This window comes from Myotis daubentonii, chromosome 17, assembly GCF_963259705.1.
Source record: "Myotis daubentonii chromosome 17, mMyoDau2.1, whole genome shotgun sequence".
Classification (NCBI taxonomy): domain Eukaryota; kingdom Metazoa; phylum Chordata; class Mammalia; order Chiroptera; family Vespertilionidae; genus Myotis; species Myotis daubentonii.
This window is the reverse complement of record NC_081856.1, coordinates 865,996-938,084: the sequence shown is the minus strand read 5'-3', so window position 1 is coordinate 938,084 and position 72,089 is coordinate 865,996. Positions and strand designations below refer to the sequence as shown.

General features: G+C 43.4%; 2 protein-coding genes across 3 annotated transcripts; one reads left to right on the top strand and one right to left on the bottom strand.

Moving 5' to 3' along the window:
- Positions 1–30,958: 30,958 nt before the first annotated feature.
- On the bottom strand, positions 30,959–57,186 carry C17H8orf88 (chromosome 17 C8orf88 homolog). 2 transcript variants are annotated; one of them, XR_009449521.1, is made up of 6 exons: positions 56,549–56,965; positions 55,489–55,562; positions 44,031–44,106; positions 42,107–42,213; positions 33,712–34,077; positions 30,959–33,613 (listed from the first exon to the last, which is right to left on the bottom strand). XR_009449521.1 is itself a non-coding variant. In XM_059671803.1 (6 exons), exons 2-6 carry the CDS (start codon positions 56,619–56,621, stop codon positions 34,036–34,038), a joined length of 372 nt encoding a protein of 123 aa, XP_059527786.1. In that variant the 5' UTR covers positions 56,622–56,647; positions 57,113–57,186; the 3' UTR covers positions 33,671–34,035. The 2 variants fall into 2 exon arrangements, 1 of the variants encoding a protein (XP_059527786.1); XM_059671803.1 differs by lacking the exon at positions 30,959–33,613 and adding an exon at positions 57,113–57,186 and having other exon boundaries at positions 33,671–34,077; positions 56,549–56,647.
- LOC132220092 (uncharacterized) lies at positions 56,661–65,922 on the top strand. The gene is made up of 3 exons (XM_059673038.1): positions 56,661–56,731; positions 56,978–58,026; positions 64,798–65,922. Exons 1-3 carry the CDS (start codon positions 56,661–56,663, stop codon positions 64,800–64,802), a joined length of 1,125 nt encoding a protein of 374 aa, XP_059529021.1. The 3' UTR covers positions 64,803–65,922.
- The last annotated feature ends 6,167 nt before the right edge of the window (positions 65,923–72,089 follow it).

Below are 72,089 nucleotides of genomic sequence, written 5' to 3'. Positions count from 1 at the left end.
AGCTGCAGCAATCCTGAGAAAGAAAAACAAAGTAGGAGGTATCTCAATACCAGATACCAAGCTGTATTACAAAGCCACTTTTCTTAAAACAGCATGGTACTGGCACAAGAACAGATATATAGATCAATGGTATAGAATAGAGAACCCAGAAATCGATCCAAACCACTATGCCCAATTAATATTCGACAAAGGAGGCAAGAACCTACAATGGAGTCAAGACAATATCTTCAATAAACGGTGTTGGGAAAATTGGACAGATACATGCAAAAAGATGAAACTAGACCACCAACTCACACCATACACAAAAATAAACTCAAAATGGATACAGGACTTAAACGTAAGACGGGAAACCATAAAAATACTAGAGGAATCCATAGGCAACGAAATCGCAAACATATGCCAAAGGAATTTCTTCTCTGATACTGCTCCTAGAGCAATGGAAACTAAAGAGAAAATAGACAAATGGGACTACATCAAAATAAAAACCTTTTGCACAGCAAAGGAAACCATCAACAAAACAACAAGAAAGCCCACTACATGGGAGAACGTATTTGCCAATGACATCACTGATAAGGTTTTAATCTCCAATATTTACAGGGAACTCATGCATCTTAACAAAAGGAAGATAAACAATCCAATCAAAAAATGGGCAAGGGACCTAAATAGACACTTTTCAAAAGAGGACATACAGAAGGATGAAAGATATATGAAAACATGCTCAAAGTCACTAATTATACGAGAGATGCAAATCAAAACGACTATGTGGTATCATCTCACACCTGTCAGAATGGCTATCATCAACAAATCAACAAACAAGTGTTGGAGAGGATGTGGAGAAAAAGGAACCCTTCTGCACTGCTTGTGGGAATTCAGACTGGTGCAGCCATTGTGGAGAACAGTATGGAGTTTCCTCAAAAAGTTAAAAATGAAACTCCCATTTGACCCAGTTATTCCATTTCTAAGAATATATCCCAAGAAGCCAGAAACATCAATCAGAAAGGATATATGCACCCTATGTTCATAGCAGCACAATTCACCATAGCTAAGATTTGGAAACAGCCTAAGTGTCTATCAGCAGATGAGTGCATTAAAAAAATTTGGTACATCTACACAATGGCATACTATGCTGTGGTAAAAAAGAAGGAATTATTGCCATTTGCAACAGCATGGATGGAACTGGAGAGCATTATGCTAAGTGAAATAAGGCAGTCAGAGAAAGATAAATACCACATGATCTCACTCATTTGTGGAATGTAGAGAACAACATAGACTGATGAACAGGGACAGATCCAAAGACAGAGAAACAGTGATTATCAATCCCCAGAGGGAAAGTAGGGGAAGGAGTAAGGGGGAGAGATCAACCAAAGGACTTGTATGCATGCCTATAAGCCAAACCAATGGACATGGACAACAGGGGGATGAGAGCATGAGTGGGGGGCAGGGTGGTTGGGGATTAATGGGAAATGAGGACACATTTGTAATAGCTTAACCAATAAAGAAAATTTTAAAAAAAGAAATCATTTGATAATCTGATGTGGGATCCTTTGTAGGTAACTCTCTGTCTCTCTCTTGCAGCCTTTAAGATTCTCTCTTTGTTGTTAACATTTGCTATTGTAATTATGATGTGTCTTTGTGTGGGTCTTTTGGGATTCACCTTGCTTGGGACTCTCTGTACTTGTGTAACTTTTTTCTTCCCCATATGAGGGAAGTTTTCTGTCATTATTTCTTCAAATAAATTTTCTAATCCTTGCTGCTCTTCTTGTCCTTCTGGCAGCCCTATTATAGATGTTATTTAGTTTTGCATTGTCCCAAAGCTCCCTTAGGCTCTCCTCTGCTTTTTAATTTTTTTCTCTAGTTGCTGTTCAGATTGTGCTTGTTTCTGTACTTTATCTTCTAACTCACTAATTCGGTCCTCTGCTTCTAGTCTACTGTTGACGCCTTCCATGGTGTTTTTGATTGTAGCTATATCATTTTTCATTTCTTCCTGATTTTTGTATAGGTTGTTGATTTTCTCATCCAACCGGTGTATGAACTGTATGACCATTACTCTGAATTCTTTTTCTGTCATGTTGCATGCTTCTGTTTCACTTATTTCCTTTCTTGGTGACTCCTCCTTTTCTTTTCTCTGAGGATTGTTTCATTGTCTCCCCATTCTGACTATCACCAGAAGGTTCAAATGTCGAGTTGCGTGGGCCTGGGCCATGTGCAGTGGGAGTTTTGCACCCACAAGTGTCACTAAAGAGCTCTGACACCAAGACGTGCGGCTGCTGTGGGTTGGTGGGAGCCATGCTTGCCCCAGGTCAGAGTCTCAGGCGCTTAGTGTGGCCTCGTGTGCCCACCTAGAATCAGGGACCCTGCCTGCACCACGTTCAAACAGAGAACTGCTAGGGTGTGCCAAAAATCAAAGTCTCCTAGTGCATGTCAGGAGTCAGAGGTTCCCTGTGTCCACGCCGAGAATCAGGGTCCCTATGTGCGCATGCGCCAAGAATTGGAGTCACTGGCTCTTAGTGTGAATGTACTGGGAATCAGGAATCCCAGGTACACGCAATGAGAAACAGAGTCTAGTCACTGGTGCTCATTGTTGTCTCTTGCGTGGAGATTCAGGGTCCCCGATCTGCTTGGGAGACTGGGTTGCACAGTCGCACTGTGTTGGCAGGAGGTCCACTCCTGCCCTGCAGAAAACAGTCTTCTGTGTGCGCTTGCCCTAAATCAAAGTCAGGTGGCACTGCCGCTCAGTGTGGGTGTGGGGTCTGGTCACGCGGGTGTGCAATGCAGGAAGCAAACTCCTGTGTCCATGTACCCAGGCTCAAATTCAGTTCTCCCTCCCTGTGTGGGCATGGGATCTGGTCGTGGGGAACAAACTCCCCGAGTTCGCACATTCAGGTTCAAATTCAGTGCTGTCTCTCCATGTGGGCGCAGGATTTGGTCGCCGAAAACAATCTCCCCAAGGTTGCGCACCTAGGCTCAAATTCAGCACATTCTCCCTGCCTAGGCGAGGAGCCTGGGCGAGGGTAACAAACTCCCCAGGTTCTCACGTCCAGGTTCAAATTCAGCGCAGCCTCTCTGCTAGGGTGCAGGGTCTGGTCATGGGAAACAAACTCCCCAGGTTTCCACCCCTAGACTCAAATTCAGCGCTGTCTCCCTGCCCTGCATGGGCGCGAGATCTGGTCGCAGAAAACAGTCTACCCAAGGATGTGCTCCTAGGCTCAAATTCAGCACAGTCTCCCTGCCTGCAGAGCCTGGTCACGGGAAACAAACTTCCCATGTCTGACACAGGCTCAAAGTCAGGTAGAGCTGCTGCTGCTGCTGTGTGTGTGCAGAAAGCCCTGTTGTGCGACCAGGTTCTGGCAGTTCCTATGCCACTGCTGTGGGGGTGGAGGGGAAGGGGGATTGGCTTTGTGAGTCACAGAAATCTGCGGCCGGGGTGCCTGGAGTCTTGGTGTCCCTGGGTCTGCAGTTGTGGTCGCAGGTCTTCTACCAGAGCGGCTGTAGGGTTCCGGTTTGCTACCAAGACCAGACTGGGTGGTGGCAAGGCTAGGATCCTAGTCTTAAGCAGTTCTGTTCTTCAAGATGGCATGGTCTCCGCGCCGCTGGTGTCCTCTCTGGAGTGTTTGCGGTGGCAGTGGAGTTTTGCCGTCTAAGACTGCCTGGATTGGCAGCCCTTTGGAAGACCTGCAGGATCTAACTGTCCCTATTTCACTCACACACACCCACACACGTCCACACACTCCTCTTTTGCTTCCCCACTCTCACGCACTCTCCCTCCCTACCTTCCTGACGGTCACCATCTTTTTTTTTTTCGAATTGCTTGTTTTTTAAAATATGTTTTTATTGATTTTAGAGGAGGAAGAGAGGGCAAGAGAGATGATAGGCCGCCCCATGGGGATCAGTCAAGCCTGTAAGCCGGGCATGTGCCCTGCTGGGCACCCATCGAGGCCTCTTGGTCCATGCTCAACCAGAGAGCCACACTGGCTGGCTCATTGCTTGTAACCCTGGGATGTGACCACCGCACAGCACCCTGGGCTGAGCCACACCCAGACCTGCTTCTGAAGGGGGCTTTCTCTGCACACGCACACATCCTTCTCCAGTTAGGATCATGGTGAGCAAAGGTGGAAGTGTTGCTGGAGCAAATACTACAACTTCCCTTCTTCATTTACGCAAAAAACTTTCAAATTATACTTCAAAACTTGAGCACCATTTTATGGCGAGATCACACGTCTTAAGAGATAGAAAATGAACGCTGTGTTTATGAGATGTACTATATCTCTCTTCTGCTTCTCTCTGAAAGTATTAAAACAAGGATAACTTATTAATTCTTGAGTGTCTGGCAGGTGCTCACCTTCGTTCCCCTGGGCACTGAGGAGATGCAAGCTCAGCCATGTCCTTATGAGGCTGGGCTGTGCCCTTGGCCCTTTCTCCTTGGCTGCAGCTCCCGGGGTCCCTGCCCTGAAATCTGGGGTTTGCCAGGCCCGTCCCTCCTTCGCAGGCCCTGCATTCCCATCCTTATCATCTGAAAGTCACACGTCTGCTGAAAGCTCAGTGTACCAGGAGCTCCTCAGCGCTGAACTGTCTCTTTTTTTTTTTTTTTTAATATATTTTATTGAGTTTTTACAGAGAAGAAGGGAGAGGGATAGAGAGTTAGAAACATTGATGAGAGAGATCGATCAGCTGCCTCCTGCACGCCCCCCACTGGGGATGTGCCGCAACCAAGGTACATGCCCTTGACCGGAATCGAACCTGGGACCCCTCAGTTCGCAGGCCGACGCTCTATCCACTGAGCCAAACCGGTTCGGCTGAACTGTCTCTTTTGAATTAACTAATATCCCTGAAGGAAAACGGTCCAGGCGTCAGGTTCATCTCTCTGGACTTTCTTCTCCTCCTGGCTTTCAGTCCAGCGAGTCACCTCTGCCTTTGTAGCTCTCTAATGCTCTCATATTTTTAAAAACAATATTTTGCCCCACCTTAGTTTATATAGCTCCCTGTAACTATTTCGATACCTCTTAGGTTTTTAGTTAGACCAGTTCTGAGAAACTTCCTAAGTTGTGAAATGTAATGCATTTAGAAAAATCATGTAAAATATAGGTACAACTCAACGCATTATTATAAAGTGAATATTCAATGTAATTGCCACTGAGGTCATGACTTTCAATTTTACATAAAATTATCTGATTCTAGAAAGTTTACTTATATTTTACAACAATGATACTTGCAGAAAATAACAACCTTACAATGCTAGGCACATGAAAACTAAAGGTTATAAGTGATACTTATATAGAAATGATATATTTTTCTCAAGAAACTTATTCTAAAGTAGAGTGTGCATTTTTGTTAGCTGGTGCAAAGCAAGAATATGCTGAAAGGTTCAGAGTGGGCCGGAGTCGTGCACCTATGACATGAGGCCATAATGTGTCAAGAGATTTTATTATGGGCACCTGGGTGCAGGTGGGCTGAGTCTGAGAAAGGCATCAGTGAAGAGAGCAGGGAGAGAAAGGTTTTTATTAATTTTTGCTGGCTGCAAGCCACTCTGCTGATGTAAGGGTCTTTTCCATCCTTGGTTCCTCCCATGCCAATGTCCTCTTGTTATCTGAGCTATGCTGTACTCAAGGCTGCAAACATTCTGCAAGATATCCACTAAACACAATCAATTTTCTCTGCCCCGTTTTATTCCTGTCTTAAAGGTATACACTGAGTGGCCAGATTATTATAACCACCCGATGTTTGTAGGCAAATTAGTTATAATTTCATGCTGAAGTTGCTAGAGGGCCAGACCATTATAATAGGGAAGCAGGTTGTTAACCATGACAGTAGAAATGATTTTTTTTCTGAAGATATGGGTAAACAACGCGATTTAACAGCCTTTGAATGTGGGATATATTTGAACGTGAGTGGCCAGATTATTATGACCACCCCATCATTATTTTGTTGGGCCACCTTTTGTCTTCAATACGGTAGCGATTCTTCTTGACATTGACTCCATGAGATGTTGAAAGGTGATGCGAGGAATCTGACATCATGCCTGATGAATAGCACGTCCAGTTCTGTGAGATTTGATGGTTGTGGAACCAGCTGCCTGATGGCTCTTTTAACTTTGTCCCACAAATGTTCAATTGGATTGAGATCTTGTGATTGTGGGGGCCACCTAAGCAAGGCAAAGTCTCCCTCATGTTCTTGAAACCACTCCTGCACAATATGAGCACTGTGGCATGTCTTGTTGGAAGAAGCCATCTTCATTGGGATACATCATCAACATGATAGGATGAACTTGATCAGCAATGATACTTAAGTATGTCATGCTATTCAAATGTTCCATGCTGGGGTTCTTGTCCCAGCATCAAGAAGGGTTCAGGAAATCTGGAGAAGGCTGTGCATAGATTAAATAGGAGTCCAGAGATGAAATGTAATTTTGAAAGGCATTTGGGGGTCAGAGGAGCTTAGCTTAAAGGAGCTAAGGTCTAAGGTTCTCCTCATCCCAGGACTCCATGCTTTTTATTAACACAATTTGTCCTGAGGCGAGGCAGAGTTATACACTTCAAAGGGTATACACAAGCATTGCCAGAATGGAAGAATTAGCCTATGGCTGTTCAGGTATTTGGCCAGTAGGAGGCAATAACATGTAGATTAAAATTCCCTGAGCTGTTTGGCAGCAAACAATCAATTTAATGCATCCTATTCAGGTTTGGGGAAATGCCATCAGCCATTCCCAGATTCAGGCCTGCTGTCATGCTGGAATTGGTCTCCGGCATCTCACCCTTTTCGGTTTTTTAACAAGAATGTATGTTTTAATATTTTTAAATTCAATAGAAAGGGCAGAATTCTGTCATGCCTCTTTAAATTGCTGCCAGGCATTAAAGGAATCAGTTTGCAGTGAGTTTCTTTCTGGGCCAACAGTTCTTAGAGTCCCAATTTCAATGTCCAACGGTTCTTATGTGTACATGTCAGCAATGATATTTCAGTTCTGGATGGAAGACAGATGGTGGCAATGCAGGTCCGACATTCTCTGGTTTGGTCCTGGGCAACCTGCAGCTACACACAACTGCTGACTGCTAGCATGGCAAGGCGTCTTCACCATCTCCATTTCTGGACTGTTACTCTTCTGTTGTTCTGGGGCCACTGCTATTCTGTGGCTGGAGCAGTCCCGTCAGTTCTTCTCTGGGATCCGCTGTTGCAGGAATCCACATGGGCTTGGAGGAGTTTTCTGGAAATATACAAACATATTCTCGACCAAAGGTTAATAAAGGAATCATTTTATAAATTAGACTTGGGATCCTTTTCATTTTTTGCCAAAATGATTTTCCTTTGGCTTATTTTGACACCATGTGTTTTTTTATGGGTGTCTTGTTATTAGCATTACAAATGAAAAATAATTTTCAAGTAAAAATTTAAAGCAATTAAGGCTTTTACTTACAGGGCATTATTCCACTATCCCCCCTTTTTTTATTTAAATATTAGGAGGCTTTTGAAATTTTGCAATGCAGTCTTGATAACTTTTTAATTTCAATTTCTTGTATAGAAATATGACTGCTTTGGATTCATTGCATGTTAAGCAATTTTTATTATGAGGTGAATCATCAATAAAAAATTAGTTAATGTTTCGGGAACAGTTTACTGCCAGGTACAATTAAGTTTTCTTAAATATTAAGTTTATTTCAATTAGCCAATTTAAATTAATCTGAAATAAAGTTTATTTTTATTATTATTCTTCACTTTACTTGTCCTAGGTTATGGACAGTAAATGACACTAATTAAACTTCTGCTATTAGTCTTTGAGTAACTTTACACTAGCTATATTCAGGGAGGCAAAAACACAAATTACTTAGCTTCTATATAAGGCCTAATATATTAATTTTTAATTACAGTCCTTCAGATGTTTGAAGGAATCCTTTCTTCATTTACTTCCAGGGTAATTTCCAGGCTACACTTATAGAGTTTCAATTAAAAAGAATCCCTGGCCCTAACAGGTTTGGCTCAGTGAATAGACTGTCAGCCCGTGGACTCCAGGGTCCCAGGTTCAATTCTGGTCAATGGCATGTACCTTGGTTGCAGGCACATCCCCAGTAGGGGGTGTGCAGGAGATGTTTCTTTCTCATCAGTGTTTCTAACTCTCTATCCCTCTCCCTTCCTCTCTGTAAAAAATCAATAAAATATATTTTTAAAAAAGTTAAAAATATAAATAAATAAAATTAAAAAAAAATCCCTGTCTTCCTTTTTTGCAATAAACAACAAATGTAACAAACATAGTTGCTTTTTGAATGTTGACTGATAGTGCCAGGCCATACCACATTAAACTTCCTTTTCGATCATGATGCCTATTATTCTTATCAGATTTGGTATTTTAATAACAATCTTCAGTTTACCCTATAAATATTAGTGGAAGAGATTTCAAAAATTTTAAAATTTCTCTTTTTTATTAAATTTAGAATAATATTTTTAAACAGCATTTCCTTTCGGTTTATTTGCATATACAGAGGGATTATGTGAAGCCTCAGTAACTTTCTTAGATTTTACTAGGATTAAATTGTTTACAAAGATATTGGTTTCTCATATAGCCTAAATTATATGAAACCTTGATTATATTTTTAAAAGATAATTTATTAATTAATTTAAGTAGGTATTTTTATTAAAAAGGTAAAGTTAGTAAATTTAGTAAATTTAAACATCTGCCCCACCTACAGCCTAATTAAAATGCAGACGGCTAGTCCCCCCCCCCCCCCCCCCCGCCCCCCAGCGGGAACTTCCTTAACTCATGCCCCCCGCCCCTCACGAGACACCTGTATAAAAAGAAATGCCTCCCTCCTTGTTGGTGCGAATTCACTGGCCCCAACTTTGGGGCTCGTGGGTCTCACCCGAGAACATGGATTAAACCTTCTCTTTTCCCTTTTCTGACCGGCTTGATTCTTTTTCCTGCGTCACGAACTTTACATTTGCTACCGTGAGACCCGGGTGACTCCTCTCCTTCCTCGTGGCCCAGGACCCCTCAGGACCACATTTCCTCAGCTGAGCAGCTCTCTTTCCCGGTTTGGGCACATTAGTGGTAAGTCCCGCCCTGTGCTGGTCCCTGCTGGTCGCCTTCTGGCGTCTCTGTCCCTAAAGCGCGGCCGCCGCGTCAGAGATTGCCTCGTTCTCTGGACCCTTCCAGGAAGGGCTCCTCTGGACCCTGGGAGATAGTGGAGACGTCCCTATCCTCCCTGGTTCCTCTGTCAGTCCACAGCCCTGGCCAAACCGCTGGGACGCGGGCCCTTTGGCCCCGGCTACTGACCTCAGGTATCGAGCATGGGGAATCGAAATTCCAAACCTGATCCGAGCACACCTCTAGGGTAACCTGCTTGCCAACCTGGCTAAACTGGGCCTGTCTCAGGACCTGCGTCCTGAACGCCTCATTTATTTCTGTAACGTAGCATGGCCTCAGTATGAATTGGATAATGGGTCCAGATGGCCCGAAAACAGGACCTTTGTCTTTATCATCCTGACCGACCTCAGTAATTTCTGCCCACGAACCAGGAAGTGGCTCGAGGCCCCCTGTGCTCAAGCCTTTCTTTGTCTGTGTTCTCATCCCGCCCTCTGTTCTTCCTGCTCCACAGCCCAAGTTCTCCTGGCTCATGAGAAACCTACTCTGCCCACTGAGACTTCTTCACCTTCCGCCTTATCTGAACCCCCCGAAAATCTTTCCTCCCCTCTGGCTCATCCACCTCCCTGCCCAGACTAGACTCATAAACCGCTTACTTGATGCCTCATAGCTTCCCTCCCAGGTAGCCATCATGCACTGCCCAGGCCATCAGACTGACTTCTCGCTGGTTACGTGGGGAAACGCCCGAGCAGATGCAGTGGCCAGAGGCTTAACTCAGGGTGAAGGGTCCCCAACCCCAGTCCTGTTCCTTTCCCTTCCCTCCATTACCCCTCAATATATAGAAGAGAAAAATAAACTCCTGCATTGGGGAGGCTCTCCCGGTCCTGAGGGATGGATCTTTATAAACAACAAAATCGCCCTCCCTGGGACCCAGGCAGGGGCCATTGCCCAGCAGATCCACCGGTCTTTGCACATTGGACCACTGCACTTTGGAGGTTCCTCGAACCCCTCTTCACCTCGCCCGCACTGCGAGAGGCAGTCAAAAGTGCCTGCTCCTCCTGCCCCACATGTGCGGCTGTCTCACCCCAGGGTGGGATGTGCCCCAACTTTCCCACCCATCAAATGAGGGGACACCTCCCAGGACAGGACTGGCAGGTAGACTTCACCCACATGGCTCCCCACAAAAAGACCAGGTACCTGCTTACCATGGTAGACTCTGACAGGGTGGGTAGAGGCCTTTCCCACCCGCAAGGAAACTGCTGAAGTGGTGGCTGAGACCCTAATAACACACATAATCCCAAGGCTCGACCTCCCCACCTCCATCCAATCAGACAACGGCCCAGCTTTTATATCAAGGGTCGTTCAGCAGGTTAGCACCTCTCTTGGCATCTTCTGGAAGCTACACATACCCTACCGACCACAATCATTTGGTAAGATCGAGAGAATTAATGGCCTCCTTAAAGACCATCTAACTAAACCCTCTCTAGAAATTCACAGCTCCTGGTCGGGCCTCCTGCCCTTGGCCCTGACCAGATCCAGGCTACACCAAGAAGCCCCACCTTCTTAAGTCCCTTTGAACTCCTATATGGGAGACTGCTGGGGTACAACCCCAGAAGGTCCAGGGGTCCCCAAAGGTGTGGACGGAGTCGGCGAAGAAGGAATGACATGGAGACAGCGTTCAGTTGATCAGCAGCCTAGCCAGGATCTCTAGCCAAGTTCTGGTGTTTATTGTCTTGCTACATCTGTATTTATACCAGTTGATTTTAATCCTGTCAATTTCTATTGCAAAGGTTAGGGTGTTTCTTATCTCCATTCCAGGGAGTAAAGATTATGTAGCTTAAGCGTGATTGCTTGTAGTTAAAGTGATTAACTACCCGCCTGGCACCTAGTTAAGGGGTTTTATCCCCTCCCTAACTTCAGGGAAAAATCCCTACCTGGGGAAACAACCTTTCTCGGAGAGGTGACCTTGGTTAAAACACATAGCGCTAAGGGGAGCAAACATAATAAGAACAGTATGCTATATAAGCCAGGTCCTTTGAAACATTTGCTGTGCAGATGTTTCTTTCCTGCAGCAACTGTGTCAAGCAGCAAGGATGGACTGGCTTCCGGCAGGAGACTCTTCTTGCTCAACCACCATCTCCCTATTAATCCTCCTCCCCTGGGTACTTATCTTCCATATTTATCCTTACTCAGGCACTTGCTCTGAGAACACGTGGACAGGTTTCTGCCCAAGCCAGAACCGACTGACCAGGGCTCCGGAAGACCAGCCCTTCACCCAGGTGACTCGGTCCTTTTTAAGAATCTGCATCCAAAAGCCTTAGAGTCTAGGTGGATGGGACCTCACACTGTAATCCTTACAACCCCCACTGTGGCCAGACTACTTGGCGATCCGTCATGGCACCACCTCTCCAGACTCAAGAGGACAGCGGAGCAGCATGACTTCTATAAATGTGAGGTGTTGGACCCCACTAAGATCCACCTTGGTCTCCCTCCCCCTCCTTCTTCTCCTCCCGGCCCTGAGCAACCTACACCCACCCCCACCCGCTTATGTATAGAGGTTCAAGGTCCGTGAAACCTACTACCAGGACAGCACACAAGTCACCCGGGAGGTGGGATCTCAGGACTGCCCTCTGGTCGGATGCCAGGCGGAGATCCTGATGGCTGCCGACCTCCAGTCAGTGTCCAACAGTGGCCGACCCTATGCCTGTTTTGCTTACGCCCAGAGCAACCCAGACAGGTGTAATCAAGACGTCAACACCTATGGGGTTGCCACTGATCAGGCTTTGTCACCCATGATGCCTATAATGAGGTCAGGTCTGGCCCCTTTTTCTGGAAGGATGGGACTTTCAACATCAGGGTTCGGGATCTCTGGGACCAGCGATGGGTTACAGGCGTTATGGGAAAATTATATGGGAGTGATTGGAGCTCGACCCCTTCAGGGACCATCTACATCTCCCAGGAATATGTCTTGGCCCAGAAGGCCCAAGTCCAGGTCTCCAACAGCATCCTACAGGCCAAACAGTCCCTTAATGGGACTCCCGCCGGGTAGAAGTCCTATCTTCTTGGCTCCAACTTATTCAACACACTCTACTATTCCTCAACGAGACCCGCACCCTGCCCAATGTCTCGCACTGCTTTCTATGCGCCTCTCTCCAAAGACCTTTGCTGGCTGCCATCCCACTCATAACTCCTCCAGGAACCCAGGGGCAAGGTGAATGTCAGCCTCCCTTGGCTGGCATTCCCGTTTGGGAATCCAAAATTCCAAAGCCCACCCTGCCCCCACGGATATGCTACCAGACCAGTAATCTGGTAACTGGGGGACGAGACACTTGGAACTGTACCCAAAACCACATCGCAGCCAGTCCCACCAAGGCCAGCCCGGATACCTTCTTTTGGTGCAACAGCACCTTAAGCAACTGCATAAACTCCTCTGACCCCGGGCCTTGCTTCGTGGTCACAGTAATTCCCCAACTAACCTTGTATGGAGAGTTGGAGCTCGCCTGGCTGCTCCCTTCATCCTGCCCCCAGGCCCGCCGGGCCGCCTTCCTCCCTGTCATGTTAGGGGTAAGTGTCGCTTCCTCGGTAGGCCTCGCCAGGGGTGCCCTCGGGAACAGCCTAGTCTCTGCTCAGGATTTCCATGACAAGTTCCAAGATAGCCCTGGAGTCTACTACCGCCTCCTTAGCCTCCCTGCAGCGGCAAGTAACATCGGTAGCCCAAGTAACCCTGCAGAACTGACGGGCCCTAGACCTCCTTACTGCAGAAAAAGGAGGAACCTGCATATTCCTTCAGAAAGAATGCTGCTGCTACATCAACGAGTCCAGAGTAGTGGAGCAAAACGTGCAGACCCTGACTAAGCTGAGTGAAGAACTACATGCAAGACACTCCCGGTACAACTCTCCTTCCGGCTGGTTCCAAAGCCCCTTAGCTACCTGGGTCCTACCCATGATAGGGCCCCTGATTCTCATTTGTGTCTTTTTTCTCCTAGCCCCCTGCCTCCTCAAGTTCATCCGCTCCTGGATCACAGAGGTGTCACAGGGGACTATAAATCAGCTTCTGCTCCACCCCTACACTCGGTTGCCCTCTGACCTGCCTCTGCCTGACCCTGGCCTTTAAAATCTCCCCCACCTCCCTTTGTCTGGGGGAATCTCCTAAGAAGAAAAATCAAAGGCATGCTTCCTATGGGTAAAAACAGGGTGTAGACATTTATTAACTTCAGAATAGTTCTGAGACAGTCTCTAAAAGTTTGTATTAATTTCCATCTTATTGGAAGAAATTTTTTTCTATGCTTTTCCTTAGACGCTTCTAATTTCCAAATCAAGATATGCTTCCCATATAGTCATTCAGTTTAATATCAGAGCCGGCATTTTCTAATTTCTGCATGCAAAATATTAACATAGGTACCCTAAACAAACTGCATTTTGGCCATTTCTAAGTTAATATTTTCTAGTTAAATCTTCCCATTTCTGTAAAGTACTTGCAAGTAAAGGCTTCCTATCAGGAGTATTAGATGAGGGCTGGGGTCTTGGGAACTTCTGGCCTTGGAGGCACAATTTCCCATGTTAATTTTTTTTTATTTTGGATATCTGCAGTCTGAGCAAACTTTCTAGACATGTTATGTAGTGGGTCAAATGTGGCTTCAGTTTCTCTCCCAGCTGTCTAAAACCACGGGGAAGGTTTGAGGCCCGGGCAGACCAAGCCTTATGGTGGCCCCCTAGACAAGCCATTTAGTTAATTACAGTTGTGTCCGGACTTCCCTATTGGGGTCCAGCATTTCTGACACCTCCACAAAAATTCTTAGTCACCTAAGAACACCCCAGAATCGAACTATTTTAAAAAGAAATGTTGTCCCTTTATCCCAACTGAATGAGTCCAGCTCATTTACACAGTGAAGGTTATTTTTTCTCAGACTCTCAGCAATTTCAATTGAAAAGCCCAAATCAAAACCAGCCACCCATTTTTTCCTCTAGTCCCGCCTTAGCCTGGGTTCTGTCAGCCCTTAACTGGGGGTTCTATCAACCCTGGTTCCACCTCGAGGATTTTAAAACACAGCTCAAATAAAGTCAGACCCTCTACCAAAGCAAGGGAAGGTCCTGGATCCAAGAGACAACTCACTCACGTTCACCCAATGGGCGGAGAACTGGCGGGCTCAATGGATCCTAGCACCGAGTCAAAGTCCAAGGGATGGTCCTGGGTGAGTTTCTTTGGAATCCTGCCGACTATGCCAAGTAATGTTAATGTAAAAACCAATTAAACCTGTAAAGAATTTTTGTGAGTTTATTTGAGCCAAATTGTCGACATATGCCAGGAAGCAGAACCTCAACGAATTGAGATAGTGCTCGGGAGAATGGCGGGTTACATTTGTATTTATACATTTGCAATCAAAGGAGGGACGTAGGTGGGTTACATGAAATTCATTGGTGATAGACTAAGGAGATGGGATAAAGCAAAGCAGGGGAAACCCCTGGGATTGGATGAAAAGTAAAATGATGGGACACATACTTAGGTGGGTGCAGCATCAATTAACATGATAATGAAGGAATTTGTGGTATCTGTCCTGGTTCCCATAACATTTGGTTGTGCCCCAGGGGTTCCAGAAAAAAAAGGGAAGTTACAAATTACCCAAACATTTCAAGGGTATGTTATCATAGATGCAAAAAGACAGATAGGCTCAGTTAAGGTAAAGGTTGACCTTGTCAGTGAAGATACTGGCCTAGGATGTAACTGTCCACCATAACTGCTTTAGTTAAAGTTTAATTTCAGACCATCCTTTGTGGTGACTGTAGGTCTGAGTTTGCAAGACTGCCATGCAGGCCTCCCCTGAGCTTGTCAGGTCAGCATGTGGCCCCTTTCATCCACAATGGGTGTAGAAATCCCAGACACATCCCTAAATTGTGAGAAATGTCACATCTATCCAAATTTCAAATGACGGACTGGGAAATAAAAACATGGTGAAAATGAGACATCTAAAGAATGCTCCTGGGCATAGGTTAACGCCGGAGTTTGCTGCTTTGAACAACTACTTCAAAAGTGTAACCAAAAAACGGAAGGGACATCACCCAGAACCACAGGAACGCTGGCTGAGTGGAAGTCCTACAACTAGGAGGAAAGAGAAACGCACACGGACACTCAGAGGAGGCGCAGTGCTGAAGTCAAATTCTGAGGTGCGGAGTGCGTGGAGCGGGCTGGCGGCGGAGGGTGCGGTTGGCGTTTTCTATCCGGAGGGAGTCGCAGACTCTGAGCACCAGATCCAGGCGAGTCTTTAGGGACTCAGACTCAAACGGCAGAAGCGGGTCTGTCTGGCTTCGGTCAGAGCGAGTGCAGCTTTCTCTCCCAGCTTTGCAGCGGGTGCTGGGACTCAGAGAGGCAGAGCCCCTGGGGACAGGACTGAGAGCCGCCATAACTGCTCTCTCCGGCCCACCCTGTTGATCCTGTTCGACCCGCCCCGCCCAAGCCCTGCACAGAGGCATTTGCCGGATAGCCTCAGGCAAAGGCTGGATTAGCACCTCCCTAGAGGACAGAAGTTCTCTCACTACTGACACAGCTGATTCTCATAGCCACTTGGCCTGGAGGTCAAACCCTCCCTGGAATTAGCTACAACAATCAAGATTTATCTATAAGACTGCGAACAAAGACCACTAGGGGGTGCACCAAGGAAGCATAACAAAATGCGGAGACAAAGAAACAGGACAAAATTGTCAATGGAAGAAATAGAGTTCAGAACCACACTTTTAAGGTCTCTCAAGAACTGTTTAGAAGCTGCCAATAAACTTAATGAGCTCTACACAAAAACTAATAAGACCCTCGATCTTATATTGGGGAACCAACTAGAAATTAAGCATACACGGACTGAAATAACGAATATTATACAGACGCCCGACAGCAGACCAGAGGAGCGCAAGAATCAAGTCAATGATTTGAAATGCGAGGAAGCAAAAAACATCCAACCAGAAAAGCAAAATGAAAAAAGAATCCAAAAATGCGAGGATAGTGTAGGGAGCCTCTGGGACAGCTTCAGGCGTACCAACATCAGAATTATAGGGGTGCCAGAAGATGAGAGAGAGCAAGATATTGAAAACCTATTTGGAGAGATAATGACAGAAAACTTCCCCCACCTGGTGAAAGAGATGGACTTACAGGTCCAAGAAGCGCGGAGAACCCCAAACAAGAGGAATCCAAAGAGGACCACACCAAGACACATCATCATTAAAATGCCAAGAGCAAAAGATAAAGAGAGAATCTTAAAAACAGCAAGAGAAAGAAGCTCGGTTACCTACAAGGGAATACCCATACGACTGTCAGCTGATTTCTCAACAGAAACTTTGCAGGCCAGAAGGGAGTGGCAAGAAATATTCAAAGTGATGAATACCAAGAACCTACAACCAAGATTACTTTATCCAGCAAAGCTATCATTCAGAATTGAAGGTCAGATAAAGAGCTTCACAGATAAGGAAAAGCTAAAGGAGTTCATCACCACCAAACCAGGATTATATGAAATGCTGAAAGGTATCCTTTAAGAAGAGGAAGAGGAAGAAAAAGGTAACGATACAAATTATGAACAACAAATATGCATCTATCAACAAGTGAATCTAAGAATCAAGTGAATAAATAATCTGATGAACAGAATGAACTGTTGATTATAATAGAATCAGGGACATAGAAAGGGAATGGACTGACTATTCTTGGGGGGGAAAGGGGTGTGGGAGATGCGGGAAGAGACTGGACAAAAATCGTGCACCTATGGATGAGGACAGTGGGTGGGGAGTGAGGGCGGAGGGTGGGGCGGGAACTGGGAGGAGGGGAGTTATGGGGGGGAAAAAAGAGGAACAAATGTAATGATCTGAACAATAAAGATTTAATTAAAAATTTAAAAAAAAATAAAAAAAATAAAGAATGCTCCTCAGAGCAGGAATCCATTTTACAGAATCACTAAGAGACCTAATTAATGGGCTGGGGCCTTTTTTTGTTACCTCCTTTTGTCTAGGGAATTTTCCTAGAACCTGTGTTATCGCCACATATACCGCTCATATTCTTTCTCCCCCCCCACCCCCTCCATTCTGTTTGCTCTGGGGAAATTTAGTAATGGCCTGGCCACTACTGTTTCTTTTCTATGAAGGTTAATTAAAGGCATGCTTAATAGATGAACAATAAACAAATTAAACCAAACAAAAAAGACAGATAAAACATCAACAGACAAGCATGCATAACACATAGACAAGACTTAATAAATCAGAGTTCTTTTCATGGATCTTTCAGATGTTTTACATTGCCTGGGCCTTACAGCCAGATGTGGCTCAGACCTCAGCCCATTGTTCACAGATCTCACCATATTCTGCTCTGCTCTCCATAACACTGACTTGTGTCTAAAGCTAAAATCTGCCTGTCCCGAGGCGTCAGATGGTGATTTTCAGACAGAGCATCAGAGCCCTTTGTGAACGGACTATTAGCCCCTTTTCTCCAGTTGGGGAGCCTCCCCCACCAGAGGCGGAGGATCCGGGGCCTTAGGTGTTACAGACTTTTGATCCCCAACACAAAGTGGGCATAATGCAGTTCGAACAAAAGCCCACATAGTTAAAGATGGCAAGGACACTTGTTTTCCTTGAGCCTGATTTAAGAGAGGACCTTTTGACACCTTAATTCCTTTATCCTTGAGCATGCAAGCTAAAAATTTACAATGATGTTTTTGCCTTTTACTCGAAATCTGCCCCATTGTAACCTGGCTGAATCAAAATGTTCCTCATTCACTTACGGTCACGACTCCAAAGCTGGCATGGGCTTTGTGCGTGGTAAACTACCCACCCTTCTGGTGAATTTCCACTTTTCCTTTTTCACTTCATTTTTCACTCAGGCAAATCTTCTCCTCCAGTATCCTGTTCGAGGTGCCAGAATGTCACAACCTGAACAGCTAGGGTTCAGGATCTGAAGGAGGGGATGATGCACAAATGAAAATACTATACAAGAAATATGAATTTAGAAGGCATGGGGGGCCAGGTGGAGACCTCTCTCTTGGAGAGAGGCAGGAAGCTTCATTTCTTTTATTGATCAGAAATCCTGCTTCACGGTGTACTTGCTGCGCTCGCCCTGTGCTCGCCTTGTGCTCATTGTACTCACTGTCCTCCCTTTGCTCACGGTGTTCATTGTGCTCACTGTGCTCACTGTGCTCATTGTGCTCACTGTCCACAATGTGCTCATTGAGTTCACTGTGCTCACGGTGTTCATTGTGGTCACTGTGCTCAATGTGCTCACTATACTCACTGTCCTCACTGTGCACACCATGCTCCCTGTTCTCACTGTGCTCACTGTGCTCATTGTGCTCACTGTGATCACTGTGCTTACTGTGCTCACTGTGCTCACTGTGATCACTGTGCTTACTGTACTCACTGTCCTCACTGTGCTCAACGTGTTTTCTCTGTGCCCACTGTGCTCATTGTGTTCTTTGTGCTCACTGTACTCACTGTGGTGACTGTACTCACTGTGCTCATTGTGCTCATTGTGGTCACTGTAATCACTGTGCTCATGTGCACACTCTACTCACTGTGGTCACTGTGCTCACTGTACTCACTGTGCTCATTGCGTTCACTGTGCTCATTGTGCTCACTGTGCTCACTGTACACACTGTGCTAACTCTGCTCATTGTGCTCACTGTGCTCACTATGCTTACTGTACTCACTGTGCTCATTGTGCTCACTGTAGTAACTGTGCTCACTGTAGTAACTCTACTCACTGTACTCACTGTGGTGACTGTACTCATTGTGCTCATTGTGTTCACTGTACTCACTGTGCTTATTGTGCACACTCTGCTCACTGTGCTCATTTTGCTCACTGTGCTCACTGTTGTTACTGTGCTCATTGTGCTCATTGTTCTCACTGTACTCACTGTGCTCATTTTGCTCAATGTGCTCACTGTGCTCACTGTGCTCTTTGTGGTCACTGTAATCACTTTGCTCATTGTGCTCACTGTTCTCACCGTGCTCTATGTGCTCACTGTACTCACTGTGCTCATTGGACTCACTGTGCTCATTTTCATCACTGTGCTCACTGTGCTCACTGTGCTCACTGTGCTAACTGTACTCACTGTCCTCACTGTGCTCACTGTACTCACTGTGCTCACTGTTCTTACTGAGCTCACTGTGTTCATTGTGCTCACTGTGCTCAATGTGTTTTCTGTTTGCTCCCTGTGCTCACTGTGTGCAATGTGTTTTCTGTGTGCTGACTGTACACACTGTGCTCACTGTGCTTATGGTGCTCATTGTCCTCCCTGTGCTCATTGTTCTCACTGTGCTCACTCTGCTCACTGTGCTCATTGTGCTCATTTTACTCACTGTGCTCATTGTGCTCACTGTACTCACTGTGCTCATTTTGATCATTGTGCTCACTCTGTTCAGTATCCTCTTTGTGGTCACTGTAATCACTGTGCTCATGTGCACACTCAGCTCACTGTGGTTACTGTGCTCACTGTGTTCATTGTGCTCATTGTCCTCACTGTACACACTCTGCTCATTGTCCTCACTATGCTCATTGTGCTCACTGTGCTCACTGTACACACTGTGCTCATTGTTCTCACTGTACTCACTGTGCTCATTGTGCTCACTCTGCTCACTGTTGTTACTGTGCTCATTGTGCTCACAATGCTCACTGTGCTCACTATGCTCTTTGTGTTCACTGTAATCACTGTGCTCATGTGCACAGTCTGCTCACTGTGGTTGCTGTGCTCACTCTACTCACTGTTCTCACTGTGCTCATTGTGCTCACTGTACTCACTGTGCTCACTGTAATCACTGTCCTCACTGTCCTCACTGTGCTCACTGTGCTTACTGTGCTAACTGTGTTCATTGTGCTCACTGTGCTCACTGTGCTCAATGTGTTTTCTATTTGCTCCCTGTGCTCACTGTGTGCAATGTGTTTTCTGTGTGCTGACGGTTCACACTGTGCTCACTGTGCTTACTGTGCTCAATGTACACACTGTGCTAATTATGCTCATTGTCCTTACTGTACACACTGTGCTCATTGTGCTCACTGTGCTCATTGTGCTCATTGTGCTCACTGTGCTCACTGTGCTCACTGTGCTCATTGCGTTCACTGTGCTCATTGTGCTCACTGTGCTCATTGTGCTCACTGTGCTTGCTGTGTGCTCACTTTGTACTCACTGGTGCCTATTGTGCTTGCCATGTGCTGTTTGTGATCTCACTGTTTCCTGGCATGGGGCCCTGTTGCTGTGGAATGCTCAGCAGTGCAAACAGATCTTGTGGGGCATGTGTAGTGGAGAGGCTGGAATGACATCCTTTCCTGTAATGTGAAGGGTGACACAGCCTCCCTAGACCCACTGCAAGGCTTTGTGAGTGACTCCCACCTCTTCCTACTGTTGATTTCTCAGATACTTTCTTGATTTTCCTGAGGTTCCTGAGCAGACTGTCAGTCCAGCCTAGTCCTTCCCCCGGGGAGACACAGGTAATGCCCATTCTGCTACCAATAAGTCCGTCTAATTTCAATTGTACCATAAAATTCAGCTTTACTCCCGGCTCTACTCCTCACCAATCATAGGACCACTCTTGCCCTTAGTGTCCATGCATTGCCTGGGCTCCACCAATGAAGTTACCTTTGAACTATCAGAATTTCCAGTTCCTCCTTTTCCCCTATATTTGGTTCTTTTTTATCTTGATAAATCTGGCTAAAGTTTGATCAATTTCGTGTAATTTTTCAAAGAACCAACTCTTAGTTTTATTTATCTTTTCTATTGTCGTTATTTTTTTCATTCATGTATTTCTGCTCTGATTTTCATTATTTACTTCCTTCTCTTTGGGGGTTTTGTTGTTTTCTCTTAGTTCTGTAGGCACGAGATTAGATTGTTTGGTTCTTGTTTCTTGAGATAGGCCTGCATCATTATGAATTGCCCTCTTAGCACTGCTTTTGCTGTCCCCCCTATTTTGGAGTGAGATTGTGAGGACTGTCTCGGCCCGCAGTGCTTAGTGATATCACTGATGAAACAGACAGGCTCTGTGAGAAAGAGGGTGATGGCTGTGAAGGCAGAATGAGTTAATTATGGAGGCAGCTCTGACAGGGCCTGGAGCAAAGAATACATGTTAGCAGCTAACACCGTTGTTCTTAGTCCATCGAGGGTGTGTCAACAGTAGGTTCACAGTTGTTTGTATTTGAAACAGTTTATTCTTGTATTATCATTTATTAATTATTGTGTTATTTTCAAATGAACAACTGTAACCCTGCTTTTGCCGACCCTGTGTAATAATGTGATCACGATTGTCATCATCATTATTGTCTTGTTGCTTCTCGTTGTTTTCAGACGCGCTTAGCCCCTCAGTTGCTTTTATCTGTTCCTGTTTCTCTGGCCATACTACCCAGCTGTGACACCATATTAATGCTTAGCTTTCATAAGGACTCAGCCAGTGGAAGTGCTGGGTGGGTGCTTTTTTTGGCTACTAACAGTTAAACACACTCCCACACATGTATGCCAAGTCCTGTGATTGGGGAATAAACATTCTACATGCAGCACTTTATTTCATCCTCATAGTATCGTCATCAGCACTATCCTGCAGGTGAGGAAACAGGTTATGGGCCCAGGTGGCAAAGCTCCTCAGAATCTGGGCCACACTTCACACCACCCACCGACACCCACGTGTCTTCAGTCTCTCTGAAGCCTGAGAATCCTGCTCCAACATGAAGGCTGACATCAGGGGTGGGAACCTTTAGTCTGCCGAGGCTGTTTGGACATTTACAACATCATTCGCTTAATGTAATTCACTCTGTACACATCTATGTTGCTATGAAAAAGCTCCTAGATTTGCTGAATCTTGAGTCCCGCCTGTGTTTGCCTTGGCAGGGCCAGACCCAGTGGACGTACATGGCCCACAAAGGGTGGTGGGGGAGGCTGACATTCTCCCCCCTCCAGTTTAGATAGAGGATAAATAGGCTTTTTATTTAATAAATAATACAAATGAATTCATTTATAGAAGGCAGCTCATGAAGATCCTGAAGTGTTGGGCTGAGTAAACTTTATCCTAAAAAAATAGTCAAAGATTAACCTTTTTCTCCATTATGTTGTCAGGTCACATTTGGAGATTACAGACCCATTGAGACTATGATGGGAGCTATGGATTCTCCTCCCAGGAAAAAGAATAGATCTGCACATACATTTGTAGCTTACTTCTGGGACTTCATTACCCCCTACCCTGGCCCTCCAAAAAGGCCCATTCATGAACTCCTGGGAAAACGTTCAATTTCTACTCAATTCCTTTGATTCTATTATAAACCTTTCTCCCCAAAAGTCTGATATTGAACTAATAATATTTGCTACATCCTACCTTGAAATAGCAAGCTAGATAAAAAGCTGAAAATACTAGTTACAGCCGAAACCAGTTTGGCTCAGTGGATGGAGCGTCGGCCTGCGGACTGAGGGGTCCCAGGTTCGATGCCGGTCAAGGGCACATACCTTGGTTGCGGGCACATTCCCAGTAGGAGATGTGCAGGAGGCAGCTGGTCGATGTTTCTCTCTCATCGATGTTTCTAACTCTCTATCTCTCTCCCTTCCTCTCTGTAAAAAATCAATAAAATATATTAAAAAAAAAAAAGAAAATACTAGTTACAGGCAAAGAGCAAAACAAATGTATTAAAATTTCTGTGTAGTTACCACCACCTGCTGGTCATACTTAGGAAATTCTAAAGCTACATTTATCTTGACTATTATACCAGTATGTCCTTTATTCTCTAGTAAATCAATAGTCCTGTGTTTCTAGCCTCTCATTTTGATTTCTAATCTGAACATTTGTGAAACATTCAGCTGGGCTTGTGGAATTACTTTTTAAAGTCTCTTGCAGTCAAGTTTGTGAGTCGTCCCCTCCTCCTCTTTTTCTACCTGAACTTGGATGTCAACTTATTCACCTGCCCTGCTCGGCTCATCTCGCTTCCTTCCTGCTCCCTGTGACTGCTCTCAACTGACGCCCAACCTGCTGCCAGAAAGATGTTTAAACATGGCTCTCACCTGACTCTCCCTGGTCTGAACCCTCGGTGGCCCTTCAGGCTACAGGGTGAAGTCCAGTCCTCACTTCATCTTGTCTCTTCCACCCCCACCCCTCTTCCCTCCTCCCAAACATGCCAGATAGGCTTTCAGACACCTGGGCTGGTCATAGGACTGGAAGAACCAAATCTGTCTTCCCTGACCAAGAAAAGCAATTTTTAAAAAGTACAGTCACAGCCAGAATGTGGATTCTCAATCCCGATCTGGATAGAAAGTTGAGAGGTGAACCTGTGTGTGAGAGAGAAAGTAGGAGACCCCGGGCACTGGACACCCATGTCAGCAACAGTGGGGTCCTGGTGGTTTGGGCAGGACCCCAAACAAAAGCTGTCAATCAGGAAGAAAGGTAAGGCCAAGAATTCGGCAAGAGGAGGGTGATAGTCCCTCCAAAGAGCCACACCCAAGGGCCAGGGCAGGGGCTTGCACTCCTGTTTCTGAACCTGACACAACAGAGCATCTTTTTAATGAATGAAATGTCACAGAAGTTATACTTGTGATGTCCATCAAATGCTGGATAGTCTTTATGATGCTAAAGCAGAAAACTAAAAACTATATCAGACAGACATTGACATTACCGACAAGATGAACCCGCTTCCTGGCAGGCCTCCTGTCTCCTGTGCAGGTGGGCAGGTGGCTTCACACAGAGAGAGGAGGAGCAACATTGGTTAGCTTCTTGTCTTTATTTTCCTGTGGTTAATTTGCCTTATTTTTCATCTCAGTATTTCTGTATAGAAGCTTTCAAATGAATCTCGCTACATGATTTATGAGCTCTGGGAGAGATGTAGTGTGTGGAACAGGTAAGTTATGAGAAAATTACCTTTCAATCATTTACTTATTCATTTATATTTGTCTCATTCATGTTGCCAGGGAGGTGGAATGCGCATGATGGATTCCAGAAGTTATAGAAAAAACTCCCTTTCCTTAACCTCACCTTAAAACCTCAAGCATTTGATTATTTTTCAAAATCCCACTCTTTTAGGAATTTATTTCATGGATTAGAAATCACTTTCCTCTTAGAGCACAGATAATTTTGCTAATGATCCCACTTTATTACCATTTTACTGATTTTTCAGGGAAGATAATTTAGATGTGAGTTATGGGTGCCTGAGGCATTGGGGTGAGGGGGCTTAGGATGCAAAAAAAAAAAAAGACAAGAAAAAATGTTTACTTCCTAATTCTTCCTAAGCTCTGAGTTATTATTTTATTTTACAACAGGATCATCACAACTTAACTTTTCTATATGTCTTTAAATACTGCAAATAAAGGGAAAATTTAAAACATTGTCAGGAAAAGATTAAAAACCAACTTCTCGAAATTAAAATAATTGCTAATAAGTAAAACATGTATTAGAAAAGTTGGATAAAGGAAATGTTCATTATTCCAAGATTATAAAACAGTTCTAGTGGCTTTAAATGGCAGCGCATGTGGCTCTCGGACAACGTCCATGCCTGTGTGACCATGGCCGTGGGCATGATGGGGCTGGCGATGCAGTGATACTGTTGCCCTGGCAGTTTCATTCCTGTGGCTGTTTAGGTCTGTGGTGCCCTGATGCAAAGCGACCCCCTAGGGCTCCAGGCAGAGGGAGGCTCTCACCAACTCCTTCCCTGTCTTCAGGGTGCCCTGGAGATGGGTGGCTTTCCTTTTCATTCTCTAGGGATGGGGAGTCTATAGTCCCTCTTCTTAGCTATCCTATTTTTTAAACATTCTGACAGCTACGATAGTCTTCCCTTGTAACTTCTAGCTGAATTAAAGTCTGTCTCCTTTTGTTTTACTTCTGTAGAGAATTAATGTTCTCCTGATTTTAAAAATCTTTTAAATAAAAATTTTTACAATTGTTAAATTACTAGTAAGTCTTTTTTTAGGCTAAGCAACTATAAAAAGAAGTCTGTATTCGGACACTCAAATCATCCAAAACTGCATGGGAGCTCCGACCTGTTTGGGAGACGGTGAGGAAAATGCAGAGCCGTGCCCTGTGCTATGCCCATAGCACCTTCAGGCGAATCACAGCAGGCACCCAGAGAGGGAACGTGGGAACCCAGAGCTCGTGTCTATGATGCTGGTCCCAGGTAGCATCCGGGTTCACAGTGCTTCCCTGGCTTGTGGCTGTCTTTTGATTTTGAAAAGATAGAGGCTGTAGTGCTCTCTTTATCTATCTTAGAATCTGAGAAGGGGGGAGAAATGAAATCTATATTTATTCTGTTGCTTTTAGTTCTTACTTAACCCAATTTGTATTTCTGGCTGTTAAATCTAATATTAGTCATTTGTTGGTCACCTTCAAATTTAAAAAAAACTTTAAGTACAAGTAAATTCACAATATTTTTTCTTCAAATGCTTTACCACAATATAATTTAGTGTATTCAACAAAATTAGAAATAAGTGACCCATTGACTGGAGATTATAATTGCTACAAATATTTTTATTATAATAGCCGTTAAAATATTACTTGTAATTGGGGGAAAGGAGAATGGAAAGAGAAATTTGAAATGAAATTGTCTGGCCTAGTTAAAGCGTCAGATAACTGAGAACCAAGCTCATCCCTTCATCTCCCCATCCACTTAGTTGCTGACTAAACACATCTGTTGAGTATTGCTGTGTGTCAGGCTCTGGGGTTCCTTGGGGCTCAGCCTTTGACCAGCACTGACTGAGCTCCAATTCTGAACAAGAGCATGCTGGGAGCTGGAGAAGGGCCAGGCACAATGCAGTCCCTCCCCAGAAGGCAGCCCAGTTCAGGGCATGCTGGGAGCACCACCGCGTGGTGAGAGCAACGAGCGCTTTTCTGAGTCTGAGGAGGAGACGCCCGTAGCTGGACCTTTAGAGGTGAGATGTGGATGAGTGAAGTGGAGAAGGCGCTTCTGTGGGGGGCGCTGTGGACATGAGCAAAGGCAAGGGATGCGCCCGGTGCTGCTCAGTTGATGCCAAGATCTGCCCGAGGGGAAGCCTGTGTCGGGCACATGGGCGAGGAACCGGCAGGAGAAAGTGGAAAAGGCCATCATGAGACTGAACCCATCACAGTAACACGGGTCATTCCAGGGTCCTGGGGCAGCAAGGGCGCTCATTAAGAACCATGCAGGAGGGACCAAGTGAGTGGCACCTGCTCTAGATGGTAGAGCCTCAGTGCCCTTGCAGACAGGGTGTCCATGAGGCTGAGGCCTGGGGTGGTGAGAAAGTGGGTGGGTGTGGGAAGCTGCCTATTGTCTTCACCAGCAGAGAGGTGTGGACAAGGAACCCAGAGGCTGGTGATACTTGAAGTCCTGGCAAAGGTCAGAGCTGTGCACCCACTGTTAGTCCAGACAATGGTAGCTGAAGCAACTTCCCCATTTCTTATTATGTAAATCCTTGCTGATTGGCTAGTCTGCCTGTTACTGGAAATTGCCTAAGGGCCATGGGTGGATCCCAAACCAATAAAAGGTTGGTGCGGCCTGAGCATGGGTGGAAGTCCTTCCCCTTGAGTTGGACTTGCCCGCCTGGCCCCCCAGTATTTCCAAATTATCTCTTGTCTCCTCTCTTTCATTTGTGTGCAGCTCCTCTTCCAGATCCTGAACCCAGAACCACGCGGGACGTGGAGGGAACAAGCATTTAAACAGGTGGGTAAGCATAACACACCCAGCACAACCTGGGGAAATGCCCTTATTTAAAAGTTTGGGAGCATCTCTGCCTCTGTATCTATCTTTTTGTTCATCAAGTTATAATGTTCTTTATTATCCATACATGAGTGAGATCATGTGTTTTTCTTTCACTTCCTGGCTTATTTCACTTATAATTCTCTCCAGTTCCATCCATGCTGCATTGAACAGACTGTCAAACTACAGCGGGAGGCTGGGGAGGGTTGGTGGGGGGGGAGGTAAGAGATCAACTGAAGGACTTATATGCATGCATATAAGCATAACCAATGGACACAAGACACTGGGGGGGTGGGTGGGGGAGGGGATGTGCCAGGGGGTAGGGGAGATCTGGGGAAGGTCAATGGGGTAAAAAGGAGACATGTACTACTGTAATACTTTAAACAATAAAATAAAAAAGTTTGGGAGCAAACGCCTCCTATGCTAGGGGCCTGAGCAGAGGCGGGCGAGTCAGAGGGGCAGAGCATGGAGCACCGCTTGCTCCTGGGCTGCTGGCAGAGCTGGCGGCAGGGATGGTACTGAGAAGGGATTGGTGAAGTGTGGTAGCAGTCATCTCAGGTAGAAACTATAGTTTAACTTTAACCCTGCTGTTTGGCTTCTGTACTTATTTGCTTTGTTTAACAATAGAAAAGTTATTTTGATTTTCTGAATTATATAAATCATCTCATTCGATTAAATACCCTATTGATTGTAATGTGAAATCTCATTAGTAGTGGTCATACTGGTCTTAGAAAGCACATTTTCCTTTACCTGGGAAGAACAGCACAGTTATCCCAAGGTCAGAGGGCTCCAGTTAACGTGTCCCTGTTGACTCAGTGTTCCCGAGACCCAAAACTGTAATTTAGATAACATGCTTAAGTCTGACCAGGTTCCTCATTCCAGACCCAAGGGCTCTAGATAATGTTTCTGTCAATTCAGTGATCCAGAGACCCAAAACTATAATTTAGATAACATGCTGTTTCTGCTTCTGTAAACTGCTTTTTTGCAAACCAGGTTCCTCATTCCAAACCTTGGGATGTAATCAATACCTTTGTGAATATAAGTCTGGTGTTAAGGCCATCTTATCACTATGAGATTTGAGAAAGCAAAATGGCCCCTCATAGTCCCGGATTGCAATAAAAGTGACTTTTTTTTTTTAATTAATTTTTTACAGAGAGGAAGGGAGAGAGATAGAGAGCCAGGAACATCGATGAGAGAGAAACATCGATCAGCCACCTCCTGCACACTCCCCACTGGGGATGTGCCCGCAACCCAGGCACATGCCCTTGACTGGAATTGAACCCGGGACCCTTCAGTCCGCAGGCCGACGCTCCATCCACTGAGCCACACCGGTTTCGGCAAATGTGACTCTTTAATTCGACTTCTTGAGGCGTCCTTCTGTGATTCGCGGGGTACATTACAACATTGGTAGGAATTTTTAAAGTTAGGGTAGATTCTGATGAATTCAGGAATAAATGGGAAGAGAAAAAGTAAGATCCAGGATTAAAGCTGGGCGCTGGTCCTGGACTCGCTCTGGACCTAAGGGCAGGTGTGTCCAGCCTACAGACGCTGGAGAATTACTCACAGTGTGTCTCTGACTTAAACAAGAGGCCCTGGGCACGGCTGCTGTCTCTCCTGATTCGCGATTGGTGTAAATTAGGATGCACCGCAGCATCAGGATGGTTACAGACAGGGCAGTCCCACGGGTCACCAAGGAGCAGACTTCAGTGAAGCCTTGAATTTATCCAGAAGTTTCAGCTTCCCTATTTACACACGCGTGAAATCTGTTATGAGAAAAACTACAACACAAATAACTTGTGTAGCTATGACTGCTGCGCCTTTGTGCACACGATGCAGGGAGCAAGGTCTGCACCCGCTTTCCTTGCACATCCCACCTGGGCAGTATTCCACAGGGTGTGGCATGAGGAAGGAAAGAATACGTCCTTTGATATCATTATAAGCACACTGGTCTTCAGTCATAACATTTCCAACAAGTCCTGACACTTGTCAAGTGGGTCTGTCATGTCTGTCTTCCACTCTCCAGTCTGGCACCCCCTGGGACAATGATGTGGAAGGCAGAAGCTGTGCTTACTGGACCTTTGAATCTTTCCAGGACAGAAAACACTTGAAAAAGAATGAAGTAGACAAGGAGGGCAATGAGTTAGCAGGAAATAGCAGAAGAATAGGATAGTTATAGTAACTGGACACGTTTTCTGGACCATCACTACTTCATCATCTTGGATGAACTTCTGTCCTCCCCCTCCCTACTATTGTTAGCACATGCATTACCTTGCTCTTCCTCTCAGAGCAGTTCCTAATTTAGAAGAATTGAATGTGTATAAAACTGGATCATTTCTAGTTCTCAGAGCCAGAATTCAATACAGTGCAATGCCTTTCAATTGCTAATCCTAGTTTGCATTAATTTTCATATAACATCTAATTTCAACAATGACCACTGGAATTTGACGGGACAGAAAGAAAAGTTAGGCCTGATTTCTAATGCAATTTTTTTAAACCTATCTCTCACAAGATTTTAACATATATCATGGTACCTGACTTTATTATAAAGTAAAAGTCTTATAAAACACACCTCCCTGAATAAAAACTTGGAATTAGCTTATAAATATTATTTATGGTTTTAGTGGTCAGATGGCTTCTAATATTTTTAATAGCTAGTTTTGTGCATTGTGTGTGTTATACAGCTCTGAAGGCTAAAAATAAAAATTAAAAACATTGTAGCTGTACATGTTTAGACCTAAATTTAAAATACGAAAAAATGCTATTTTTTGTAGTTTTATATTTATAATCACAAATTATGATTTCTAATAAGATTTTTTAAGATTTCTTAGCAGTTTATCTAAGGTAGAGCTTAAGAAATAAAGCAACTAAACCAGCCAGCATCCATATATAAACATACAAACCAAAACATATAGCTATGAACTCTGAAACATAAAAAGCATTCAAATGAAACAGCAGCCCACTAAACATCATTCATCACCCAAGCAAACAGAGAATGGGCATTCAGTCTGTGGAGCAAAATATTCCCTGGCAAAGGAGAAAGGCCTGTGGTTATGGAAAAGAGCTTTGGAAATAAATGAGAATCCTTTACATTTGTCTGTTTCTTCAAGCATCCCACCAGTGTTACTGCTTTGCTATATGTTTGTCATTGGGATATTTATACTCACCAGGAAAACATTTCCAATTTTACAATGTAGACATATACTAAAAAGCATTATTTAGGACACACCAACTTATATGCAATCTTTGAAAACTGACATATAAAAACATATTGGTATACAAAAGTATATTATATACACCAAAATTGGTATATAAAAATAGATTAAAACAATAACAATTTTATCTACAGGGCACTTATGATCTCATTGTCAAACTCTATTCAACAAAAACTTTCAGTCAGACTGTGATCAGCTGCCAGAAGATACGGTACGAACAGCAGCTGTAGAGGAAGAGCTCAATTTTGGCTCAGAAAGTTAGGAATTAGTGACTGAGAAAGGTTAGCTGTTATGCAGACTGAAGTTGGGGAAATAGTCTCAAATTATTTGCATCTTGAACTTACCTCACCTGGCAGGGATTTTCATCATTTAAAACCTGTTTTTCTATTTGCAGCATTGTGGTGGGTCCTGAACAGCAGCTAGCTGTTTCCACACCTCTTTGTGGGCCAAGTACAAACCACGTGTCAATCAAAATGTGAATTACAAATTCTCTTTAGTTATTCATTTACTCTATTCTTTTTCTATATTTACTCTAAGATGAACACTGTTTTTAAATGTCTTATCTTTGTAACTATCTTTCTTGTAAAATTTAGCTCAATTTTCAAAGTTCACTGTTACTCTCTACATTTACTGATTTGCTATACTATAACCCCAAACCCTTTAGTCATAAAATTCTAATATGTGAAAAAACTGTACACTTAAAGAAACAAAATTGTAAAAAAGAAACTGATAAAGAAAATATTTAAAATGTGAACTTTTAGAATATTACTTCATAGAATAGATTTGTAGGTTTGCCATAAACTATAAAGGTTAAACCAGTGTTTTGTGATTTTTAAGTAACTGATTTTCTGTGAGTGAAGTTTATTCTTCTACTAGAGGCCTGCGGGGATCAGGCCAAATTTGTGCACTGAGCCTCTAATATCCCCCGAGGGGTCCCGGACTGCGAGAGGGCACAGGCCAGGCTGAGGGACCTCACCGGTGCACGAATAAGATCTTTGGTTAATCTCTTCCCACCCTCCACCCTTCCCTCTGGATTCATCAGTCTGTTCCATGTTTCCATGCCTGTGCATTGAGTGTCTGCCCCCTGGGGTTAGTGCATGTCATAGCTACCGGTCGAACAATCGCACAGTCGTTTCGGCTTTTAGGTATATAGATAATGCCTACTCTTAGCGCTATTCATTTTTCTCTTATTTTAAAAATTGGTACATTATCCAATATGACTGGTGCCCTTATATACACAGAGAGAGAGAGAGAGAGTGAGAGAAATGGTCATGTGGGGTCACGGAAGCAACCATCTGCACGCCCAGAAGAGGGGCCACAGGAGAACCAACCAGCCAGCGCCCTGAGCTTGGACTTGTAGTCTCTAGAACTGCAAGAAAATGTTTCTGTTGTTTTATCAGAAAAAAAGTTAACATAACTTTGCACAAAACCACATTGGCTGAAACCTGCAGAATCTCTATGTATCAGAGTATAAACTGCTTTTTCCCAAGTGAACAGTTCTGTGACAGGTACCATTTATTAATGTGACATCATTATGTAATTTATTAGCATCATAATTCCTTGGATATAAGTCAAACAAATCAAGAAAAATGGAGAGAGAGTTTAACTTTGAGAAAACCTGGTTCATAGCTTATGGCATTATGATCCAGAGGGCTAAATTTCCTAATGAAAAGTAGACATTCCTATTTCAAAATACTTTAAAAAATTTTTAATCTAAGTAAACAAAGAAGGAATATAGCACAAGCACCAATTTTAGGGAAATAATAAAATAGGGCAGGTGCTGCACAGATACAGTTTACAGATTCACAGTGGAATGACCACAACCCAGTCCCACTGCCACTGCCTCAGACGCTCCACTGTCTAAGCTCATAAGTTAAATATTTTTCATAGTAAAATCTCTTTTGATGATAAATGTTGCTAATGAAAATATAATGTGTATAGAAATTTGCTACTATACTATTCTGTAGTCCAAATTCCTTTGAAACCACAGGTCTTCCAGGAAAAAAACTGTGAGGTAAATATTTCCTGTTTTTTTTTTTTGTTTGTTTGTTTGTTTTTGTTTTCCTGTTGGAAAATTCAGAAAAAAAGGAAGTCTGAACACACAAAAAATTTAAATATAAAACCTAAAATATTTTCTCCAACTGATTCATGGAGTATTAACTTTTATCAATACCTTTGTATACCCACAGTCCTCATTCAATCTAAATGAAAGAATTTTGCCATAGGATCTACCTAGATGTAGGTCATAAATGCTGACATAATGCACACACAACCACATACATGTGTCTCAGGTCACTTCTAAAGAGGAGAAACACTAAGGAAAACCCCTGGCTCAACGTTTCCTTTATCTACCTAGCAAAGAACATCAGTGGATAATGGACACCTACAGTGACTATTCAAACCATACACATGTACAAGGTATGCAGATAATAAACATCTTTGCTCTGATTATATACAGTAACAAAGGAGGAAGAGATGGAAACCCAGGGGACTGTTGACACACAAACTCTTCTTGAAACACAGGTTATAAATGGTTTCAAAATATAAACTACAGCCAATAGCAGTGTTATTCTGGCCAGTCCATGTCAGTGTCAGACTCAGAAGGTGCACTCCACCTTTGGGGATGAGGCAGTTCCCCACGGAGCTTGGCAGCGTGACTGGGAGGTGCTGCTCTTAGCAGCAGCGCCAGGCGGAAGGGCCCTGCAGGTTCCAAATTGGAATCATTCCTATTGTCTTGTTAACTAGAATTAAAAGACCTTGAGAATAGGCAGAAAATAAAGAGCTCTTACACAGATTATACATCTATTTTTGTGTGATAGAGCATCTGTGTATTTATTTACACACATCTATATAAGGGAACCTATAATATAAGGGCAAATAGTAGGGGAAATGGCCCGGGGATTACTATCTAATTTAAAGTGACCAATAAAAGTATGCTTAATGAAGTTTTCTCTATTTAAAACACAATCTACTTACTTTTCTGGGGAACAAAGCCATGAAAAGTATGGTGGATACCGAGAGATCAAGGAGGGAGACCTACATGTACTTAAAGCTTTAATCTGGTAACAAGCCCAAATGCCAGTGAACAGAAATGTCCTGTTGTTAGGAGGTGAGGATTCAACCTAAACCTTCCTGCCAAATGATGGCCTTCCATGCCACCCAGCAGCCCTGAAGACGAGAGCTTCTGAGAGAACCGGAGTTGGGGAAGTTTGCACTTACCTTTCTGTCAGCAATACTGTTTGGCACTGTGCTGGAGTGAACTTTTAGGACTAGAAGTCATATCCAGAGTGACAAATTCCAAGAGATGGTATAAAAATTCCAGGAACTAAAAGTTTTTAAGCCCTCAAATTCTTCATCTATACATATTCTTGTTATAAGAAATAAAAGAAATTACAGAACTGAATCTTAATGCACATCAACTGGTTGCAAATGCCTAATTTTTCCTCTTTGGAAATAAGAATGGGTTTTGCAATTACTTTTGTTCATGGGGTCTGATCAGCACTTTTCACCTTCAGTTTTGTTCACTGCTATTGTTTCCAAATTGTCACCCTTTGCTGGTAACTGTGATCCTTAGACAATGTTATTGGAAACATCTATCTGCAAAGACTATCTAAACATCCCCCCGTGTCACTGAGACTGCCCTGCGCAGATGCGTCCTCAGCTGAAGGTTGAAGAGACCCTCTCAGTGCTGGTCTGAAATCAGGAAACAAACAGAAGCCACTTTAGCAACAAGTCCATGCCATCTACACATCGCAGCAAATTCTTTATATTTGAGAATCTTTACAGCTTACATTTCCATTCCATTATTACAAGTGATGAAAAACAAAAACTGAAAGTAACATGCAAATTATAAGTACAGTCTTCCCATGTCACTAACCACATTTTTATTTGTGAGTGCTTCTTCCCAATATATTTAGGAAAGCGCTTGAAAAGCTGAAACTGATTAGAAAATTCTTTATAGTTTAAAATATCTCTCTCTCATTTTAGGAGAAACCAAATACCCAACCATCAAAATTAAAAATAAATTGAATTGTCACAGTCCATTACAGTTATTGTTACTAGATCCACTTCATTTGCAGGTGTCCAAAACATAAAATAATTATCTATCTTCAAATTCATCTGTTCTTAAAGTGCTCCTTAAAACTTTGGTTGTTTTCCTATAATATAAAAGAAAAACATAATGAAAACAGTTTTTAGTAATTTGTTTATCAAACCAAATACTGTGACCTTATTAAGTGTTTACAGATCTAAATGCATGTTACTATAGAAATTATTAAAGTAACTGGAATTTGTCAAATAAAACAATCTTCTGTGTTTAATAGAACATATGTAATTCATTTTTAAATATATTAGATTGTATTCCAAACCTGTTCTGTTTTTGTGGTACTTAATTTTTTAAATGTTATTAATATATATATATATCAAAATTAAAGTCAACTCTAATGTATAAGGATTGGTCAAAATAATAAGCATACTCAACTTTTATCTACAAAATAAAATATTAGAGATGGAAAGTCTGCAATTGAAAAAATAACAGTTTTATAAAGCATTTAAGTTTAAGATTCATTTGTACAGACCAAGGATCATATGTTCCTAAAGTCGGTGAACAGGTAGGAAAATTCAAGCATCATTAAGGACACTTATCCTCTTTAAATATTCCTGTGTACAAGGCATTATGAAAAAAAAGTTTAAATTCCTGCTTTAAGTTTAAAAATAAGAATTGGCTGGAAGTGTACAAGTTAGGGATTTTAAGTTAAGAAACATTGATGTAGAAAGATAACATGGGTCGAAACCAAGATGGCGGCGTAGGTTAACGCAGGAGATCGCTGCCTCGAACAACCACTTCAGAGATATAACTAAAGAACAGAACGGACATCATCCAAAACCACAGGAAGGCTGGCTGAGTGGAAATTCTACAACTAGGAGGAAAGAGAATATCATACCCAGACTCAGAGGAGGCGCAGTGCTGAAGTGAAATACTCAGGTGCGGAGTGCGCGCGTGGCGGAGGGCGCGGTTGTTGTTTTCAATCGGGAGGGAGTTTCAGACTCTGAGCTCCAGATCCGGGCGAGTCTCTGGGGAGCAAGACTCAAACGGGAGAAGCGGGACTGTCTGGCTTTGGTCGGAACTCGAAGGCAGCTTTCTCTCCGAGGTTTGCAGCCATTGCTGGGACTCTGAGAGGCAGAGCCCCTGGGGAAGGAACTGAGAGCAGCCATAACTGCTCGCTCCAGCCCGCCCTGTAGATCCCCTGGGACCCGCCCCGCCCAAGCCCTGCGCAGAACCATTTGCCGGATAGCCTCAGGCAAAGGCTAGATTAGCACCGCCTTAGAGATCCAGCACAGAAGCCCTCCCACTGCAGACCCAGCGGACTCTCATAGCCAGTTAGCCTGGAGGTCAACTCACCCCCGGTATTGCCGACATCAATCAAGGCTTAAAGGCAACAAGACTGCACACAAAGACCACTAGGGGGTGTACCAAGAAAGCATAAAAAATGCGGAGACAAAGAAACAGGACAAAACTGTCAATGGAGGATATTGAGTTCAGAACCACACTTTTAAGGTCTCTTAAGAACTGTCTAGAAGCTGCCGATAAACTTAGTAAGGCCTTCGAAAAGACTGGTGAGACCGCCGATAAATGTTGTGAGATCCTCAAGAAATCTAATGAGACCCTCGATGTTATATTGGGGAACCAACTAGAAATTAAGCATACACGGACTAAAATAATGAATATTATACAGACTCCCGACAGCAGACCAGAGGAGCGCAAGAATCAAGTCAATGATTTGAAATGCGAGGAAGCAAAAAACACCCAATGGGAAAAGCAAAATGAAAAAAGAATCCAAAAATGCGAGGACAGTGTAAGGAGCCTCTGGGACAGCTTCAAGCGTACCAACATCAGAATTATAGGGGTGCCAGAAGATGAGAGAGAGCAAGATATTAAAAACCTATTTGAAGAAATAATGACAGAAAACTTCCCCCACCTGGTGAAAGAAATGGACTTACAGGTCCAAGAAGCGCGGAGAACCCCAAACAAAAGGAATCCAAAGAGGACCACACCAAGACACATCATAATTAAAATGCCAAGAGCAAAAGACAAAGAGAGAATCTTAAAAGCAGCAAGAGAAAGAAACCCAGCTACCTACAAGGGAATACCCATACGACTGTCAGCTGATTTCTCAACAGAAACTTTGCAGGCCAGAAGGGAATGGCAAGAAATATTCAAAGTGATGAATACCAAGAACCTACAACCACGATTACTTTATCCAGCAAAGCTATCATTCAGAATTGAAGGTCAGATAAAGAGCTTCACAGATAAGGAAAAGCTAAAGGAGTTCATCACCACCAATCCAGGATTATATGTAATGCTGAAAGGTATCCTTTAAGAAGAGGAAGAGGAAGAAAAAGGTAAAGATACAAATTATGAACAACAAATATGCATCTATCAACAAGTGAATCTAAGAATCAAGTGAATAAATAATCTGATGAACAGAATGAACTGGTGATTATAATAGAATCAGGAACATAGAAAGGGAATGGACTGACTATTCTTGGGGGGGAAAGGGGTGTGGTAGATTCGGGAAGAGACTGGACAAAAATCGTGCACCTATGGATGAGGACAGTGGGTGGGGAGTGAGGGCGGAGGGTGGGGCGGGAACTGAGAGGAGGGGAGTTATGGGGGGGGAAAAAGAGGAACAAATGTAATAATCTGAACAATAAAGATTAAAAAAAAAAAGAAACATTGATGTATATTATGAGCAAGTTAAAATTTTTAAAAATTGTAATTAAGAAAAAAAGACTATGAAGTCTAAAGGGAAATCTCAAAACCGGAGAGCACAGGAGGGTAGTCTGTATCTGTTTGAGTCATTCTCAGTGTACCTATATTCTGAGCTTTTCTCAATTGAATCCCAGTTGCTTTTCTTTCTTTTTTATTTTTATTTTTACCATTATAGTGTTTCTGAAAACTCTAAATAAAGGTGCTTTAGTATGGAAGTAAAGACCATAGAAGATGAAAGTCATGTTTACTGAGTGCCTAATGAGAGAAAAGCACCATCCCAAGCACTTCCGACATGGTTGGAATTTAATGCTAACAAGTGCAGATTATCATTCTTATCTGTCATTATAAAACGGAGGCTCAGGAGGGTTAAGTGACTTGTCTAAGTTTGAACAGGACACCAGTACACACAGTAACCCGATCCTGATGCCAAAACACACGCCCTTCCCATCAATATATTTTGTGTATTTATTTTGATTGAATCTGTTGAGATGGCAGAGAACTTTAAGACTAAGAAAATCAGAGACATGCTAAAAAGGAATAAGGTGCATGACTCTTTTTTTACTATAAAAAGACAATGTTTGTGGCTGACTGGTGTGGCTTGGTGGTTGAGCGTCAACCTCTAAACCAGGAGGTCACGATTCAATTCTAGTCAGGGCGCACACAGGAGGCAGCCAATCAATGATTCTCTCTCATCATTGATGTTTCTCTCTCTCTCTCCCTCTCTCTTCTCTGAAATCAATAAAAAAATATATTATCAAAACAACTAAATGAACAGAACAAAAGGCCCAGAAACAGACCATATTGTAGCCACAAAGATGGTGGGGGTTGGGGGGGGGGGGGGAAGAACCGAGATTGTGGCGTAGGTAAATGTGGTAATTGCTGCCTCCCACAACCACATCAAAATTACAACTAAAATACAGAACAGCCCTAGCCAGTGTGGCTCAGTGGATAAAGCATCAAGGGCACGTGCCTAGGTTGTAGGCTCAATCCCCAGTAGAGGGTGTGCAGGAGGCAGCCAATCAATGATTCTCTCTCATCATTGATGTTTCTATCTCTCTCTCCCTCTTCCTTCCTCTCTGAAATCAATAAAAAAAATATATACTATAAAATATAGAACCGCCATCATTCAGAACCACCTAAAATCTGGCTAAATGGAAGTCCTAACTAGAGAAGTAAAGAAAAAAGCACATCGAGACAAGTAGGAGGGGAGGAGGAACTGAGGAGCGGAGGAGTGGAATGGGCTGGTCTGACACCCACATGTGACATGTTTTTAATCAGGAGGAATATCTTGGTTGCAGAAGCTTCCAGTGAGGGACAATGGGACCCAGGCCCACACCAGATCTCCTCAGGCTAGGGCTCCAGAGCTGGAAAGAGAAGTCCCAGTAACTTCAGGCTATAAAAACCAGTGGGGATTGTGGCTGAGTGACACAGAGGCTGCTGGAGTCCCAGGCAGTTCCTCTTAAATAGCTACCACTAGGACTTACGAGGATTCACTCCCTCTGAGCTCCAGTGCTGGGGCAGTGGCTTGAGGGGATCCAGGGACATATGAAGGGAAACTGGACTGTCTGGAATTGGGGCAAGAACTCAGGGGCAGCTTTCTCATAGGCAGGGAGGGGTTCATTGTTCCTATACTGAGACCTCCCCCTCACAGAGCTGACTGGCAGGGGCCATATCTGAGTCACCACCAACCTGGTTCACACTGTTTGCTCCACCTGGTGATTCCCTGAGACCCCGCCCCACCCAATTTGCAGCCTCACCCAAGCTGTTTGCAGCTGCTTTTCCATATGAATGGCCTTTCCTGGCTCAGGTTTCAGACTTTCCTAAAATCTCTCAAACAAGCAACAGCTGGACTCAGCATGTCCCATATCTCTCAATAAGTGGCCCAAGACCTGGCACTAGCAGCAGCCTGCCTTGCTTCACAATTTGGCCTTTCTTGGGTATTTTCAAGCCCAATACAAGGAGCAGCTACCTGCAAATCACTCTGTAGTGCCTGCCAGCAGTGGCTGACTTTGCATTATCTGGGAGGCCCCAGAGCCAGTGCACCTGGTGGACAGCTTCAGACCACAAAAGATTACAACTCTATACATCCACAAGTGATGCACTTAAGGGGCAGACTCACTGAAGCAAGTCCTGTTCCATAAGGGTGTCTCCTGCATAGCAGCTCTTCCACTGTAGTTGTAGCTCATCCTCAAAGTCAAGTGGCTTGGGAATAAATTCCTCCCAGTGATACCAACAGTAATCAAGACTCAACTACAACAAGACTGTGCACACAGCCCACACAGAGGCACACCTAGCGTGCCCAGCTTAGGTGACTGGGGAGACTGAGTCATTGGGTCCTACAGGACATCTACTAAACAAGGCCACTCTATGAATTCCAGGAGACGTAGCAGCTCTACTTAATACATAGAAACAAACAGGAAAGCAGCCAAAATGTGGAGACAAAGAAACATGTTACAAATTAAAAACAGAAGAAATCGCCAGGAAAAGAACTAAATGAAATGGAAGCAAGCAAACTACAGAATTCAAAACAATGGTTATAAGGATGCTCTAGAACAGCGGTTCTCAACCTGTGTGTTGTGACCCCTTTGGTGGTTGAACGACCCTTTCACAGGGTCACCTAAGACCATCCTGCATATCAGATATTTACATTACAATTCATAACAGTAGCAACATTACAGTTATGAAGTAGCAATGAAAATAATTTTATGGTTGGGTCACAATATGAGGAACTGTATTTAAAGGGCCAGAAGGTTGAGAATCACTGCTCTAGGATATTAATTAGAGTTTCAAGGATCTTTAGGAAAGCTTTAAGGGACTTAGTGAGACTTTCAAGGATCTTAGTGAGAATGTCAAAGAAATGAAAAAGGATCAGTCAGCAATTAAGCATAAAGAATAATTTACAGGGATTCAACAGTAGAGCATGCCAAGAATCAAATCAATGATTTGGAATATGAGGAAGCAAAAAACAACCAACCAGAAGAACAAAAAGGAAAAAGAACCCAAAAATATGAAGATACAGTAGTGTAAGGAGCCTCTGGGACAACTTCAAGCATACCAACATTCACATTATGGGGGTTCCAGAAGGAGAAGAAAGGGAGGAAGTTATTGAAAAGCTATTTGAAGAAATAATGATAGAAAACTTCCCCTACCAGGTGAAAGAAATAAACTTACAAGTCCAGGAATCACAGAGAGTTCCAAACAAAAGGAACCCAAAGGGGCCCACACCAAGACATATCACAATTAAAATGCAACGGGTTAAAGACAAAGAGAGAATCTTAAAAGCAGCAAGAGAAAAGCAGTTAGTTACCTACAAGGGAGTACCCATACGACTGGCAGCTGGTTTCTCAACAGGAACTTTTAAGGCCAGAAAGGAGTGGCAAGAAATAGTCAAAGTGATGAATAGTAAGAACCTAAAACCAAGATTACTCTACCCAGCAAAGCTATCATTTAGAATTAAAGGTCAAATAAAGAGCTTCACAGACAAGAAAAAACTAAAGGAGTTCATCACCACCAAACCAGTATTGCATGAAATATTGAAAGGGTATTCTTTAAGAAGAGGAAGAGGAAGAAGAAGGAGAAGGAAGAGGAGGAGGAGGAGGAGGAGGAGGAGGAGGAGGGGGAGGGGGAGGAGGAGGGGGAGGGGGAGGAGGAGGAGACGGAGACTGAGAGAGGAGGGGGAGGAGGAGGAGAGAAAAAAGATAAAAATATGACCAATAAAATGGCAATAAATACATATCTATCAACAATTTAATCTAAAAGTCAAAATAAACAAACAAGGAATGTAATGAACAAAATAAACTGATAAATAAACTAGAACCAGAGTCATAGAAACATGGGACAGACTAATGAATCTCAGAAGGAAGGGGGAAAGGTGGATAGGAAGAGATTGACCAAAGAATTCATATGCATTACCGATGGACACAGACAATAGGGTGGTGAAGGCCTGGGGCAGAATGGGAACTGAGAGGAGGGGGGCAATTGGAGAAAAAAGGGAGCATCCATAATACTCTCAACAATAAAGATTTAAAAAACAACACAATAAAAAACTAAGATGACAGAGGACTTAGCCTCTCATTAAATATTGCTAGAATGACTTAAGATCCATGGAGAGGGAAAAAACAAACACTTTTACCTCACATTATGTAGCAAAATCAATTCCAGGTGGATAATAGAACTTAATTAGAAAACAAACCAATAGAAGTTTTATAAGAAAACTAGAAGCCGGGTGCACGGATTCATGCACCAGTGGGGTCCCTCAGCCTGGCCTGCGCCCTCTTGCTATCCAGGACCCCTCGGGGGATGTAGTAGTGTGAAATGCGGCAGGTGGCTGGGGAGGAGCCAAAGACAGAGCCAAGTGCCTGCTCATCCTGGCCCCATTGCACCTTCCGCTGACGCTGCTCAGTAGCACTGCCATGGAGGCGGGAGAGAGGCTTGCGCCACTGCAGCTGTGCTCGCCAGCCATGAGCCCAGCATCTGGTGCCCCTCAGTCAGCTGAGCGGTGCTCCCACTATGGGAACCCACTGACCACGAGGGGGCAGCTCCTGCATTGAGCATCTGCCCTCCTGGTGGTCAGTGTGTATCATAGCGATTGGTCAAATGATCGTTAGGTCTTTTGGTCACTTAGGCTTTTATATATATAGATATGTCATGCTCTTTTCAATAAACATAACTATTCCATTCTAATTCTTTTTTTGTTTTATTTTTATTAATCCTCACCCAAGGATATTTTTCCATTGATTTTTGGAGAGAGTGGAAGGGAGGCTGGGGTAGAGAGAGGGAAAGATGGGGAGAGACACACACACACAGAGAAACATCTATGTGAGAGAGACACATGTGCCCCATCTGAGGCCAGAGATTGAACTTAGAACCCAGGTATGTGCCCTTGACCAGGAATCAAACCCAAGACCCTTCTGTACATGGGTTGATGCTCTAACCACTGCCCCACACCAGCCATGGTCCATTCTAATTCTTCACTAGAGTGCTAATTACTTACAGTAATTGGTTATATTATACATTTATATTTATGTAATTTTATGCATTATGTTTCACAATGATAACAAAAATTGATAGTGAATAAAATGATAATGTTAAAGATAAACATTTTGGAATTAAAATTATACAAAATTAGAAAACTAAGAGGGGAGGGAGAAGGGGAATGATGACAAAAGTGAAGGGCATAAGCAAAAGATAAAAAACCTCATCACAGACAACAGTATGGTGATTATCAGAGGGGCAAGGGGGGATAGATGATGATGAAAAGAGGCCTGACTTGGGGTGGTGAACACACAATACAATGTACAGATGGTATATTATAGAATTGTACTCCTGAAACCTATACAATTTTATTAACCAATCAATGACACCCAATAAATTAATTTAAAAAAAAAACTTCTAAAGAAAAGGAAACTACTTACTGGTTTTTGAAGTACAATGGGATGATCAGGAAGAAAGTCTGGTTTTTTCCTGCAGATGGAAACACTGGAGAGCTTCAATAGGAAATCTCTGCTGTATTTAATTCTCTCTGTAGATATTAAACATTAAATGTTATAACACACAGAACTCTTCCAGATCACATTTCTGCTCAATGCTTTCTGGATATCCCTTAACTGTCCTGAAAGGACTAATTTCTCTGCCAAAAACTTGCTTCCAATTTTCCTCTTACAAGAAAAGAAAGCCAAGTAACCAAGGAAAAATGGAGGAAAGAGACCATGCTAAGTGAGCTGTTCTAGCAAATGACTGAATCCAAGGAGGGGGTCTTGGAAACCTGCAGTTTGTAGCCAAGGTAGATGACGTTCTGGGCAAGCTGGGGCCTACCACTTGCAAGTGTGTTCAGAAGTAAAGGGTTCCCACAAAATAACAAGGTAGCCCACTGTATGGGAGAGCATATTTGCCAATGATACATCCAATAAGAGGTTAATCTCCAAAGTTTATAGAGAACTCATACAACTTAACAAAAGGAAGATAAACCAATTACAAAATGGGCAAAGGACCTAAATAGACACTTCTCCAAAGAGGGCATACAGAAGGCTAAGAGGCATATGAAAAAATGCTCAAAGTAACCAATCATCCGAGAGATGCAAATCAAAACGACAATGATGTATCGCCTCATACCTGTTAGAATGACTACCATCAACAAATCAACAAACAAGTGCTGGCAAGGATGTGGAGAAAAGTGAACCCCGGTACACTGGGAATGCAGACTGGTGCAGCCACTGTGGAAAATAGCATGGAATTTCCTCAAAAACTTAAATATGGAACTGCTATTTGATCTAGTGATCCCACTTCTAGGAATAGATCCCAAGAAATCAGAAACACCAATAAGAAAGGACATATGCACCCCTATGTTCATAGCAGCACAACTTACAATAGCTAAGATTTGGAAACAGCCCAAATGCCCATCAGCAGAGGAGTAGATTAAAAACCTGTGGTACATCTACACAATAAAATACTATGCTGCTATAATAAAAAAGAAAGAACTCACACCGTTTGCAACAGCATAGGTGGAACAGGAGAGCATTATGCTAAGAGAGATAAGCCAGTCAGAGAGAGACATATATCACATGATCTCACTCATATGTGGTATCTAATGAACAACATAAACTGATGAACAAAAATAGATACAAACACATAGAAGCACCAAACAGGCTGTCAAACCTTAGAGGGAAGGCAGGGGAGGGTGGGCAGGTGGGAAGAGATCAACCAATGAACTTACATGCATATATGCATAACCCAGGAACACAGACAATAGGGTGAAGAAGGCCTGGGGTGCGGGGGGGGGGGGCAGGCTGGGAGAGGTCAATAGGGAAAAAGCGGACATATATAATACTTTCAATAACAAAGATCAAAAATAAAAAGAAGAAATGGTGGGTGCTGTTGTGGGACTGAGCCCTGTGCCTGTAGAGTCTGTATGAACTACAGTGTCAGGATTGGATTGGATTATAAAACACCCAGCTGGTGTTGCAAACAACTGCTTGCTACATGGAAACACTGCACATCTTGTGTCCGAAGTGAAGTGCCAGGAGTACAGAGAGCATGAGAGTCCAGGAGAAGCACAGGAGGGCCATTTCTACCTTGCACATACCCAGGGGGAAATCTTCAGGAATGTCATAGAAGTTCAAAATTGTGCATGACACAGAAGATACACAAATAAGCTTCTACCTGCTTAAGCGATTGTTATTATGGTCTCACCATTAGAACAGTCAAGCCTACAGCCTGACTAATATGGGCAGAAATCAACCAAAAGAATATAATAAATGTCTATTACAGCAAAGCAAATATTAACTCCACATAAATACTAACACTCTCTTATGAAATCTTGGAATTATAATAAAAAGTTACCTTTTTTAACTGGAGACTGATGTTGCGTTTGCTCGCTGAGGCCCGGAGAAAAGGCCTGCATTCCATTCGTCTTACACTGTTGAAAGAAGAAAATACACTTTTTAATTAAGGTATAAACATTTTATGAAGCGCTTTTTTACAATTCAAAAATATTCTCAATTACCAAAGTATTAATCAAGGCATATTTTTTGGCTAAAGGATAAGCAATATGATAGTACACCTATTAAAATAAGCAATACAGATATCTTTTAAAATATATTCAGATATTTGTCATGATCGTAATTATTTTTGAAAAGGACTATAAAACCGAAGATGAATAATATGATCTTAAAGATAAATAATTCCAAATGGCTCAATTGATTGGAGTGTCATCACATACACCAAAAGGTTGTGGGTTTGATTCCTAGTCAGAGCACATGCCTAGGTTGCTAGTTTGATCCCGGTCAGGGCACATACGGAAGACAGCCGATTAATGTTTCTCTCTCACATCAAACACTCTCTCTCTCTCTCTCTCTCTCTCTCTCTCTCTCTCTCTCTCTCTCTCTCTCTCTCTCTTCCTCTCCCTCTAAAATCAATAAAAACGTATCCTTGGGTGAGGATTTTTTAAAATGGGTTTTAATTCATGAAAACACATATTTATTCACAAAAACCTGAAATACTACTAGAGTATTTACTTTGCTTGATTTTATGTAAAGTAGAACCTTGATGTCAGTTTACAACCATATAAACCAGCAGTTCTCAACATGTGGGTCGCGACCCCTTTGGCGGTAGAACAACACTTTCACAAGGATCACCTAAGACCATCCTGCATATCAGATATTTACATTATGATTCATAAGAGTAGCAACATTACAGTTATGAATTAGCAATGAAAATAATTTTATGGTTGGGTCAGTCACAACATGAGGAACTGTATTTAAAGGGCCAGAAGGTTGAGAACCACTGAAACTGTTTCACACACTACCTTAGAAATAAGGAAAGAAAGAAAATATTGCTTCATCCAATGAAGCAAAAACAAAAATGCAACATGTCTAAGCCAAGGAGTCTTGAGCCCAGGTTTTCAGTCCTACTTGCAGGACCACCTTAATTATGAGACTAGAGGCCCGGTGCACAAAATTTGTGCATGGGGGGCCCCTTCAGCCCAGCCTGCACGCTCTCCAATCCGGGACCCCTTGGGGGATGTCCAACTGCCAGTTTAGGCCCGATCCCAGGGATGGGGCCTAAACCGGCAGTTGGACATCACTCTCACAATCCTGGACCGCTAGCTCCTAATCGTTCACCTGCCTGCCTGCCTGGTCGTCCCTAACTGCCTCTACCCCCCCGCCCCCCCGCCAGCCTGATTGCCCTTCACTGCCTCTGCATGCCGGCCTGATCCCCCCTAACTGTCCTCCACTGCCAGCCAGGTCACCCCTAACTGCCCCCTCCTTGCCAGCCTGGTCGCTCCTTATCCACCCCCCCCCCCGCCAGCCTGGTCACCCCTACTGCCCCCCCTGCTGGCCTGGTAGCACCCAACTGCCCCCCTCTGCCACCCTGATCGCCCCTACCTGTCCCCTGCTGCTGGCCAGGTCACCCCAACTACCGCCTCCCTGCTGACCTGGTCGCCCCACGCAGCCTGTTTTTGTTCAGTCGTTTGGTTGTCTCTCACTAACACCCCTGCCGGCCTGGTTGCCCCATACAGCCTGTTTGTTCAGTAGTTTGGTCACCCCTCACTAACCCCCCTGTCGGCATGGTCATAGGCAGCCATCTTGTGAGGGCATGAGGATTAATTTGCATATTACCTCTTTATTATATAGCAGTGGTTCTCAAGCTTTCTAATGCCATGACCCTTTAATACGGTTCCTCATGTTGTGGTGACCCCCAACCATAAAATTATTTTCCTTGCTACTTCATAACCACAATTTTGCTACTGTTATGAATTTTCATGTAAATATCTGATATGCAGGATGTATTTTCATTGTTACAAATTGAACATAATTAAAGCATAGTGATTAATCACAAAAACAATAGGTAATTATATATGTGTTTTCCGATGGTCTTAGGCAACCCCTGTGAAAGGGTTGTTCGACCCCCAAAGGGGTCGCGACCCACAGGTTGAGAACCACTATTATATAGGATTGACTAATCTAATCTGATTTAAAAAATTTTAACTCCTTTAACTCCTACATGTTCACCAAGAAATATTCCGTTTACAATTTAACTTTCCATAAATCTCCTTAAAGAAGATAATACACTAATAGAACCAATAAGAGAATCTCAGAGCACAAGGCAGACAGATTTCTAATTATAAAGTAATGGGCTTTCTGATTATATAAATCAGTTTCACGTACTTGGTCAATACAATCTACCAGTAAGAGATTATCTCTCTCTATGGTAATGAAAATCAATTTGCAAAACAACAGACTAGACCATGGGCCACAGTTAATTCCTGAAGGTAGGCTTCTTTGCAGACATCTATCCTTAACAATGAATATTTCATCTGGCGGTAGCTCCATGGTAGCTGATTTGTTCCCAGTAGGAGCACCTGCCTGGCTTTCGGGCTAGATCCCCAGGGGGAGGAGCTGATCAATGATTCTCTCTCTTCATTGATGTTTCTATTTCTCTCTCCTTCTCCCTTCCTCTTTGAAATCAATAAAAAATATATTTGTAAAAAATGAATATTTCTGGACAACCAAGATGAATTTGCTGCCGCGCACAACCACATTAAAACTACAACTAAAAGACAAAACAAATACCATCCAGAACCACGGGAAGGCTGGCTGAGTGGAAATTCTACAACCAGAAGGAAAGAGAAAAGCACACTGAGTCCAGTAGGAGGTGCAGAGGTGTGGAAGTGTGGAGGTATGGAGGCACGCGCGAAAGGGGCTAGCAGCTGGTTATGCTGTTGTCTTTTTTAATTGGGAGGGAGAAACAAGCTCCCGAATGCTCTGAACTCCAGTTCCGGGTGAAAATTTGGAGACCCAGACTCATATGGAGAGAAACTGGACTGTCTGGCATTGGGCCAGAATGTGAGGGCGGCTTTCTCGCAGAGGTGCTTGCAGCGTTCATTGCTTCTGCACGGGACCATGGGAGACAGACCCCAGGACCTCTCCAAGGCAGAGCAGACTGGCAGCCATTGTGGTTTGCTCCACCCTGGTGATTCCCACCCAATTTACAACCCCACCCAAGCTGTGCACAGAGGCTTTTGCACACGAATGGCCTGACCTTTCTCTGCCTAAAAACCTGGCCAGACTCAGTGAGTGTCAAAGCCCCGCTAAAGCAGGTCCTGCCCCATAAGGGTGTCTCCAGCACAGAAGCTCTTCCATTGTAGACACAACTGGTCCTCACAGCCAATTGGCCTGGAGGTCAATTCCCACCCAGTAATACCAACAGCAATCAAGGCTTAACTACAACAAGAGTGTGCATACAACCCACAATGGGGTGCACCAAGAGTGTCCACCTCAGGTGACTGAGGAGGCTGAGCCACTGGGCCCTATAGGACACCTAGCACACAAAGCCACTCATTCAGCACAGGGAAGCAGTCAAAATGTGGAGACACAGAAACAGGTCACAACTGAAAGAAATGGAGGAAAGGAAACTACTGGATATTGAGTTCAAAACCATGGTTATAAGGTTTTTCAAGAATTTTCTAGAAACCTCTGAGAAATATAGTGAGACCCTCAAGGATATGAAAAAGGACCAATTAGAAATTAAGCATACACTGATTGAAATAAAGAATAATATACAGAGATCCAAGAACAGAGTAGAGGATCCCAAAAATCAAGTCAAAGATTTGAAATATGAAGAAGCAAAAAACACCCAACCAGAAAAGCAAAAAGAAAAAAGAATACAAAAATATGCAAGGAACCTCTGGGACAACTTCAAGCGTGCCAACATCCGAATTATAGGGGTGCCAGAAGAAGAGAGAGAGCAAGATGTTGAAAACCTATTTGAAGAAATAATGACAGAAAACTTCCCCTACTTGGTGAAAGAAATAGACTTACAAGTCCAGGAAGTGCAGAGAACCCCAAACAAAAGGAATCCAAAGAGGACCACACTAAGACACATCATAATTAAAATGCCAAGAGCAAAACACAAGGAGAGAGTCTTAAAAGCAGCAAGAGAAAAACAGTTAGTTACCTACAAGGGAGTACCCATATGACTGTCAGCTGATTTCTCAACAGAAACTATGCAGGTCAGAAGGGAGTGGCAAGAAATATTCAAAGTGATGAATACCAAGAACCTACAACCAAGATTACTCTACCCAGCAAAGCTATCATTTAGAAGTGAAGGTCAGATAAAGAGCTTCACAGATAAGAAAAAGCTAAAGGAGTTCATCACCGCCAAACCAGTATTACATGAAATGCTGAAGGGTATTCTTTAAGAAGAGGAAGAAGAAAAAGGTAAAGATAAAAATTATGAACAACAAAGTGACAACAAATACATATCTATCAACAAGTGAATCTAAAAATCAAGTGAATAGAAAATCTGATGAACAGAATAAACTGATGAATAGAATAGAATCAGGGGCATAGAAAGGGAGTGGACTGACATTTCTTGGGGGAGAGTGTGGGGTGTGCGGGAAGAGACTGGACAAAAATTGTACACCTGACAGTTTGCAGCCGGGAAAGGCAGAGGACTCCTGGAGAAAGGGGACTGTTGGAGATTGCCGGACCAGGCTCCCCTAACCAGGCAGCCTCCACTGCTGCTGAAATCTCTCCTGGAGCAGCTGGCTCAGCTGCGGAGACCACGCCATCTTGAGTGGCTGTTATTGGAAGCATATACATCCAGAGACATTGCAACCATGGCACCCAGGGACTAACTACGAACCCAGGAACACCGGATCTCAAGCAGCACGAATACATGGACTCAGACGAGTCATGCTCCTCCTCACGGAAAGGTCAGATTTCACCTAAAGGTGCAGTTTGTAATTCAGGTTGGAGATAGGAATGCGTGTGGGGGAAGTCTGCACCCCACAAAGTCCACAGCCATTGGGGCCAGCGTGATCCACGAGTGTGGAAGGGGCCCCGCAGGGCTGCTGGCAGAAGGGAACTCTAAAAGTCAGCCCATAGCTGGACTGGGTGCAAAAAGGCAGCCTCGAATTTTGCCAGTGTGCCAGCTGCTTAGTGCCAAGGGAGAGAGGACGTGCGGAAGAGACTTTGGGAGAACTGCGCACAGAGCTGGACAGTGGAGGGTTGCTAGGTCGTGCACCTACTCAGGCTCTTTTTATTTTTCCTCTTTAAATCTTTGCATTTGATTATTGAACCCAATACATAGGATCGCCCAACTGGGGTCATTCACAGAGACTGCAGGGGAAAGTTGTTTTTGTGGAACCTGGGAATCAGAGCGGGGAGTAATGATCAAGGAACCAGCTCTAGGGCAGTCGACTCTCCCAAACCAGTATTAAGTGCGATAGGGAAAACAAAACCTAAATAATGGCTAGAGACAACTTATAGCCTCAGAAGTCAATCCAGAAACACTGCCACCCAGGGGCTGAACAACAAACTGACTCTTCTGTAAATACAAATAAAGGCAGTCTGGGAAACCAAGAAATACTGCCTGCTTTAAAATTGGGACTGTGATTTACAACACGGAGGAAAAGTGTATCACGGGGAACTTCAACACTCTCTTGAATACCTGACAGGACTAAGGCGTGCTGAACAGAAGAGTAGAGGAAGTGAAGGACCGTCACTCCTGCACATTTTAATTTTTTTCACCTTTTACTTAAGAAACTAAATTGTTTTTCTTTTTTCATCACCTGATTTTACCTTTTTAATTACTACATTTTTATTTTTAACAAGTATTATTACTACTACCATTTTACCTTTATTTATAAAGTGCCATTTTATTTTCTCTTTATTTTGGGATGTGTTCTACATTCTAGTTTCATCTTTCCTTTAGCATCATTTTACTCTATCTCAGCTTTACCTTTATGCCAAAACTCTCTTCCTCACTTTCCCCTTTTTGTTGTCCTGTTTCTCTTACCCTTTTTCTGCTCTAGATTTTCCCTATTCCTTCTTTGTACCCCCTGTTAAAATTTCACCCTACTTATATATCTAATTTCCAATCCTCTGCTCTAAGTCCATATACACTTCTCTCTTCACTTTCTTCACTATCCAAATTTTTTCCTCTCTCCATCTTTTTGTTGTTGTTTGCTTGATTGTTGATTATATTGGTTTTTTTTATGCTTGTCTGTGTGATTGTTTTGCTTTTTCTTTTAAATTTTTTTGTTGGTTTTTTTTCCCCCAGTTATATTTTGCTTCTGTTTTCCCTTGCCTCGCTTGATATTAGTTGTTGTTTGTAGTTTGCATTCATTTCTAGGTATCTGTTGCTGAAATCTGTTGGGATTAATGACTGTTCTATTGGAGTTTTCTCCCCATATATATAGTTTCTTCCCCTCTTCTATTTCATTCTCTTTCTTTTCTCTCTTACTTTTTTCCCCCTTTTCCCAATTTCATTTTTGCACTCCTTTTTTCTCTTTTTTTCCCTTTTCTCTTCTTTCTTCCTTATCCCCTAATTCTCTTTGCTCTGGTGGTCACCTTTATTGGGGATTATTCGTATCATGAATACATTTGTGTTCAGTGCCTTGTGTGTTGTGCCTTGTTGTGTTGTATTTTGTGCCTTTAAATCAACGCAGCAGAGAGAGAACTACATAACCAAACACTTGGAGAAGAGAGATCATGGGGAGACAAAGAAACAGCCCGCATATGAAAGAAAAACAGGCATCACCAGAAAAGGAAGTAAACGAAATGGAGGCAATGGAGGCAAGCAATCTGTCAGAGAAAGAATTCAGAGAAATGGTCATAAGGTGGATGAAAAGAATGGAAGACAAATTCAACATTATGTGTAAGAACCAAGAGGAAATGAAGAACCAAGAAGAAATGAAAAATGACATCATGGCTATAAAGAACTCAATAGAAAGCATCAACAGTAGACTCGAAGAAGCAGAGGACCGCATCAGTGAGCTAGAAGACAAGGTAGGAAAAAATACCCAAGCAGAGCAGCTTCTAGAAAAAAAAATAAAAAATTAAAATTAAAAAGCAGGAGGAGAGCCTAAGAGAACTTTGGGACAACACGAAATGAAACAACATCTGCATAATAGGGGTGCCAGAAGGAGAGGAAACTGAGCAAGGAATAGAAAACCTGTTTGAAGAAATAATGACAGAAAACTTCCCTGATATAGGGGGAAAAAACACTCATACACAAATCCAAGAAGCTCACAGAGTCCCAAACAAAATGAACCCCAAAAGACCGAAGCCAAGGCACATTATAATTAAATTGGCAAACATCAATGACAAAGCAAGAATCTCAAAAGCGGCCAGAGAGAGACAGAAAGTTACATACAAAGGATCAGACTAGCGACTGATTTCTCAACAGAAACACATCAGGCAAGAAGGGAATGGAACGAAATATACAAAGTCATGCAAAGGAAGGGTCTGAATCCAAGAATACTGTACCCAGAGAGGCTATCAATCAAAATTGAGGGTGAAATCAGGAGCTTCACAGACAGAAAAGGACTACAGGAGTTTATTACCACCAAACCAGCAATGCAAGAAATGCTAAAGGGTCTGCTGTAAAATGAAAAAAATAGGAAACGAAGAAGGAACACAAGGGTAAAGAATAAAAATGGCGACAAGTATCTATCAATAATAACTTTAAATGTAAATGGATCAAATGCCCCAATCAAAACACATAGGGTAACTGAGTGGATAAGAAAACATGACCCATATATCTGCCGTCTACAGAAAACCCACCTCAGAAAAAAGATGCACACAGACTGATGGTGAAGGGATGGAAAAAGGTTTTTCAGGCGAATGGAAATGAAAAAAAAATCTGGGGTAGCAATAATTATATCTGAAAAATTAGGTCTCAAAGTGAAGGACATAAAAAGAGATAAGGAAGGCCACTTCATAATACTAAAGGGAGAAATCCAACAAGAAGAAATAACTCTGGTAAACATATATGCACCCAATATAGGAGCACCCAAATACATAAGAAAACTCCTCCAGGAGATCAAGGGAGAGATTGACAGTAATACAATCATAGTAGGGGACTTTAATACCCCACTATCACCATTGGACAAATCCTCTAAACAAAAAAATCAGCAAAGAAACATCAATCCTAAATGACTCACTAGATCAGATGGAATTAATTGACATCTTCAGAACATTTCATGCCAAAACCACGGAATATACGTTCTTCTCAAGTGCACATGGGACATTCTCAAAGATAGACCATATATTGGGTCACAGGCAGAGTCTCTTCAAATTCAAGAAGATAGAAATCATATCAAGCATCTTCTCAGATCAGGATGGCATAAAACTGGAAATCAACTGTAATAAAAACAATCCAAAAAAATCAAACACATGGAGACTAAAGGGCATGCTATTAAACAATGACTGGGTTACCAGAGAGACCAAAGAAGAAATAAAAAACATCATGGCAACAAATGACAATGAAAACACAACAATCCAAAACCTATGGGACACAGCGAAAACAGACTTGAGAGGGAAGTTCATAGCTCTACAAGCCTACTGCAAAAAAACAAGAAACAATAATAATAAATTACGTAACCCTACAACTCAAAGAGTTAGAAAGACAGCAACAAGAAAAGCCCAATGTAAGCAGAAGGAAGGAAATAATAAAGGTCAGAGCGGAGATAAACGACATAGAGCCCAAAAAAACAATACAAAAGATCAACAAAACCAAGAGCTGGTTCTTTGAAAGGATAAACAAGATTAATGAACCTCTAGCCACCAAGAAACAAAGAGAGAGGACCCAAATAAGCAAAATCAGAAATGAAAGAGGAGAAATAACAACAGACCCCACAGAAATACAAATTGTTGTTAAAAAATACTATGGACAACTCTACTCCAACAAACTAGACAACCTGGAGGAAATGGACACATTCCTAGAAAAATACAACCTTCCAAAACTTAATCAGGAATAATCTAAAAATCTCCATAGCCCAATAACTATGGAAGAAAGTGAAGCAGTCATCAAAAATCTTCCAGCAAACAAAAGCCCTGGGCCAGATGGCTTCACAGGGGAGTTTTATCAAACATTCAAGGAAGACCTAAAACCTATCCTCCGCAGATTATTCCAAAAAATTCAAGAGGAAGGAACACTTCTAAGCTCATTCTATGAAGCCAGCATCACCCTAATACCAAAAGCAGATAAAGACAACACAATGAAAGAGAATTACAGGCCAATGTTCCTCATGAACATAGATGCCAAAATCCTCAACAAAATCTTAGCAAATCAAATCCAGCAGTACATCAGAAAGATCATACACGATGACCAAGTAGGATTTATCCCAGGGATGCAAGGATGGTACAATATCCGCAAATCAATAAACGTAATACATCACATAAACAAATTGAGAGATAAAAACCACAAAGTCATATCAGTTGATGCAGAAAAAGCCTTTGACAAAATCCAACACCCATTTTTGATAAAAAGTCTCAGCAAAGTGGGAACATAAGGATCATACCTCAACATAATAAAAGCCATATATGACAAACCCACAGCCAACATCATACTCAATGGGCAAAAAGCTAAAACCATTTCCCCTAAGAACAGGAACAAGACAGGGATGCCCACTCTCACCACTCCTGTTCGACATAGTACTGGAAGTACTAGCCATTGTGATTAGACAAGAAGAAGAAATAAAAGGCATCCAAATTGGAAAAGAAGAAGTAAAACTGTCCTTATTTGCAGACGACATGATATTGTACATGAAAAACCCTAAAGACTCCATCAAAAAGCTACTAGACTTAATATATGAATTCGGCAATGTAGCAGGATACAAAATTAACGCCAAGAAATCTATGGCATTTCTATACACCAATAGTGAACTCACAGAAAGTGAGACTAAAAAAACAATCCCATTTATCATCACACCAAAAAAATTAAGATACCTAGGAATAAACTTAACTAAAGAGGTAAAAGACCTCTACTCAGAAAACTACAGAACGTTGAAAAAAGAGATAGAGAGATAAAGGAAGACATAAACAGATGGAAGAACATACCGTGTTCATGGATTGGTAGAATCAACATCATTAAAATGTCCATACTACCCAAAGCAATCTATAGATTCAATGCAATCTCCATTAAAATACCAACGACATATTTTATAGACCTAGAACAAACTCTCCAAAAATTCATATGGAATAAAAAAGGACCCAGAATAGCTGCAGCAATCCTGAGAAAGAAGAACAAAGTAGGAGGTATCTCAATACCAGATATCAAGCTGTTATTACAAAGCCACTGTTTTCAAAACTGCCTGGTACTGACACAAGAACAGACATAGATCAATGGAATAGAACAGAGAACCCAGAAATCGACCCGAACCAATATGGTCAATTAATGTTTGACAAAGGAAGCAAGACAGTCTCTTCAATAAATGGTGCTGGGAAAACTGGACAGATACATGCAAAAAAATGAAATTAGACCACCAACTTATACCATACACAAAAATAAAAATTGTACACCAATGGACAAGGACAGTGGGGGATAAGGGCAGGGGGTGGGGTTGGAACTGGGTGAAGGGGAGCTATGGGGGTAAAAAGAGGAACAACTGTAATAATCTGAAAATAAAGATTTAAAAAAACAAAATTAAAAAAATAAATGAATTATTTCTGCTCTATCAATCACTGTTAGCAAGTTGTAGCCCATTCATTCATTAGATATCTGCAAAGTCTAGTATATTTACTCTGCCTAAAGCCAGAAGGTTCCAACCTATAACACAATGAGGAGCAATGGTGGCAAACCTACATTACTGAGAGATCAGAATCAGTCATCAGAAAAAATAGAATTTTGACAATGCCAAAGATTTGGTTTTACAAATTCTTAACTGACTGCAAGAGTAATAAACTATAAGAATGAACACCATTTCTGGAAGTATCTAGATAAGAAATGGGTACAATGGCTACTTCTGGTCAGAGGAAATAGGTGAGTAGGGGATGGAGCCTTGAGGGAAACTTTTCACTAAAGGCCATTTTGCCTGTTTTTAATTTTAACCTTGGTGATTATTTCACTTAGCCAAAAAATTAAATTATAATTTTAACAATATAAACCTAAATGTAAAAAAAAAAAAGGTGGGTACAATGCTATTTATATAAAATGATTAAAAAAATTCTATTTGTTGTAGCAAAAGTACTGATGTAATCATGGAAACAATGGCATTGAGGACAGTTATTTTGGAGACGTGTGGGAAGGAATGGGTTGGAAGAGAAACATGTGGCAGTTTTATACACCTGCAAGGTTTTTAAAATTTCCTAAAATATAGCAAAAGGTTTCGATTTGAAAATTCTGGGCAACAAGTATAGTAAGTGTTTTATCCTTTTTAGAAATGCTTGAAATATATAAAGTTTTAAAAAGTATTTAAGCACTTAGCAAAGTAGCTGACACACAACAGCCATCTGACGCTGTTACTTCCCAGCCTGTAACACTTCATGTTACCGTAATTTCTAAGACCTACTCGGCTAACTCCGCTTTGCAAGTACTGAGTGTTGCATGGATATTCATTTTGAAAGTTGAAAGGGAATACTGCTCCTGTTAGGAGAGAAAAAAAACACCTGTTTTAAATATCTATGTTTTCAATAAATGATATACTATCACCTAAAAACTTTAATTGTCCAGGATATGCTAAGCACTGTTTTAAAATGTTTTTTGATAGTTCATTTATTCAACACTATACAATATCAGCCACTGTGTTCGACAAGGTATATAAGTGTGAAAAGAGTTCAGAGATAAAAGGGGCCACAGTCTATTTTAAAGCACAAGCTCATAAACGATGACAGTAAAGAGTAAGTCCTATGAGATGTTACGAGAAAAGGCCAAGGGAGAGCTGGGTGGGCTTTGAGACATCAAGGAAGTCTTCACAAAAGAAAATAATTTAATCTGGGTTTTAAAGAAAAATATTTCTTTGGGGACGTGAAATAGACAAGAAATGCAGAAGTATGTTGAGAAAAGCAAAAATAACTTCTGATTTACTAAACTTTGCCTAATAGAATCCCACTCTTGTCTGGATCTTAAAAGGATATAATTCAATGAGGAATCGGGGCTCCCTGCCCCCCCCCACATTGACCCCTGCAGTGGCCTTGGAGGGAAGGGTCAGTGACCCTGAATCTGCACAGGGGACAGGGTCACAGAAAGGAGCTGCTGACCATGGCTGTGTTCTTCCCTGCAGTTGGGTATATTTTTTTAAAGGTTAATGCTCTCTCCAGCATGACTGCACTGCAGTGATCATAATCACAGCACAATTCACACTGAGCCATTGTGCCCAGAAGCCAGTTAACCATGAAAATTACAAAGTTGCTCTCACATCAGGTTTATTATTGCTACTTTTGTTGGTCTGGTAGACTATTAAGAATTCTTTCCTTTGGTAATACTTTTAAATTCTTCTGAGGAGATCATTAGTTTTCAGCATTTCTTTAATATTCACCATAAACAATTACTTTATGTATAATTTAGCCTTTTAAATGCTAATCAGCCATTAACCAATTAATATTTGAAGATGTGTGCCTGACATGACTCACCAGAGGGAGAAGTCAGATGACGAACAGGTCTTGCTGGTTGAAGCGATTTGCCAATCAATTTTTTTGTTTCCATTATCACCAAGACCTTGAGGTTCCATACTTTAGAAGGGAAATGCGCATTTTATCTTTTGGACAAGATAACCCGTCTGCTTCATCATCTACGCAAACAGCCGCGCGCTTCCTGTGAAGGCAGCTAGTGTGTGAGGCGGGGCGAGGGGCACGAGAGCCGCGGGGAACCAGGCGGCCCCCCACCCTCCCCGCGCCTGCGCCCTGGGCGCCCCCTCACCTTCGGGGGTGTCCTCAGCCCCCTCCCACGAGACGCAGGGCCCTCCCCAGGCGGCTCTGGACCTCGCCCACCCCGTGATGGCAACTCCCTGCCCGCCCGCACCCGCCTCTCGCAAACTCGTGCATTTGCCTCGCGTCCCACAGGCGGGTCCCCGGATCCCGCCTCCCGGCCCAGCCCGCCTCCCGCCCGGCGCTGAGTCCGGCCGCCGCCACGCCCGTCCACCCCCCGCCACACCCCTCCCGTCGCTACGAGTCCGCCACCGCTTCTCCGGGCCTCACCTTCCCCCGGAGGAGCGCGTCCCGCGAGAAGGGAGCAGCCGGCGCCCCGGGAAGCCCAGGCTCCCACCTCCACTTCCCACGCCCCCCGCCTCCTGCCCCCCGACGGCCCAGCGCCGAGGGCCCGTCCCCCGAGAAGGAGTCACTAGGGCGGAGGGCGGAGGGCGGAGGGGGAGGAACCGACACTCCACCGTTGAAGCACGAAGCCGAGCGGCCCCCGGGCCGCCGCCCACCCGCTCCCTCTCGGCCGCGAGTCCGCTTCCCGCGCGTCTCCCGCTCCGCGCCCTGGCGCCCGCGGCTGCCCGACGTGGAGCGCCCCGCGCGGGCGGCACGGAGGCTCGGCGCCGAGGGCCTCGGACACGCGGACACAGACGGAGCCGGTGCCCGGACTCGGCCGCCACTGGGCGCACGTCCTCGCGTCTCCACGACCGTCTCGCTCTCCTCTGGCTCCTCCTTCCCGCGGGGCCGTCCTCTCACGGACCGGGACCAGGTCGGTGCCCGTCGGCCTGTCGTCTATTCCGTCGGTAACGAAACCGCAGCCGCGGGAACCGCTGTGGCCCCAGATCCGTCAGGACGTGGCCCGGCGCGGGCGACCGAGTGGCTCCGACCCCGCCTCCCGGAGCCGGGCCGGGCCGGGCTGGGCCGGGGGCGCCTCGGCAGCGTGGGCCCCGTTAGGGCGGTTCTCACGGCCTCGCCGGGCCCTCCTCCTCCCAACCCGCTCCTCCCTCTGCCCGCGTCCCGCCACCCAAAGGGCGCCCACCGGCTCCGCCCTCTCGGCGCCTCCGCCCCAGCGGGCGCGGCTTCCCACACCCACCGCCTCAACGTCCGGACTCGGCAGCGGGTCGCCAGCTCAGCCCCGAGGCGGCGGCCGACCGCACCGCTGCCCGTTGGGGAACGGCCTCCGCAGCGCGTCCGGGGTGTCGGGGCCGGGCGAGGGCGGCTGGGGGGACACAGGGGCGGGGCCGCGGGCAGCTGGGCTGGGAGGGCTCGAGGGCGGTTCGGGGACACAGGGGCGAGGCCGCGGGCGGCCTGAGGGGCGCGGAGGCGGGGTTGTGGGCGGGGCCAAGGCGCGGGGCGGGGCGGCGGTGAGGGGCGGGGCCGTTGTGGGCGGGGCCAAGGCGCGGGGACACGTGGGGGGCGGGGCCACGACGACCTCGAGAGCCTGAGTGCAGGCTCGGAGGCCTGAGAGGTCTGGGGGCTGGGAGGGGTGCTGAGCGGTGTCCGAGGTGCTGAGAGGCTCGCAGTGTGGGGGGCTGTTTCTCTCTTCTCCATGTCCCGCATGGAAAAGGAAACAGTCCATTTGCTGAGTGGAGGAGCTGGGGATTAAGAAATTAAAGAAAGACCAAGACGCAGAAATAGATTTTAAGCTGGGGCCAGGTGGGCGCCATCCTCTCTGATGGAGAGGAGGCAAAAAGCGGCCTGAGCCACACAGCAGGTTTATTTTAAAGGCCTAGATTTACATATCTAGTTCCGCCCCTGCCTGATTAACATGTCCACCCTTATTGGGGAAGCATGTTCCCAGGGCGTGGCTCTGCCTGTGCTCTGAGTTCAATTGACAATAATTATAAGAAAATGCCTAGGTGCCTCCCAGGCAGCCCTCTACATCTCCCCCGTTTTTGTTTTTAAGCTACTATAATAAAAGTAAAATTTTAAACAATAGTAGGGCTCTAGAATTAAAACAATTGCAAACAATGCAAATGCAAAAACTATACTACATACATGTTATCATTTTCAAAATTTGAACGTTAAGAACAAAACTGGCTATTAAATAATAACAAAACAATGCCAATGCAAAACAACAATATGAGAAATCAGAACTATAGACATATTAACATTTTTGCTACTAAATGAAAAAAAAGTCTCTTTTGCTGCTGGTGTATATTTACTCAGAGTCCTTGGACTTGGCTGTGCAAGACTTTGCAGAAGACTGACAGCTAACAGATGCTAGCACGAGCAGGAACATGGTTGAAGAAGTAGCTTCAACTTCTTGCTTTTCCACAATCTGTTGCACTTCAGTCGTTAACTTCTTCAGATGACTCCATATTGGCACAACAGTCCCTTGCATCTTTCAGTTTTCTTCTTCCCCTTTGCTGTCATTAGGGCAGTACTTAGTCCTTTTGAGTGAATGTCTGAGTCCATTGTGGTGACGGATGTAACGCTCTGGCACCCGAATTGGCTGCATTGCTCCTTCTTCCTTGCTCTTGGTCCTGGGCAACCTGCAGCAATGCACAGGTGCTGACTGCTATCATGACAAGGCGTCTTCACCATCTCTATCTTTGAATTGTCTTTCCTGTCTTTGTGGCTGGAGCAATCTGGTCAGTTGGGATCTGTTGTTGCAGGAATCCACATGGTCTCGGAGCTGTTCTTCTGAAAATATACAAATGTATTCTCAACCAAAGGTTAATAAACAAAACCTTACTTGGGGTTTTTTCTTTGAAATGATCTTCTCCTGGCTTTCCCTGACATAATGTGTGTTTTTTTCTGGGTGTCTCGCTAACGAAAAAATTTTAATTTAGTTACAGGATTTATTTTCTTACATGGCATTTTTCCACTATATTTTTCCACTATCGCCCCCCCTTTTTTTATTTAATTATTAGGAGGCTTTTCAGAAAACTTACAATGCAGTCTAGAGAACTTTAAATTCCAACTTTTTGCATAAAATATGTCTGCTTTAGGTTTATAGCATGTTAAGCAATTTTACCATGAAATGAAAATTTTGGTTAATACTTTTTGAATATTTATTTCAAGTTAGCCAAATTTAATTAATTTGAAAACTTAACTATTTTACTGTCAAATTTAATATTTTAACAATAATCTTAAATTTACACTGTAAATATTAATTGAAAGGATCACTTTACATCCTTGAGGAGGCTTAAGCATTTCTGTTGTTAGGCTAGATTTAAATTTAGGGTCTGTTAACTAAGTCTTCATTTTTCTGGGTACCATTTTCAGCTGGACCAAGTCTTTTGTTATTTGGTTCCTGATCTGGGCTGGGCATGGGAAGCAAGAAGCAGCCATGGGGACAGGAGACCTTCCTCAGAAGGGGCGAGTGTTCAAGCCCCTGCACCATTGTGGGGGTGAGGATCTGTGCCCCACCTCTGTTGAACCCCAAGTTTTCTCCTATTGGCCCCCGACTGTGCCTGTCTTAGGTCGCCCCACCCTGTGGGGTCTTACCCGTCTTTGACTACCAGCCATCTCTGGGCCAAGTAGGGTGATGTGAGGTTCAGTTTTGTCTCCTTGGTAGCCTATGTCCCTCTGGCCTCCATGTCCAGCAACTGCCTTTGGATCCCCTCGCCTGCTGGCAGGACCCCGGCATTGATCATAGGGAACCCAGGTTTCTTCTCCAGAGAGGGCCCAACTTACACCATTGGGCAAGAGACAGATCCATGGTACCAGCTTTTCATGATCTCAGTTTGAACGGAGAGCTCAGATAACAGCTGCAGACAATTGGATTGTGAGAAGAGGAAATCCTCTTGGCAAAAAGGTCAAGAGAGGTCAATACAGAATGCTTAAGTGCCTTCCCAGGGGGAATAAATCCCTTCATGTCCTTAAATATTAATTGAATTATTTGTAAGTTTGGGATAAATGCACAATATACTGTTTTAAAGCATCAAAATTATTAATGAAACTTGTAGAATAATACCATGTAAGAATATTCTTTGCACTAGGTCATGACAATTCAATTTTAAATTGGCTGTCTCAAGTTTGGAATGAGGAACCTCATTTGCAAAAAAAGGCAATTTACAGAAACAGAGACAGCATGCCATCCAAACTACAGTTTTGGGTAAATACATTATCTAGAGTCCTTGGGTAACCTAGGTTAAACTTAGGCATGTTATCTAAATTACAATTTTGGGTCTCCAGAACACTGAGTTGACACACTAACTGGAGCCCTCTGACCTTGGGATAGTTGTGCTGTCCTTCCCAGGTAAAGGAAAAATGTGCCTTCTAAGACCAATATGAAACTTACAATTTTTACCAGAGTTAATTGTTACCATACTTCACTTTACTGTGCCCCAGGTGGTCTCTGGGCTGTTGATTGTCTGGTTTGTCTTCTTCCTGCTGGATTACACTTGGAGAACTTCAACTTAAAAAAGAAAAATCTTTCTCTTTTACACCAAGTAACCTATAGGATTACTTCTTGGATGTTGACTGATAGTGCCACAAGGCCATGTATTTCAAGTCAAAGTCATTAAACATTTATGGTGACTGTACTTATTTTCAGATTTGGTATTTTAACAGCAAAGCATTAGATTATCCTATAAATATTAGTGGAAGATATTTCAAAATATTAAAATTTCTCCTTTTTATTAAATTTAAAATAATATTTTTAAACAGCATTCCCTTTCGGCTTATTTGCATATACAGAGGGATCATGGGAAGCCTTCAGTAACTTTTTAGAAGAATTTTACTTTACTAGGATTCAATTGCTTACAAAGATTAGTAAATTTAGTAATTTTATGTCTGATACATGAGGTGCAAACGCTGCCCCACCTCCATCCTAATTTAAAATGCAGCAGCATGGTGCTTTCGTTAGTTTAAATAAAGACATTGCTACAAATAAATCAATTTTTTCTTTTATTTGGCAAAAATTTCTTATGCAACCAAGCATATTATATTTTGAAATATTGCACTTGGGAAAAACTGTCAAATACATATCTAATTAAAAAATTTTCAACATTTAAAAGCAGTTCTCAACATAATAGGATCTAGTCTTGACCATGGAATCAATTACTCTTTATTTGTTTATGATATATGTATAACTATGGTTCTACTGAGAATTTAAGATGACTTAAAAATGTCTATCTACAAGCCTTTTAAGAAATATGAGCTCTATTGTCGGCCCTTATAAAGCCAACTGCTGAAAACATTGGTCTATCATACCACTGAAATTATATTAAGACCATGATTGCTAATATATTAAGTATTAAAAATGTTTTCTTAAAAATAGTATTAAATAAATTCGAGAGGCAAGCACACTTTCTGTCCCATCCGCATTTCCGTAGTAAAACTCCGCCTTAAAGCTCCACCCCTGAAATTCCATCCTGCCTCCGTGAGAAGACATTCCTATGGTGATTGACTAAATCAGAGGGAGGGGCCTTCGCTGTTTCAAGATGGCGGCCCCCAGGGGAGCGGCAGGCCATGCGGCCAACATGGCGGCTGCCACGTCAGGCAGCTCAAAGTGGCGGCTGTCTACACTGCTCTTTGACAGAGCAAACCAAAACCCCTGAAAGATAGATGGCCAACATTATATTGTAGACAAACAGAAATCTCATTAGCTGTTTATACCCTTTATAATTATCTTAAAGAATATCAAATTTAAACTGGTTTTTGTATTAAAAAATTTTCAGTTGAGATCATAAAATTAATCCTCATTTTTAAATCAGACCAATGAGTAACATATTTTGAATTCCTAATCATTTAAGAGAAAACACATTTTATTTTTTCAAAAACAAGTTATACATTAGATATTTAATTTCTCCATATTCAATTTGCACTTTAAACTTTCAGAGCTTACAAGTCAAATGTTAGCAGTTCTTTGATTAACTACACTTTTATATTTTTAAGAATAAATTTTAAAATCTAATAATTAACTTTAAACCATGTTTTTTCTGCACGGGGAAACTGAGAAGCGAACTTGTAGGTATTAACAAAATGACTACTGGCGGAAAGCTGATTTCAAAGGAGCCACCTTTTGGCTGCTTGACCTTTTCTTGGAAGGTCTCTAGCAAAAGGTGTAGCCATTGAAATGCAAATTAACATTCCTAAAGATGGCTGCTGGCGGGAATTGGATTACCTACATGCTAGGGGAAGGGTGTGTCTACCCCTCCTTCCATTAAAAAAAGTATGTAGCTTTAAACTTTTTCAATGGCAAGAAAAGAGACTTTTACATTTAAGGATACATTTCAAATAAAATATAAGGCATTTTCAATTAATAGATTAACTTCTATCATCTAGACTTCATACTAGGCATACACAGATCAACATTTCAGTATTATAAATCTCAATACTTTTATATGATTTGAAATTAAAAGTTTTAAGTTTCCAGCCAATAAGCCTGGCATAACTGCTAAATTTCAAAATGGTCACAATTTTCCTGCTGGGGAAGTCAAGAAATTTCAAAAGAGCTACTTTAGATCGCCTTGGGAAACCAGCCTGTATTTCTTTCTCAGGTTCATCTTTGCCATTTTTAAGACCACAACAGTCTCGGGTTTTTATTCTGTACACAGCAAAAAGTCAAGATCAGCTCAAAACTATGCACACTCGTTTTTAAACTGGCCTTTTCCCTTTACATGTGCACAGAAATCCCAGATGCATTTATGAATTTGTAAAAGCTTTAAGTCATTAGCTGGAAAAAAAGGATAAAGATGGCGAAGATGAGGTAAAGAAGTGGCTTTCTTGGGGAGTGACATCCATATTGGATGACCACGTGAGCTTCCCCACCTCCTTGTTTCTTAGGGGAAGATTCAGAAATGGTCTGGCATTTACTCTTTTTACTTTATTTTTCAATTTTTATTTATTTTTTTTTTTAAGGAAAGAAAAGATGTTTTAAGATAAAGAATGATCGGCAGTTGCTGAGAAATTCCTTTAATCCTTTCCTACTTGGTTACGAGTAGTTTACACGTGGAGGCAGAGGAGGTGCAGATGGTATTCTCAGAGACTCGCAACCTTCCACTCCAGACTGTAAGGCCATGGCTGCACCCCACTTAGACATTCTTAAACTCTCCTGTGCTGAATCAAGGTCATCACCGATTAAAATAGGAATTTTCTCTGGACTTTTTGCTGAGTATTGGTCACACAACTGCTTTCTAACCTTTTCCCAGGTTTCATCAACAAAGCTTAAGAAAGAAATCGAGAATTTGACTATAATTAACAGAGCATAGTTTAAAGCATTTTTTGAGGATTACCCACGTTTTACACCTGGCTATTTCATATCAATTCACAACAATACACTCCCCTTACCTTATTCCTTTGAATCTGTGTGCACACGCTTCTGGGAGTGACCCCCTCGCTTTCTTCTCTTGCCTCCGTACTCAGTCCCTGTTCGGGGCGCCAAATGTGGGGGGCTGTTTCTCTCTTCTCCATGTCCCGCATGGAAAAGGAAACAGTCCATTTGCTGAGTGGAGGAGCTGGGGATTAAGAAATTAAAGAAAGACCAAGACGCAGAAATAGATTTTAAGCTGGGGCCAGGTGGGCGCCATCCTCTCTGATGGAGAGGAGGCAAAAAGCGGCCTGAGCCACACAGCAGGTTTATTTTAAAGGCCTAGATTTACATATCTAGTTCCGCCCCTGCCTGATTAACATGTCCACCCTTATTGGGGAAGCATGTTCCCAGGGCGTGGCTCTGCCTGTGCTCTGAGTTCAATTGACAATAATTATAAGAAAATGCCTAGGTGCCTCCCAGGCAGCCCTCTACATTGCAGAGCGCCGGGCGAGTCAGCAGGAACAGCCCTGGGACCCCAGGCGCTGCCCACAGCCGCCCCCGCCCTGTCCTGAGCCCTGAGCGGTGCCAGCAAGGAGAACGGCGCCCAGCCCAGGTGTCCAGCGTGCTGCTCTCACCTTCTCATCAGCTGCGGGGCGGGCCCACAGGAGGCGATTCTTTGTCAGGCAGTTAGCCGTCCTAGGAAAAACAAAATTATTCGAGGCAACTCCGTCCAAATCGAACCCTTTATTGTCATTCTTTGCAGGTTGATGCCCACCCTGGGACAGATGAGGGCTGCAGGACACGCCCTCCAGAACTCTGCCAGGCGGCTTTCTGCAGGAAGAGGGGTGAAATGAGCAGGTGTGTGGGTGGGCATGGGAGAGGAGCGGTGCATGAATCGCATTTTGAACCTTTTACAGGTTGGTTTTTGGTTTTGTGTTTAATATTTGAAAGGTCATCCTGTCAGCAGTAGGAAGGGTGGATTTTTGGAGAGGGCATGGCAATATTAAACCTGGCACAGAGAGGCTTCCTTGGAGGTGTTTGCAATAATTGCAGGAAGGAACAGGTCAGGGAAAGTTGGGAGGTGAAATCAGTGGAGTCTAGTGACAGTGGATGGAACGTGTGAATGAGAGAGAATGGAGGGTGACTCCTGGGTTTCTCATATAGGAGAACAAGTGAGTAATTAGCTGGTGGTGACATAGCAACAGGGGATGCAAGAGGAAGAACAGGTTTGGGGAAGGAAATGAGTTGAGTTTGGGACTTGTAAATATCTACACTAATAAAAGAGAAGCATGCAAATTAGCATCACTCTGCTATGCCCACCAGCCAATCAGAATGACTATGAAAATGAATCCAACAAAGATGGCAGTTAATTTGCATACACAGGTACAGAGTGAAGACTGAAGACTTCTTTGCTGCAGCCGGACCAAAGGCCTGGGTCCCGGGTGCTGGAGGAAAACAGGTGCCAGCAGCCAGGGGAAGGAAGGCCTATTGCGCAAATCTTCATGCAATGGGCTTCTAGTATAATAATAAAAGGGTAATATGCTAACTAGACCAGACGTCTTCCAGACATCATTCCAGATGTCCTTCCTGACGAAGCTGGGGCCAGAGGGAAGCCAGCTGGGTTCCAGATGCCTGCAGGTGACCCAGGGGAAGCCAGCCCGGGTCCCAGTGCCGGAGGGAAGCCGGTGCTGGCAGCTGGGGGAAGAAAGGCCTACTCTTGCATGAATTTTCATGCATCAGGCCTCTAGTGACATTATAATAGGATATTTAAGTTGAGGTGTCTGTCCTGCCAGTGTGGCTCAGTGGTTGAACATGGACCCAGCAACTGAGAGGTCATGGTTCGATTCTGGTCAGGGCACATGCCCAGGTTGTGGGCTCGATCCCCAGTGTGGGGTGTGGGAAACTGTTTATTGCCTTCACTATCTGATAAGCATAGACAGACAACTCCCCAAACCCCCCCCCCCCCCCCCCGAAGGCTGGGTGCCTTTGAAGCCCTAGCAAAGCTTGGAGCTAGGCGCCACCTCTGTTTGTCCAGACAGTGGTAGCTGAAACTACTCCCCCACTTATTATTATGTAAATCCTTGCTGATGGGCTAGTCTGCTTGTTACTAGGGGGTCAGCTGCCTAAGGGCTATGCTATGGGTGCATCCCAGAAAAAAAAAAAAGCTTGGTGAGGTCTGAGCACAGAGTCAGTCCTTTGGGACTTGCCGCCTGGTCCCCCAATATTGCAAAATTATCTCGTGTCTTTTTCTCTCATTTGTTGTGCGGCTCCTCTTTCAGATACCAAACCCTACTCCACGCAGAACGTGGAGGGAGTCTTACTCAACATCTGGTGCCCAACGGGTAATCTGGAAGTGCAGGACTCGCTGGAGCGAGAAAAGGAAGTTTTCACCAAAAAGGTGTGGAAAACTCACCGAAAAAAGGTGAGGGGGATTCCACCGCACGCAATGCCCAGGATCAACTACAGAAGCCCCGGTCTGTAAGTAACTGGGAACGTTTTCTTAACCAGGCTAACAAACGGGGCAGGATTTGGATTTAAAAAAGTAGATTCGGCTTTAAAAAGGTATACTTGGCTTTTAAAAAAGTAAGAAACTTTATTATAGACTTTTGATTTGCATGCTTAAGGAGTTAAAATTTTAGAAGGTAATATCTTATAGTTTTTGCATGTTATTATAGAACATAACCCTTGGTTTCTTGAAAAAGGTACATTAGATCTTAAAAGTTTGCCAAAAAGTTAATCAGAACTTGCCAAAAATTGTTTCCCCTTGTGGAAAACGGTATTTCATTTGCTAGAGGCTTTAGGAGAGGTCAAGGAGGATAAATCTCCTCCCCTTGCACCCTCCGCTCCTTAAGAGGAGCAGAAAAAAAAAAGGGAGGAATGGCCTTCATGGCTCCCTCCACCTCCATGTCCTAATTCTGAAATGTTTAATTCTCTGTTAATAGAATCACCTGTGCAAAAAGGCCAACTTATAAAGAAATTGGAATATTAAAAGGTACTCTTTTAAATCAGGCTGAAAAAAAAAAAAAAGAGTGCCATGGTCATCTTAATGTGGTTTCTTGTCCAAATTAAAATCTTAATTTGTATTTGGAATCTATCTGTAATAAGAAATGAAACCCCGCTGCCAAATCTCTCTCTGGTTCGGAGAGATTCAAAGGTGGCAGGAAAGGGCAGAGCTATAAGCCCTCCCACAATGAGATTACTTAATGTTTTATTTAAAAATTACCGGAGAACATCTTATGACAACCAAACTTCGGCTAAGATAACCTTGGGTGCTAGCCATGACTTTAGAAAGCGAAATAGGGAAAAACTTAAAATGTCTTTTTCTATTAAGCATGACTTTGGGAACAAATACGCCATCTGAGTCATTTGCTGAAATTTCCCCCAAAAGCAGGATGTGGGGAAAGGGAAGAAGGAGCACATGGCGATCCAGTGCGGACGCCCCCTCCCAAAGTATTCTAAAGTTAAAGTCCTTCTAGTAATTGAAAAGCTTTTACAAATTCATAAATGCATTTGGGATTTCTGTGCACATGTAAAGGGAAAAGGCCAGTTTAAAAACGAGTGCGCATAGTTTTGAGCTGAACTTGACCTTTTGCTGTGTACAGAATAAAAACCCGAGACTGTTTTGGCCTTAAAAATGGTGCAGTTGAACCTAAGAAAGAAATACAGCCTGGTTTCCCAAGGCGATTTAAAGTAGCTCTTTTGAAATTTCCCGCCCTGAGGCAAGTACCACCAGGAAGTTGATAGTCAAGTTTACATGTGAATAGCTATGGTTTTGCTTCTTGACTTCCCCAGCAGGAAAAGTGTGACCATTTTGAAATTAAGCAGCTATGCTAGGCTTATTGGCTGGAAACTTAAAACTTTTAAGTTCAAATCATCTAAAAGTATTGAGATTTACAATAATGAAATGTTGATCTGAGTATGCCTAGTATGAAGTCTAGAAGATAGAAGTTAATCTATTAATTGAAAATGCCTTATATTTTATTTGAAATGTATCCTTAAATGCAAAAGTATTGATTTGAAAAATGCTAAGTATTTAATTTGCTACCTAAGATTTAAAGCTCTGAAAGTTTAAAGTGCAAATTGAATCAGGAGAAATTAGTTAAATATCTAATGTATAACTTGTTTTTGATAAAATAGAATGTGTTTTCTCTTAAATGATTAGGAATTCAAAATATATTACTTCTTGGTCTGATTTAAAAAAAGAGGATTAATTTTTAAGATCTCAACTGAAATTTTTAATACAAAAACCAGTTTAAATTTGATTAATATTCTTTAAGATAATTATAAAAGATATAAACAGCTAATAAGATTTCTGTTTGTCTGCAATATAATGTTGGCCATCTATCTTTTAGGGGTTTTGGTTTGCTCTGTCAAAGAACAGTGTAGACAGCCACAATGTTGAGCTGCGTGACTTGGCAGCCGCCATGTTGGCAGCATGGCCTGCCGCGCCCCTCGGGGCCGCCATCTTGGAATAACAAAGGCCCCGCCCTCTGACTTAGCCAATCACAAAAGGAATGTCTGATCACTGAGGCAGGATAGAATTTCAGAGGTGGAGTTTTAAGGCGGAGTTTTACTGCGGAAATGCGGATGGGGCAAAAAGTGTGCTTGCCTCGTGGATTTATTTAATACTATTTTTAAGAAGATATTTTTAATGCTTAATAAATTAGCAATCATGGTCTTAATATAATTTCAGTGGTATGATAGACCAATGTTTTAAGCAGTTGGCTTTATAAGGGCCGACAATAGAGCTCATATTTCTTAAAAGGCTTGTAGATACATTTTTTAAAGATATCTTAAATTCTCAGTAGAACCACAGTTATGCATATATCATAAACAAATTAAGAGTAATTGATTCCATGGTCAAGACTAGATCCGATTATGTTGAGAACTGTTTTTAAGTGTTGAAAATGTTTTAATTAGATATGTATTTGGAAGTTTTTCCCGAGTGCAATATTTCAAAATATAATATCACTAGTGGCCGAGTGCACGAAATTCGTGCACGGGAGGAGGGTGTCCCTCAGCCCAGCCTGCACCCTCTCCAATCTCGGACCCTTTGGGTGATGTTGACTACTGGTTTAGGCCTGATCCCAGGATGTCCGACTGCCGGGATCGGGCCTAAACCGGCAGTTGGACATCCCTTTCACACTCCTGGACTGCTGTCTCCTAACCACTCACCTGCATGCCTGCTTGATTGCCCCTAATTTGTGCACGGGAGCGGGGAGTTCCTCAGCCTGGCCTGCACCCTCTCCAATTTGGGACCCCTCAGGGCTGCTGGCACCTAACTGCTCACCTGCCTGATGGCCTGATCCCCCTAACTGCTCTCCCCTGCTGGCCTGATCCCTCTAACTGCTCTCCCCTGATGGTCTGATACCCTTAACTGCTCTCCCCTGCCATCCTGATCCTTCTAACTGCTCTGCCCTGCCTGCCTGATCACCTCTAACCGCCTCTGCCTCAGCCCTGTCACCATGGCTTTGTCCAGAAGGACGCCGGAACCTCGTCTGGAAGATGTTCAGTCTAATTAGCATATTTCCTTTTTATTAGTATAGATGCCACCTTGCCTAAAAATGCAGGTTGTTAGCAGGTTTTCCCATCATGGAAGGAGAGCCCGCAGTAGCATTCTGGGTTCTGACCAGGGCTTATGCACGCATGCTTTATCTCAGCAGATGAGATTCCTGGAAGACTCTTGGATGTACCTTGAACATTTCTATCGATTTTGCCAAATCATCCTCCAAACATGTTGAATCACTTTAAACTCCCACCAGCAACCATGCATGTGCCCTCTGTCCTACTTTGATGCCAGTATCATTGATTTCCCCCTAGAAGCTTCCCTCCCCTCAGCTGGGACTGCTTGGCACTTAAGCCAAACTCACTGTTCAGCCCAGGACTTGATTTCCCAAGATAGAATTATGGAAGAGGAAAAATAGTTTTCCTCTACCCTTCTGAGTTCTTAGTGGAGGCCCTTGTAATGAAAGACAGATTACCAAGAGAAAAACCAAAGTTCATTAACATGTGTACCTCATGTATATGTGGGAGATCCCAGGGAAAAATGAATAACTTCCCAAAGTGGCTTAGAATCCAGATTTAAATACCTTCTTTCTAGGGAGAGGGGATGGGATATGTAGGCCTCTTAGAGGAGCGTACATGATTTTTAGGAAAGATGAATGGGGGTGGAGGAGATAGTTTGTAACAAAGTTTGGGTGTGATGTCAACTTCTAGTCTCCTGTCCTGTGACAGGAGTCAGTCTTCACTGGCTGATGGCACTTTTCCCACCAAGGGAACTTTTTGGGGGGTCCGATTTTAGGCAGAGAAGGAGACTTCAGTGAAAACCTCTCCTTGCATTTGCTGTTTTTCAAGCATCTGCAGGTCAATATCGTCAATATAACAACATGGCATATGTTGGGGTGGTCTGTTCTCTGACCTTCAGAATAAACCCAACAAAAGCGTGTTTCCTCTCTCAGATAATTTGCCACAGTAGCCTTATTCCCTGGAGACAGTATTCTGACCAGACCTTCCTGGGAGTGATCATAACATACCCTGTGCTTGTAAAAAGGCGTGGGCCATATCACTAAATAATCAGGGTCAGTTTTCTCATCTTGTGGAAAGGGAGATAAAGTTATGATAGTTTATCTCCCTTTCCACAGGTTTCCTGCCGGTTTGTGTCTCTGCTGCAGCCCCAGTGGCCCCAGCACCTCTGCAGACTTCGGGTTATGGGCTGCTGGCTGCCGGCCCCCCTGCAGGCTGTGTCTCTGCTCCTCTGACCCCAGCGCCGAGGTGGGGCTTGAGGCTGCTGGGTGCAGGTCACCCTGAGGGCTGTGTCTCTGCTCCTCCAACCCCAGCGCCAAGGTGGGGCTTGGGGCTGCTGGGTGCTGGGCCCCGCTGCAGGCTTGTGTCTCTGCTCCTCTGACCCCAGCGGCCCCAGCGCCTCCGGGGGCCATGGGGCTTGGGGTTGCTGGTGCCCGCCCCTGCAGGCTCTGTCTCTGCTCCCCCAACCGCAGTGCGAGGCGGGGCTTGGGGCGGCTGGGTGCCGGCCCCCCTGCGGCCTGTGCCTCTGCTGCCCCAACCCCAGTGCTGAGGCGGGGCTTGGGGTTTCTGGGTACGGCCCCCCTGTGGCCTGTGTCTCTGCTCTCCCAACACCCCCAGCAGCGCTGACCAAGCAGGCCCAGAGGCCCTCCACCAGCGGGTTGAGGCAGAACGCCTGCGTCCTCACCAGGCTTCGCTCTGCCACTTGGAGCCTATGTATATAAAATTAGCCACCATTTTGGCTGGCAGTTAATTTGCATATCATGCTAATTAGCCAATGGGAAGGGTAGCGGTTGTACACCAATTACCATGTTTCTCTTTTATTAGATAGGATCAGTGTATTATTTTCCATATAAACAACTATAAACCTACCTTTGCCCCACCCTATAATCAAATGAGATTTCAAATGAATAGGAAAATAATGGATTATTTAATATATAATGCTATTACAATTAGTCATCCAATAAGATAAGAAATAATTTAGATTCTTATTTCATACCTTACATCAAGTATGTTATAAATAGATATGAAATCTACATTTTTAAAATGAAACCATGAAAATACTATAAAAAATAAGTGAATATTATATATAAAGAAATATATGTTCTTAAACATGAAAACTTCAGAATAAGATCTCAAGGCAATTTTGGAAATTACATCTTATTTTTTTAAAAAATGGAATATAACAAGGTAGTTTTTTAACAATAATCTTTATTACTGTACTTTCAAAGGTACATGTAATCCTGAGCTACCACATTTATGTCGTTACTAGAGGCCCAGTGCGCAAAATTGCGCGAGTTCCCAGACCCGCCGCAGGACCCAAGACCCGCCACGCTGCGAGACCGAGACCGAGACCCGCAGCGCTGCGAGACCCATCAGTGTACCTCCTGGTGACGGGCCGTTTGGTCATTATGGCGTTACAGCGTTATGGCCACTGACCTTTTATAATACAGATCATTCACTCTTTCAAGTTTACATGTATTTTCTTCCAAATTGTTTGATGAGCACATTTTTTGTACTAATTGGGAACATAAA

Coding starts and splice junctions, on each gene's coding strand:
- C17H8orf88 (XM_059671803.1), bottom strand. CDS start 56,621: ATGGAAACAAAAAAATTGATTGGCAAATCGCTTCAACCAGCAAGACCT. Junction 42,214..44,030: donor TCAGTCTCCAGTTAAAAAAG/GTAACTTTTTAT, acceptor TAATATCTACAG/AGAGAATTAAATACAGCAGA. Junction 34,078..42,106: donor CCATTGTACTTCAAAAACCA/GTAAGTAGTTTC, acceptor TTTATATTATAG/GAAAACAACCAAAGTTTTAA.
- LOC132220092 (XM_059673038.1), top strand. CDS start 56,661: ATGCGCATTTTATCTTTTGGACAAGATAACCCGTCTGCTTCATCATCT. Junction 56,732..56,977: donor CAAACAGCCGCGCGCTTCCT/GTGAAGGCAGCT, acceptor CGCGTCCCACAG/GCGGGTCCCCGGATCCCGCC.